General features: G+C 33.4%; 3 protein-coding genes across 3 annotated transcripts; 1 reads left to right on the forward strand and 2 right to left on the reverse strand.

The window, feature by feature from the left end:
• Nucleotides 1-12,626: 12,626 nt before the first annotated feature.
• LOC129881753 (aluminum-activated malate transporter 13-like) lies at nucleotides 12,627-15,437 on the forward strand. The gene is made up of 6 exons (XM_055955863.1): nucleotides 12,627-12,960; nucleotides 13,047-13,187; nucleotides 13,871-14,140; nucleotides 14,364-14,473; nucleotides 14,601-14,744; nucleotides 15,105-15,437. Exons 1-6 carry the CDS (start codon nucleotides 12,672-12,674, stop codon nucleotides 15,426-15,428), a joined length of 1,278 nt encoding a protein of 425 aa, XP_055811838.1. The 5' UTR covers nucleotides 12,627-12,671; the 3' UTR covers nucleotides 15,429-15,437.
• A 14,184-nt stretch (nucleotides 15,438-29,621) lies between these two features.
• LOC129882836 (protein trichome birefringence-like 10) lies at nucleotides 29,622-35,406 on the reverse strand. Its single transcript, XM_055957311.1, has 4 exons — nucleotides 34,490-35,406; nucleotides 33,638-34,027; nucleotides 31,063-31,221; nucleotides 29,622-30,542 (listed from the first exon to the last, which is right to left on the reverse strand). Exons 1-4 carry the CDS (start codon nucleotides 34,951-34,953, stop codon nucleotides 30,164-30,166), a joined length of 1,392 nt encoding a protein of 463 aa, XP_055813286.1. The 5' UTR covers nucleotides 34,954-35,406; the 3' UTR covers nucleotides 29,622-30,163.
• A 19,612-nt stretch (nucleotides 35,407-55,018) lies between these two features.
• On the reverse strand, nucleotides 55,019-62,374 carry LOC129882837 (probable F-box protein At2g36090). The gene is made up of 2 exons (XM_055957312.1): nucleotides 62,207-62,374; nucleotides 55,019-56,315 (listed from the first exon to the last, which is right to left on the reverse strand). Exon 2 carries the CDS (start codon nucleotides 56,302-56,304, stop codon nucleotides 55,177-55,179), a length of 1,128 nt encoding a protein of 375 aa, XP_055813287.1. The 5' UTR covers nucleotides 56,305-56,315; nucleotides 62,207-62,374; the 3' UTR covers nucleotides 55,019-55,176.
• Nucleotides 62,375-72,089: the final 9,715 nt, after the last annotated feature.

Genomic DNA, 72,089 nt, shown 5'->3' on the forward strand with positions numbered 1-72,089 from the left:
TGGTAGATAAAGACAAGGGTAAATCAAAAAAAATCGTTAATGCAAAAAAGAAAATGAAGCTCAATACTACTAGAAGGCCCATTGGGATCGTGATAGCTGACGAGCCCCCAGCGAGTTAATATCACACCACGGGCCTCACTTTCAGCTACTCTCTCGATACATCAGTCACAAAATGCCTTTACTCGCATGGCTCCGCCTTCTGATTATTCTATATTTGCACCCATTATAGTACAAAGTCCAAGTTGCCAAACACTGCAGGGCTATACACATTTTGGTGTTCAGTCTACCATACCATCAACTAGTGCTAGTCAGTGCAATAGTTCAGATAATAATAGTGGATCAGTTGGACTTTTCGATTTTTGTCTTGAATCCAATGGCTCAGAGCCTAATACTCCCACGATCCAGCACTCAAATGCACTTTGTCCACAGCCAGGTGATAGAGACAGTACCCGGAGACTCATCATCGAGCCTGTAGGATACAGGTATGATTCAACTAGTTACATTTTTTATTTATTTATCTTTTATTCCACATTTCTCTACATGTTTTCAAATGTAAAATATTTTTCTTTTGATCATTTAATTTCTGGATTTATAGTGTTTAATCTTGTATGGCGAAAGGACTTACTTGAATTATAATATATTTGTCTAAGAAAATGAATAATTAGTACTTAACAATGAATATAATGTTTAATCTTTCGCACATAATTTGTAAACTTATTATGATCATAAGTCAAGTAGCATGACACATATGTCACATTCACTTGAAATGCCTCTATCCCATTCTTCTTTTCTTTACTAATACTATAAAGAATTTATTAAATAAAACAAAACATAGTAATCTAAAATCAAAATCTTTTACCTCCTTATTGCTTACTCATTGGTTTCAAGATTTTCTTTGGAAACTTTTTCTTCAACGAGTTTTCACCAACTTTAGGTGAGAGTTTATTTAATCTTGTATGGCAGATTACATCCGGATGAGGGTATGACAAGTACCATTTCAAAGTGCATCGGAACACACTATAATGGCGTGTATCCGAGTTGGAGTTTGATTCCACTAAACGCCTAGGGGCACATATTCAATGAATTTAAGTTAAGAATGTCCATTAATTAAATTTATATTATATGCATTTAAATTCACTATATATTTTTAGATTAAATATTTAATTATTTTTTTGTAGAAATATTATATATGGGCTCGCGAGCATGAAGAACAAGTTCAAGTTAACTTCAAGATGAAAGCCATGAGGGTGCTTCAGACTCAACTAATTTTTCTTATGGAGTCAGGAATTATTACTCCACCATGTCCAAGGTGAAAGACGTCAAGGTCAAGTGCATGCGATCGAAAAGGAGAGTGAGGGTGATGAGGAGTAGTTATATTTATTATCTAGACATTTAGATTTTGTACTAATAGTTTGTGTACTTTTTAAATTGTTTGATCATATTTTAGTTTAATTTGAATTAGTTTAAGTTTACTTTGAAATAGTGTAACGTAAATATAAAAAAATATCATGTTAGCAGCTCTTGGAGCTGATTTGATTGAAATATTAAGGTGGGGAAAATAAAATAGTAGCAATTTGTTGCCAATTTTGTTGCAGAAAATCAACCACCAGAGGTCGGAAATTACTAAAATAAAAAACTATTTTTTTTTGAAAATACCGACTTTCGAAAGTCTGAATTTCAAAAAAATTAAAAAATAAATATTAATTAATACTGACCACTAGAAGTCAGAATTGCAAAAAATAAAAAAATAACAATTTATATTATCGACCTCTAGAAGTCGAAAATTCAAAAATAAAATAAATATAGTAACAATTATTACCGACCATAAGAGGTCGGAATATAAAAAATAAAAATCATATAAATCAATAATTCTGACCTCCGAAAGTCGGAATGTCAAGAAATAAAAAAGAACAAAAAAAATATCAACCTTTAGAAGTCGAAATCATAAAAAATAAAATAATAAAAAAGAAATAATACCGACCTCTTATAGTCGGTATTAATATAATATATATTTTAAAACATTAAAAATAAAAAATAAACACATATATAATAGCGACTTCTCGAAGTCGAAAATATAAAATAAAATAAAAAATTCAAATTCATAATTTTTCAACTTAAAATTAAAATTGACATTCGGAGGTTGGTAAATATCGACCTCCGTAGGTCGATATTGAAAAGCGATCAAGTTTATTCCGACCTAAGCTTGGAAGTCGGTATTGGATCGGTATTTCAGGGTATATCGACCTGTAGAAGTCGGTATTTTGTGGTCGATTTTCTCTGTTTTTTTAGTAGTGTTAGGGTAACCTTCGTCTATTTTGACACTTAAGGGAAGACAGAGAAAATTAGAATTCACATGTTTTAATTCTGCCTTGTTAATTCAGCCGTGATGGCACTGCTGTGACAGAAATATTTTCGTTGTTACGGAAATATGGTAAAGACTCGGATCAATTTAGTTTACAAAAATTTTGCCCCACTTAAATAACGACGATTTTGACTGTTACACTAATTTAAAAAAAAATAGCTCATGAAGCTTAGTGCTTACATCAAATGTGGTTCATTATAGAGAAGATCAAACCAGAAAACTTTACCAATTTATTTTATAAAATGTAAAAAAAAAAAAAAAAAAAAAAGTGGGTACAATCAATCACTAGCCAAAAAGTGTCATGAAAACAACATCTTTTCTTTTGATATACCTAATTCCTTTTCCTTCATTTTTCTTGGTTTTGCCGTGTTCTATGCGTGTGGTGCATCGTCAAACCAGTCTTTTCGTCCCCAAAGTACTTGCGCATCTTCCATAAAATAAATAAATAAACTCTATTCACTAAAAATATTTACACGGTATTTAACAAATCATAAATAGAAAATAATTTTACTAATTTCGTCCTTAAAAATCTTCTTGAAAATTTTACAAACAAATGTGAACACTTTCAAATAGAATTAATTATAAAGATAATATAAAAAAAAATAATGCTTTCTTAATTTAATAAGGTGAACAACTATGAAACTATTATTTTTAATATAATAATCAAGTAATATAAAACAAAAAAAATAAAAAGTTATTTGGTCGATCTTAAAACTATCTATTCATGCGTACTATAAACAGTTAGTAACACATCAAAGAATATGGTGGGACCTAGGGGTGTACATGGACCGGGTTGGTTCAGATTTTTTATAAACCAAGCTAAACTATTTGTGTCGGGTTATTAAATTTATAAACCAAACCAAACCAATAAAAGTCGGGTTTTTCGATATCAATTTTTCTCGGTTTTTTCGGGTTTTTCGGGTTTCTCGGGTTTTTTGTTTTTTTCCGGATTTTTTCGGGTTTCTCATAGTATCAAATAAAAAGCACAGAGCAGTGCTTCTTAAAAAGAGTTCTAGTACAAAATATCAACATATAAGATGGAGGCACAACACTATTTGAAGTTTTAACTTTATAATATAACTTTATAAGATAAGTTTTTTTTGTATATTATTTAGATGGGCTACTCAAGTCCAAATCTAAATGTAAGAAAGAAAACAAAAATTATGAAAAAAAATTTAAAAATATTTATAAATTAAATTTTAATAAATAATTTTATGTATAACATAATTTAAAAGTAGTATATCTATAATCGGGTCGGTTTGAGTTCGGTTTGACTTTTTTTAGTTAAAACCAAACCAACCCTATAATAGTCGGTTTTTTTTTTCAAACACCAAACCAAGTCAAACCAAACCACTAGTCGGATTTTTTTTCCGGTTTGGTTCGGTTTGTCGGTTTGGTGCGGTTTATCGGTTTGTCTTGTACAGCTCTAGTGGGACCTATGGGAATGAAATTCTACCTTTGATGTGATATTTTGAGTTTAAATTTTATGAATAGATTTTTTTATAGAGAGTGATTTTCCTATATATAATAAATTACGTGTTAGAATTCATTGTGAATTTCCTATCTTATTTGGATTCTATCATAATTGTATTTTAATTCAAAAAGTTTTTTCAGTGTAAAGGAATCCTTCTATATCTATCATTTTCTTGAAGAAGTTTTGAAATTTTATAATTAGATGATCTTTTATTTTCATAGAAGAACATAATATCATCTATAATGCGGTAAAAGAATTTTGTTTAGGAGAGAGATTTTTCTCTCAATAAGTTTTATGTTTTTTATATTCGTTTTTAAGATGTAGGTCACTTGATTAAATCATATTAAATATTATGTTTCTTTTAGATATAGAGCCCGTTTGGATGAGCTTAAAAAAATAATTTTTATGTATGAAGTGCTTTTAGAACTTTGAAGTGCTGAAAGTTATTTTTATAAATAAGCAGTTGAGTGTTTGGATAAAAGTGCTTAAATGAGGAAACTGATGTGAATTTTAGGGTTAAAAGAATAAAAATGGTAGTTTGAAAATTTAGTTAAAATATAAGGGATATAAAAGTAATTTTCATGGTCAAAGAAAATGACTTTAAACACTTGAAAAAAAAGTTAGGAATCCTAACTTTTTATTTTTGACTGACTTTAAGAACTTTATGGCTTAAAGTTAGCATTAAATAAACACATCCAAAAGTTAAAAAGAGGTTTTAAATTAGTTTTGACCAACTTAAAATCCATCCAAACGGACTCATAATTTTCTTTGTCGACTGATTTATCACCATCAATATTTATAATTATTAGCTTCTTCATGACACTATATTATTCCGATCAAAGTCAATGATTAGCTATATTGAAGACAAGTTCAAATCAAGTTACAATCAATTTCACGATAAAGAAGATATTGTCCAAAGTACTATATGTGGAGATGAATAATTAATCGTATTGTCAACATTTCTATTGCTGCATTTTTAAAAAATAAAATATCTTTTAAATTATTTTTAACTCATAATATTTTTAGCCTTTCATTAAACCATGACAAGCAACAGTAATAAAATTATGTGAAAAATTAAAATTAAAATTAAAATTATTTCACTAGAAAATTCAAGCTAAGGGGAAATTTGTTAGAATTTGCTCTGAATTTTCTGTCTTATTTAAATTCTTACACAAATACATTTTAATTCAAAAAGAATCTTTTAATAGAAAAGAATTCTTCTATATCTATCATATTGGTGCAGTGAAAAGACTAGTTAAAAGGAGAAGATGAAACATTGAATATGAAAAGATTAAGAGCCCGTTTGGATAAGTTTTAAAAAGTAACTTTTATGTATGAAATATTTTTAGAATTTTGAAGTGTTGAAAGTTATTTTTATAAATAAGCAGTTGAGTGTTTGGATAAAAGTACTTATGCCGAAGAAATGAGGAAAATGATATGAATTTTAGGATTAAAAAAATAAAAAGGGTAGTTTAAAAATTTAGTTAAAATAGAAGAGATATAAAAGTAATTTATATGGTCAAAGAAAATGACTTTAAGCACTTAGGAAAAAAAAGTTAGAAATTTTAACTTTTCATTTTTGATTGACTTTAAGAATTTTATGATTTAAAGTTAGCATTAGACAAACACCACAATAAGTTAAGAAAGGCTTATAAATTGGTTTAATATTAATATTATTATTATGTATTATAAAATGTGAAATCATGTAAAGTATATATTAAAATATATTTGGGCAATAAGAGTGATGATCAATCTTTTCTAAACTTGATAAATGGAGATATCGATTCTTGTCCCCCCTCTATTCATTTTCTGCGGACCAGGGGGGATATCAATTATCATCTGGACTTTTTGCAAGTAGCTAAGTGGGGTACAGAGAGTACGGATCAAGTACAACCAATATATATTATATTTTTATACAAGTATGATGGAAGTGGTGGAAATAATAAACTTTCTTTGTTAATTTGAAATTTGATTGCTCCTTTTTTATTCGACACAAAATTTATAGAGAAAAAAAATTAAACCTTTTTAATTTTTATCAAAAAAAAAAATTCCAGATTTTTTTTTTGTGTTATTCCATAAGTTGCGGATTTTTAAGTTTCATTTTGGGTTTTTCTTTTTGAGAATATTATTTTTATTTTGTTTATTAAATAGATTTTACAATAGTTTTTTCCATTTTTAAAATTGCTATTTTTTTGGATGTAAACTAAGTTTTTTTTAGGACATTATTTTATTTTGTTTATAAATAAATTTTAAAATAGTATTTTTCTTTTATTAAAAAACTCAAATCCACATGTAATTAGTTAATTCGCCAGTTTGCCACGTTAGCAACGACCATGACATTTTAAAATAGTGTCAAAATGTCACCGTCGAACTCTACTACAAGTGTTTAAATGTACAAATCTTAGTACACGTTTGGACAGATGATTTCATCTCGTGATTTGAAATAACGAGACGAAATAAGCATTTGGACAAGCAATTTCATCTCATGATATCATGAGGTGAAATTCCAAATTCTTCAATAATCGTGATTTGAAAATTTCATATAATAATTTCACATTTTTCATATACAAAAATTGACCCACAAATATTGTGAAAAAATAATCCACCATTTAATATCTACAATTTTTTTTTGCAAGAATACCAAAGGAGTGATGAAATATGCACGGAATATGAACATGATGATATAGTTACTAATGATATTGACCAACGGCTTATATTAAAGACTAGCACACTACGACTCATGTTCAATTTTATTTTTTTATTGAGCTAAAGTTCAATCAATAGACGTTATTTTTTTAGAATAGCTATGTGATAGTCTATCATACTTTTGTTATGACTTTTTGCTTATTTGGTAAATATTATATAAAGAATTTTGGTAATTTTGATAGTTCTCACAACTTATTTTTTTTTTTTTATGTTTATAAGAAAAAAATACAACTTAAAAATTTAAATTGCATATCCAAACAAAACTTCAATTTCATCTCATATGCTTTCATATCATAATTTTATCTCGCATGGCCAAACATGTCCATTAATTAGGGCGTCTAAATGAAAAAATTATGTCAACTTTAAGTGTCTATTAATTGGTTCAACCCCGCAATAATTGGCTACACATTAAGCCCTTCGACTGAATGTTAAGTGGCAGTACATATTATTCCAAGGAGATTCAAAACTTAATATTCATACATAAATAAATAAATTAATATTATATATAGTATAATTTTTTAACGAATGAAGTTTAATTGAACACCCCCTTTCATCCCGACTTTGTAGTTTCGCCCCTGCAATAAAAATACGGCAGTATTCTATGTTAAAAGATGTTACGATGATATAATTACACAAATAAAAATATAACATTTTTCTAACTGTAAAAAAATTATTTCAAATAAAATGATCATACATTTTTCGTCGATGCCAAACTCATGACCTCAACTGTAAAAATGTCATGGTGCGTGTTATTTGCAAGATGATAAGTTTGTTTTTGTCATCATATATACTTATACAGTATAAATAGAATAATAACACGTCTTTTTTATCTTTTGCTCAAGTAGTAATTAATCGACGTGAATGCAGTTATATATGCTTGGGCTAAAATTAGTTGGGTAGACATTTATAATATTTTTCGAGAGACAAGAATGTGTAGGAGACAACAAACTGAATAATAATGGACAAATTGTAGTGGTTCTAACATTATAAGCAAAGCACCATATTATACCATCTTTTTTTTTTCAATTAGTCAAGACATCTTTTCAATCACCACTAGTTCAAATTAACCATCCTTCTTTTTTGACTCTTAATTTTGCGGTCATTAATTTTTCTCTAGATATTTATTAGGAACATAATATTCTAAAAATTACATTTGAATAATAAATACATACTGTAATTAATTAATTATTATCTTTTGAGGGAACCTAAACTATTTAGGTTCCGTATATAATTGATCAACATTTCTGAATACGGATATTTATGGATCGGTTTGGATCGGTTTTTGGTCAAAATTAAAATCAAACCAATTTAATCAGTTTTAAAATTATTAAAATCAAACAAAATCAATTAAAATATACATCCATCAGTTTGATTGTTATCGGCTTCGGTTTGATTTGGTTCGGTTATTTGGTTATTAACCATACACAAAAATAAAAGAAACGATTCATTCAAAAGAGAAGAAAAGACAATAATTCATTCAAAAATAAATAAATTTTCTTCGTACCATTTTGAATCTTATAATCCTTATATCAGAACTTTAATTATGTTTAACCTTCTGCTTATATCGTTAGCAAATCCAATGTACTAAACAACATAAATTTATTGAATAATGCATAAACTAATAATATGGTTGTTTAAATAAAGGACGTAGCATACCTTACTATTTTAAATTAGTGTGCTGTATTTTTTGCATAAAAAATATTTATAAAAAATAATATATTATGTATATATAATTATAAAAAAATATGTATATAATTTGTAGGTTCGGTTCGGCTATTTCTTTGGTTTTTTTGAACAAAATCAAAATCAAATCAAATCAAATATTATCGATTTTAAAAAATGTAAAACCAAACCAAATAAAAAATTAATTTAATTTAGTTTTTTTCTGTTTGAATCAATTTTTACCCAAATCGTGAACACCCCTATTTCTCGATAATCTATTTATAATTTTTGTGGAATAACTGACCAACTCTAAGGCTACATGTTTAGAGAGCTTAAAACATAGGTGAAAGTCTACATAGGGAATTATTTCTTTTAACTATGTGGTAGTTGAAGCTAGCTCGTTGACTCGACTTATTTATGAGTCCACTACTCCATTTTAACGGATGATTTGCAACATGTATATAAGTTTTTGTACGGATCGCTTCTATTTTGGAGTGATATTTAATTCTTGCACCTCAAATTGACGATCTTTAATTTTTTTTCTTCTCATTTAATGAAAAATTGTGATCAAAGTACCATTATTTATGACCTGATTTCGCACGGCAAAGGTTTAGAGGACTTTTGTCTTATCCAACATAAGTTGTGTAATATCTAATTCGCAAGATAAAAGTTTTGTAGAAATAAATTATGTCCTTTAAGACATAACTTTGTGGATTCTGAAACTGATTTTACGTATTGTAAGGCATAAATTGTTGATTATGAACTTCTTAAGATCACATAATGTTCTAAAACTGAACTCATGCCTTGTGATTTTTAATGTTTTTTTTAGTCAGGAATATTTTCTGCTGCTTTTTATTACTTAGAGTGTTAAAATACAAAAATTAAAGATTACCTATTTAAAAGATAAAAATTAAAGATAAACCCAAAATAGAGACATTCGTGTGAATGAACCATATATATACCTGTTGAACAATATTGCTTTGTGATACCAACGTGGGTTGTAGTGTAGTGGTGGACTGCTTCATCCTTAATCAGAAGTCTCGGATTCGAGCCTAGGGCATGAAAAAAATCCTGTTGAGAGCGTCACCTCCAAATGGGCACTGCAGTGCGCGATCCTCCACAGGCTGCGGACACCGCGTGAGAAACAAAAAAAATTTATTGTTGTGTGATAACCACAAAACAGTACCACTCCAAAAAAAGGGAAAAAAATAAGTTCGTGCTCCATAAAAGTAAAATAATTACAAACAAATACCGCTCTACAATTCATACCCCCCAAGGCATGAGATTCGCAAGCAAAATACCGTTGCAGTATCGACATACTGACATAGTATCATTGAGGCCGCTTCAGTCCTTAATGATACCACCACAGTATATCTATATACTATCATGGTATCATTGATGTCTACTTCAATCCTTCAGCTACATCTCCATGAAAACCATCATATACTGGCATGGTGTCATTAAGGATCGTTTCTTATAATCATTAAGGATCATTTCTTATAAATGTTGAATAATACCATCATAGTGTGTGCGTATAATTAGTAAGTATATATTATATACAAATTATTATCAAATAAGTATATTTCAACGACGGCTACAGTAGGCGAAATTTCTTCAGCTAAAAAGACCCAAACTTGGAACCTCAGTACGGACCTAGAATAATAGAAGTAGGTTAAATTGAAGGACGCACTAATTATTTTCAAATCATGAAAAAAATATAATATATATTAACATTCGACAAATTAAAATTGAAATTTGTTTGTCAAGGACTTACGTGTTATGATCGATTTTCTTTTGGTTTGCAATAAAATAAAATGCACTTTTGCTGATTTAGACAGGTTATTTGTAGCTAGCTAGCATGGTACATTGGTGCGTTAATTATATTTCCTACGTCGACTGCAACTCTTAATGATGAATTAACAAGAAATACATATTTTTATATACTCTAATGTTGTTTAATTTGATAGGTGTACAAATTATAATTTAATTTAGAAGCACTCATGACTCAACTATTAGTTTTAAAGCACGATGATTATTTATGAGCATCTGCCACTCATTGCCGTATTGTCATTAAATTTTCTTAATATTTAAAACATAAGTTAATTAAGAAAATAAAGAGATAAAATATAAATTGACCTATGATAGATGAACACTATTGCATATGCACAAACACTACAAATTTCAAAGGTCAAAATCCATCATTAATTCTATTTGGCCAAATTCATTAAACAAAACAAATACTCTCTCCTTTTTTGTTTGGGTGTTACGTATCTCTTAATTTATTAAAATGAATAAGCAAAATTAAAATATATTTTTAATATAAGAAATCAATAAAACGAATAATAGTAAGCCGCGTGAACAAAAATTATCAAAGCTTTAGGATAGTGCGTAATCCACTTAAAAGTCACTGTAGTTCATAAAAACTAAAAGACGCGTATATCTTTGCAAAATGTTAGAGATATAATATTATTAACTACTCTTTTGATTTTTTGTCATGTATTTTAGTTTGACTTAACACGAAATTTAAAAATTTATAAAATAAAAAAATAAGTTTTGTAATTTTAAATTAAAAAATATATATAAATATTTTAAAAAATTGAATATTATAACCTTAAACATGTCATTTATTTCTACAAAGGATCGGAGTATCATTAAGAGTAAAAAAAAATTTGAATTAAATTCTTTTGGAACTAAACTAAAAAGGAAGGGGAGATTAAAATTGCGTTCTTTTTAATAATAAATTGATTGCACAATTCAACATAATATCACACAATATTAAGGATTCAAAACCAAAAAGCAAAAAAATAAAATAAAATATTTTGACGTGTTGACCCATGAAAAATAACCAACACATACATGAAATGGTATATTTGAAGAAAAATATTTTTATTTATAAACTCAAAATTTGTTGAATCTTACTACAAGATCCCTCTTGATGTATTTTTTTGTATGTTTCTATGTTTTTCTGTATTTCTGTATATTGAAAATAACCTAGCAATATCCCTATTTATAATAGTAAGAAATCTAATTATCTAGGACTAGAAAATCTATTCCTATATGAACTAGAACAAATAAATTCTAACTAGACATTAATTAAATAAATACCAAAAATAACAAATCCTAAACAATTTAGGATTCCTACTCCAACTTTGAATTATTATTCCAACATTCTCCCGTAATTCAAAGTTGTATACTCTTGTCTTTTTCATCTTGTCATTGTTTTTGTATTGGAAAACACTTTTCTTCAATCTTCAATTTCATTCTTGTTGTTGTTGTTGTTGTATTGGAGCACTTTCTCTTCCATCTTCAATTTTTTTTTCATTGGTTGTATTAGAGCACTTTCTCTCCAACTTCCAAGTGATGCATATATGTTGCTTTGTAGGTACATCATGTCCGTCCCATAGGTACGGTCTACCCGGCCCAAAGGCTCGATCTATCCGGACTATATGTACGGTCTACGCGGCCCGTAGACTCAGTCTACTTGGCCCGAAGACATGGTCTACCGGCCCGAAGGCTTGGTCTAGTGTTAGAGCACTTTGTCTCCAACTCTTGTTGATGCTTCCCATCAACTCCGATTTTTATTTTTTTTACTTTCTCCAATTTTTAATTAAAGAAAAGTTTTTTTCCTCTAGTACCATGTTTGCTTGTACTTCTTCAATTCTGCAATGTCTTTGTAAGTCCTTCCTCCTAGCATGATGTTTTCATGCATATATCATTCGTTCGACGTTTGTCATCATGATCATTGTCTAGACGGACGGCATATATGGGTAATAGCCGTCCGCCGACATCGGAAATTCTTTAATTCTTAACCAGAATCGTAAAGGCTCCGATACCAATTTAATTTGAAGGAAAATATTTTTATTTATAAACTCAAAATTTTCTTGAATCTTACTACAAGATCTCTCTTGATGTATTTTTCTGTATGTTTCTGTGTTTTTTTGTATATTTCTGTATATTGAAAATAACCTAGCAACATCCCTATTTATAATAGTAAGAAATCTAATGAAATTAAGACTAAAAAATCTATTTTTATATGAACTAGGACAAATAAATCATAACTAGACATTAATTAAATAAATACCAAAAATAACAAATCATAAACAATTTAGGATTCCTACTCCAATTTTGAATTATTATTCCAACAGTTATAATATAAGATAATTAGATAATAAAAAATATGTCCGCTTTAATAGATTAAACTTTTAAATAAGTTGTTCGCATAATTTTAAATACTAGAAATAGCAAAACATGGAAATGCGATGGAAATTTAAATTTCAAAGTATATGATACCTGTCTTGTTTTGGGCAAACCAAGCGTGCACAACATTTTACTGGTGTCCACATCAGAGCTGCATTATAACTAGTCCTATATATAGACAATATTATTAACTTCTAAGTTCTATGATTCCCTCTCCAACTCCACAATATTTGGAAGAAATATAATTAGGATCAAATTGAAGTACTCATCATGAGTTCTAACGTTGTTCCTGTTCCAAATGAAGAAAATATTACTATTATTTCTCAACACGACCAGAACAAATTACAAAAACCTAAACTTTCCTTTATTAATATTGTCTCATTTCTCAAGGAAAGATTAGCCAAATTGGATATGAAGAAAGTAATACATAGTGTCAAAGTTGGTATTGCTTTAGTATTGGTATCACTTTTGTACTTGCTTGATCCTCTATTCCAAACAGTAGGACAAAATGCTATGTGGGCTATTATGACTGTTGTTGTCGTCTTCGAGTTTTTCGTAGGTTTGTTTCTGATAATGTAAAAATTATTTAATTGTCTGTATGTATAAGGTAAATTTAGCTAATAGTGTAGCACGTCGGCCTAGCAGGTGCTACACTAAGCAAAGGTATAAATCGAGCGATTGGCACCGTATTGGGCGGAGGATTGGGATGTTTGGCTGCAATTTTAGCTGATGAAAGTGGTGAAATTGGTGGCGCTTTAGTTGTTGGCATCTCTGTCATTATCATTGGTAATTAACAATACTCTCATGACCTCCACACTATTTAGCTAGGTTAGTGTGTTTTATTTTTCACTTATTTTGAACAGTTATATGTGATTATCTATCAGGTCACCTGAACAGTAATTACATATAACTGACCCTAATAAGTAGAATTAGTAATCTGAAAAATAAAACCGACAAACTACAATAATAATAAAGGCATTACTATTAAAAAAAAAACCAGTATTTTTCTGTTTGAAATTTTTCACTAAAAATATTCAGTGGCTAGTTCAACAAACATTTTGATTGAATCAATAAGAAAGGAAAAAATAGTAGCGTTTTCACACAAATTAAGAAGATTTTCATTATTCACCGAGAATCTGTTTTGCACCATGTGTTTTTTCACTGAGCTGGTTTGGTGGAGAATAAATGGGAAAATCATGTTTTATAACACATATTTCTTAGTGATTCGTGGTAAGAAAAACCTATATTTCTAGTAGTGCATGTAATAATGATAATATATATATAGTCAAATCTCTCTGTAACGACATCATTTTTCAGAACATCATTTTTAAGCTATAATGAAATGCTATTATTGAGAACATGTATAGTATAATATAACATGAAAAATCAGTTTGAAAATAATTTGACTGTTCTAGTAAAATTTTATTATAGAAAATGACTGTAGAGAGGTCTGACTTTATGATGAACAGGTGTTGGTGCAACGTACTCAAGGTTGATACCAAGTGTGAAGAAGAGATATGACTATGGAGTTATGATATTCATACTAACATTCAGTTTAGTAGTAGTATCAGGTGTTCGAGCTGACAAAATAATGAAGTTGGCTGGAGAAAGACTCTCCAACATTGGCATAGGCTTTGCTGTTTGCATATTTACAACTTTCATATACCCTATTTGGGCTAGTGATGAACTTCATTCCTCTACTGCATCTAAGTTTGATAAACTTGCCTCTTCTATCCAAGGTACGTAATAATAACACATTTAATTATTTATTTATTTTTCTTTCGATAATTTTTATATTATCAGTGTACATAGTTTAATCTGTTGAAGGTATTCCGTTTAATTGTTCGGGTTGTTAGTTCAACTCATTATAGACAGTTACGTGTAGTTATTTTTAATTAGATGTTTTTTTTTTTTATAGAAGTTAAACTCGTTTGTGTTTTTTCTTGTTATTAATTATTTCAGGGTGCTTAGAGGAATATTTTGAGAGAGACAATGATAAGGGGAAAAAGCCATCTATGAACGTTAGTGGATGCAAATCAGTGATGCACTCTAAGTCCAGTGATGAGTCATTGGTATAATAATACTTAACAATTACTATCTATATATACTCACTCTACGAAAGTTAAAATCTTACTAGGAAATCCATTATAAGTTATATATATATATTTATTAAAATAATAATAAAGGGAAATATTTCAGGCAAATTTTGCCAAATGGGAACCTTGGCATGGAAAATTTGGGTTTTCTTATCCATGGGAGAAGTATCTGAATATTGGAGAAGTTTTAAGGGAACTTGCAGCAATGGTCCTCTCATTTAAAGGATGTATTCAGTCAGTAAGACAGGTAAAAAGTACTCCAAAATAGAATTTCTTTTTCCCTTTCAAAAATATTTAAAAATCGTTTAAGAAAACCATGGTTAAAATTTTTAATTAAATTGACCATTAAAGGAGTAAACTGAAAATTTTACTAACATTTTGGGATGAATAATTAAATACACCCTCTAGTCTCAAATAGTACTAGTTGTTTTAACAAATTAAATTTAGTTCGAAATATTTTATATTAAAAAAAAACAAAAAAATATTTTGTGGAGTATTAATTTATTCTATATGTGCTTTTTCTTAAAGTTATGAACTTTGTTGATAATTTGTTATTAAATATTAAATTACTCGTAGCTAACAGAATTTCTCTTTCGTGACTGATCAGCCATCCCAAACGGAAAGAGACAGCATAAGAGAGCCATGCGAGAAAATAGGGTTGTCACTTGTAACAATTTTGATGGAACTTGGAGACAGCATAAGAGACATGAAAATATGTCGTGCCAAAATTTTGATAACACAATGCATGAGACAAGAGCTAAGCCTCCTTGTAAAATCAGACAATAATAATTCGACTGATGAAACTACACTTGGGTTGGCCAGCTTTATTTTTCAAATTTTAGAGATGGTGGACAAGGTTGAATTGTTGGCTACAAAGGTGGAAGAACTTGGTGAAATTGCTCACTTTCACAACAAGAAATTAGATGTTTGAGTTGTTATATATACATATACCGTCTATATAAATAAATTTTTACACTATCAGATCACTCAAAAGATATATATATATCTTACGATGAGCTAGCTTCTTAAAATGTAAGATTTGTAATAGAGGTTACTACCTGTTGCTAGAAACGAATTCAGAATTTAAACTCTATGAGTTGAACCTTTAAGGTTCTTAACTATTAACACATTATTATATTTTTCAATTTATGGGTTCATGTATACTATTTGTTGTACAGTAAATATTTATTAATTAATTTTACACATAATTTTCTATTTTGTGTAGAAAGTATTGAGATCAGATAAATCTGATAATGTAATAATAGGCCCACCCTTATCTGGTGCAACAAGTAAAATATGATTTAATGATGTAAAAATTCTATTCACTAACATATTTAATTAATAGACTTTAAAACAGTAGCTATTTATCAATTTTTATCCTATAAAAAATTAAATTTAAATGAAAATGAGCCAACTACACCGATTGGGCTCATCGCAGGTCGACACGTTAATGCGGGTCCATATATCGGCAAAGCCCACTTAACTTTGAGCCCATCTTTAGAACAGCTCAGTTATTTATTATGGATAATTACGCCACATGGCCATTCTGCAAAAGTAATTATTAAAAAATGGTCACGCTGTATAGACATGTATAGTCAGTGTATATTTCTTATATAGTCAAGTTATATTCAGTTTTTGAGTGTATCATAATGTATATTCAGTGTATAGCTCATGTAAAAGTAATGTAAATAAAATATGACTATATTTGTTGCAAACTAATTAGTTTATTGTATATATTTGAAATTGTCCCTATTTATTATCTACAAAAATATTGTATATGTACGGATACATTTATATACATTATGTGCGCAAAGTTGCAAATACAGTATATTTCGCTATGTTTTGAAATCAAGATACTGCTACGTTTCTTCATTAAGAAAAATCTCATTATTTTTCATAAATTTGAGCGCAAATATCCTTATTTACAAAAAATTTCCGAATTGAAAAGAAGAGTTTTATGAAATATGACAGGAAAAAAAAAACATGCTCGATCTAGTGAATAGAAACACGCTTTAGGAATCAGTCCTTGCGAGAACAGTACTTCAGTTAGATCAATATTAAATGTAGATATCCTTATCTATAATTGAAGTTTAACTACATTAAAAATAGTCATCTCAAAGAATTTTACGTAAAGAATTATGTGAAAAAAGAAAAATAAACAAAAGTTACACCTAAAAAAGAAAATTTACACAAGTACTTCGAGAAAAGGATCATATTTACCTCTATAGTTTTTCGGGCTTCTTAAATAGGGAAATTTACATAAATGTACAACATTAAGAAAATATTTATTATTTATAGCAATAATATTTTTTTTTCACTGAACACTTATAATACAATTATAATACAATTTTAATACATATTAACGAGAATAATTTATAAAACTCATATAATACAAGTTTTATTCATGGATACTTAATTTATCATATACTTTAATACACTTATAATACATTGTGTCAATTTCTTACCAAACAAGTATAATATATTTTAAAACACTTATAATACATTTATATTGCATGCATAATTCACTTTTAATACATGGTAGATATATCATAATATTGTTACATATTGCTATAAATGGTAATAAAAAAAATATCGCTAAAATCAGTAATTATTTATTAAAAAGTGGTTTTTCTAATAATTTTTCCTCTTAAATAATTGTACAGGTGATGAAAACTTTTTTCAACAAAATGGCCACATGTATATGTAGGATATTGATATTGTATAAATAGTATATAACTATGTATATATGACGTATAACTATGCATCAAGGATGTATATACATCCATATACATTATTTATACAATATTGACATATATATATATATATATATATATATATGAAAACATTACACCACACATGTATTTAAGAATCAATATTTCAAGTTTTAAATGTTCTTTTAAGTATGTTCAAGTTATAATATTTTATTCTTAAATTTTAACATATATCTATTTATCTAAAATTAGTTTAAATTAAATCCTTTATAAAAAAATTTATCTCTCATCATAAAATCTGACGGCGCATTAATGGGAGTAAATCAAATCTCTGAAATCTCGATTACCACAATCACACGCATAAACTTTTTTTCCTTCCTTTTCGTGTGTTATCATTTTTTTGTTTCTCTTTCTTCCTCACCTTTTCTATTCAACAAGATTCAAAACAATTTCCACTCTTTTTCGAAACCTCTCTATTCGTGCTATTTCAAACAACTGTTAAACAAGATTTCAACCATTTTACAAGATAAACAAAAATCAAATACATCGTCAGATATCAAGAAAAAGTCCAAGGTTGGTTGAACATCAAGAAACAGTCAAAATCGAGCCACCAACATTCAATATTTTATCACAATCACCCGTCAAAAAGATCACAATGCCGGTGAAGAAGAATACAATCACCCCGCGAAGAAGAATACAACTACACAGAAGAAGGATGCAATCCCTCCCAAGATTACGCCCAAAAAGAAACAAACCCAAGTGAAGAAAGTACCAACAACAGAAAAGGACAAAAAAAGAAAAAGAAAGATGTTGGAGTCTCAATCTTCAGATTCTAATCCATCTGATTCTTCCAATTTAGAGTCTGACTTTGATTTCGTAATTGAGAACGCCTCAAAAAAGGCAAAGACCATGAAAAAGGGGAAGCCTTCAAAACTTTCTAGGAAGAGACCTAGCAGTTCGAGATTGAAGGACTCAAAAATCATTAATTCTAAAAAAAAAGGCAAAACAAATTATAAAGGTATTTATAAATATGAACAATTTCTATTTATTTTATATGAATTTTATTGTTATGAAACCTATTTGAAAATTGTATGTAACATGTATGAAATCTGTATGAAACTTTCATACCACAAATTCTATTTATTTATAATGAATTCCATTGTTATGAAATTTGTATAAAACATATATGAAAATTGTATAAAGATTATATAATGACTGTTTTTGTTTTATTTAGTGAAAAATGAAATGTGTGTACATTGTCTATCAAAATTGTAGTGATGTCAATTGACATGAAATTGGTATGTATTTTTGTATGAAATTGACATTATTAAACGAAATGTGTTCTTAACTTTTAATTGAGTTGCAATTAACTTCAAATTAAATTGATATGAAATTGTCATTAAATTAATATGAAATTGTCTTTAAATTGATATATAAAACATGTATGAAAAACGTATGAAGATTATATAATGAGGGTACTGTATATTTAATAAAAAATGGAATGTTTTTAATATACATTAAATTTTTTTTGCATAAACGTGTAAGTGATTTGACATGAAAGTGGCATGTATACCTTCTTCTTTTTCATTTAGCATAGTGGTATTAAATGTTTATACACTTTATATCTAAACAGCATGAAAATTGTATGAAAATAGTGTAATTTAGTAATTGTATTTATATATGTGTAATTAGGTCTGGTATTAATTTTCAGTTGTGGTATTAATTGATATGAATTCTGTATTTTTATTTATATTATTGTGATTTTTGTTGTATGATATTTTCAAATTGTTATGAAATGAATTGGCATGAAATTGACATGTATTTTGTATGAAATTGATATATTGAATGAAATGTGTGTTATTAACTTTCAATTGTGTTAGAATTAACTTCAAATTAAATTGATATGAAATTGTCTTTAATTATCGCCTCCAAACTTATACACTTTTTTTTGTAGTTTTTTTATGTGTATTTTTTTGGAATATAACTGGTATGAAATTTGTATGATATAGTAAGTTATAATTTGTCAGGAAAGAACAAACATGAAGGTTTTCGAAGAGCTGAAGACTTTCTTAAGTGAAGATGATTACCAACAGTTTTTGCAATTGCCGTTTGGTTATTTTAGTGAATTACCTTTTATTAAGGTACAACTCCAACTTCTACGTCATCTTTTGTTATTTAAGATCGATACACACATGGATGACATGTATGTTATAAATGTGAATGGTAGTGAACTTCGATTCGGTATCAAAAAATTTATTGTTGTCACTGATCGCAAATGTGCAGCGGACAATGATTTTTTCTCAGATCCAGCCGTTCCAAACAGGCTGATGGAGCTCTACTTTTCAAGAAAGAAAAAATTAAAAAAGTCAAAGTTTTATACAACTCTTTTTTTCAGGATAACTCATTCAGACCAGAGGATAGATTGAAGATTGGTATTGTACGCTTCATCAGTTCATTTCTACTAGGTTCTGATCCTACAAAAACTTGGATTCCAAAGTTCTATTTAGATTTAGTTAAGTCCAGAGAGTATGTCAATTACCCGTGAGGTAATGAATGTTTCTGTGTGACGCTTGAAATATGTAGCCACAAATTAAAAAATGATCCATCATCGTTCAAATTTGTTGGATTTCACTTGGCACTACAGATATGATTTTATGAGTGTTGTCTGAAAGTTGACACCTCAATTGCAATTAGAATAGCAACATGCACATTCCGTATCTTCAACTGGAAGACATCGGAGGAATCATGTTCTTCGAATACTTGAAAAGGATCATGTTTCGAGCATATGGCAATCAAATTATTTATTTAATTTTAACATTTCAATATATTGTTGCTATTTTATTTTTTTAATCAATTTCTTTAACTTATATTTTCAGAATAATTTAAAAAACGTAGTTTTGATGGAGGAAGAACTGAATGTCATAGACCCGAACATCTTATCCGATCCTTTCAATCAGCAAGAATTCGAATACCACACGACATCAGACTAAGCTGATGGGAACACAGACGAGAAGTACCTTGAATTGAAGAAATAAATTTCCACTGTTAGTATATTAAATATTGAAAAAAAAATTACTTATTCATCAATTTTGTTTTTCGCATACAAAGTGTTCAATTCTTATTTGTTTATTTATTTATTTCCACAGGCTCATCAGGAGTTGAAAGATCTTAATGATAATATTTGTATTCTTAAATCTTATCCATTACGTTTACATTATTGACTAGTACTCTTAATATATTTTATTTATATCATTATAAGGTCGACAAGCACATGGTAGAGTTGAAAGAATACATCGACAATTCAATCAACATGATCATTTCTGAGATTAGGTCTTCAAAAATTCAAACCACAGAAACATTGCAGAAAGAGGTGATTTTGCAAGATAGTCAAAACGCGCTTTGAACGCGTAGTCAATAAAACGCGTTTTGAACGCGTAGTCAAAAAGGGAACAAAACGCGTTTTGAACGCGTAGTCAAAAAGGGAGGTTCAATACGCGGATTTTACGCGTTTCTAGTTTCCTATAAATAGAAGACTTCTTGCCCTCATTTATCACATCCCAGAAAGAGAGAGTAAGAATACAAAGAGAGTTATACACCAAGATAAATATTGTAGTCTTGAGTGTCCTCTTTAGTAGTTGTTCCTTTTACAAGAGAGAAGTGTTAATTGTTGTTTTCTCCTTGTATTTGAGAGCTGTGTACTCCATATTTTTATAGTGAGATCCTTCTACCCCGTGGTTTTTCCCTTCTATCAGTTAGAGGGGTTTCCACGTAAAATTCTCGTGTCCAATTTTATTTTCATTATTTTCATCATATCAAACTTTAGTTGTGGTGCTTCCTCCCCCCAACAGTGGTATCAGAGCCCTCGGTTATTCTGTCTATTTTATGCGAAGATACTATCTATGAATAGTAACTTTTCGTGAATAGTAAAATTCGGTGAATAGTACTATTCACGTGAATAGTAAATTTCGGTGACGGTACAGTTTGTCACGACTGTTCGCAAAAATATTCAGAAACGATCTAGAAGGGTGTGAAGCAAATAACAATGTCGAGTACAACAAAGTTTGATGTTGAAAAATTCAATGGGACTAATTTCTCATTGTGGAAAATGAAAATAAAAGCGATATTGAGAAAAGACAATTGCTTAGCTGCAATTGATGGCAGGCCCACAGACTTTGTTGATGACAGCAAGTGGAACGACATAGACATCAACGCAGTTGGTGATCTACACTTGGCACTAGCTGATCAAGTGTTGTCTAGTGTAGCGGAAAAGCGAACGGCGAAGGAAATATGGGATACCCTTACAGGGTTGTATGAGGCCAAGTCTTTGCATAATAAAATCTTCTTAAAAAGAAGATTGTATACTCTTCGAATGGCAGAGTCCATGTCAGTTACTGAACACATCAATACTTTGAATACTCTATTTTCGCAACTTACAACAATGGGTTGCAAAATAGAGGGTACTGAACGTGCGGAGCTTCTACTTCAAAGTCTGCCTGACTCGTATGATCAACTCATCATCAACCTGACGAACAATACAGACAGTCTAGTTTTCGATGAAATTGCAGCCGCTGTCTTGGAAGAAGAAAATAGGCGCAAAAATAAGGAAGACAGACAAGCAAGTTCGCAGCAAGCTGAAGCTTTGATGATGGTGAGAGGAAGACCAACGGAACGTGGCCCCAGTGGAAGTCACAATCATGGCAGATCTCAATCAAGAAGTAAGAAGAATATCAAGTGCTACAATTGTGGCAAGAAAGGGCACTTCAAGAAAGATTGTCGGTTCAAGAAGAAGAGTGAACACCCTGAGCCATCAAATGCTCAAGGGAATGTTGCATGTACCTCGGATGATGGCGATATTTTATGTAGTGAGGCAATATCAAATAATGAAGGCAGAAAACGTTTCGCTGATGTCTGGATCATGGACACAGGAGCAACATGGCACATGACTTCCAGGAGAGAATGGTTTCATCAATATAATCCTATCTCAGGAGGGTCTATGTTCATGGGAAACGATCATGCTTTGGATGTTATTGGTATTGGGTCCATCAAAATAAAGATGTATGATGGCACGGTTCGCACCATCCAGGAGGTATGACATGTAAAAGACTTGAAGAAGAATCTATTGTCTTTAGGACAACTAGATGATAATGGATGTTCATATAAGACTCATGGTGGAGTCATGAGAATATCCAAAGGAGCGCTTGTAGTGATGAAAGCGGAAAAACTTACGGCAAACCTATATGTGCGTAAAGGTGAAACACACCAAGAAGGAGAAGCATCAACCGCGTCAGCAAGTTCATTTGAAGAATCAACGATGATGTGGCATCATAAACTTGGCCATATGTCGGAACGAGGTTTGAAGATTCTTGCTGAGCAAACACTTCTTCCAGGGCTCAAAAAGGTTTCACTACCCTTTTGTGAGCATTGTGTTACCAGTAAGCAAAATAGACTGAAGTTTAGCAGTTCCTCTCCTAAAAGCAAGGAAATACTAGATCTGGTTCACTCTGATGTCTGGCAAGCACCGGTGGAGTCTCTAGGAGGAGCAAAATATTTCGTGTCATTTATCGACAATTACTCCAGGAGAAGTTGGGTGTATCCAATCAAGAGGAAGGCAGATGTTTTTTCAGTTTTCAAAGAATTCAAAGTGCGGGTGGAACTTGAATCTGAGAAAAAGATCAAGTGTTTGAGGACAGATAATGGAGGAGAATACATTGGTGATGAATTTAATAACTTCTGTAAACAAGAAGGTATTAAACGGCAGTTCACGGTGGCATATACTCCACAACAAAATGGAGTAGTAGAGCGGATGAACAGAACCTTGTTGGAACGGACAAGAGCTATGTTGGCAACTGCAGGGTTGGAAAAACCATTTTGGGCAGAAGCAGTCAAAACCGCATGTTATGTGATCAATCGGTCATCATCAACCGCAATTGATCTGAAAACACCAATGGAGATGTGCACAGAAAAACCAGCTGATTATTCTCGCTTACATATATTCGGAAGTCCTGCTTATGTTATGTACAACACCCAAGAAAAATCGAAGTTGGATCCAAAATCCAGGGAATGCATTTTCTTAGGGTATGCTGATGGAGTCAAGGGGTATCGCTTGTGGGATCCCACAACCCGCAAGGTGGTAATCAGCAGGGATGTTGTATTTGTTGAAAACAAGATACAAGCAAAAGAAGGTAGCACTTCAAAAGAAAAATCAGAGACTACTACAGTTGAAGTTGAAGAAATAGAAGAAGTTCCAGTTTCTTCTGAAGCAGCACCAGAGCACGAAGAACAAGAGCAAGCTGAGATCGAAACTCTAGAAGTTCGACGGTCAACTAGGGAGAGAAGAGAACCATCTTGGCACTCAGATTATTTTATGGAGAGTAATATTGCATACTGTCTACTAACAGAAGATGGAGAGCCTTCAACTTTTCACGAGGCTATGAAAGGCCAAGAATCATCTCTGTGGGTGGCAGCAATGCAAGAAGAAATTGAAGCTCTCCATAAAAATAAAACATGGGATCTTGTTCAATTACCACAAGGAAGGAAGGCCATTGAAAATAAATGGGTCTACAAGATCAAACGCAATGGTAATGATCAAGTGGAGAAGTATCGTGCAAGATTGGTGGTGAAAGGATTCGCTCAGAAAGAAGGTATAGACTTCAATGAGATATTTTCTCCGGTGGTTCGACTCACAACAATTCGAGTGGTCCTGGCAATGTGAGCTATATTTGACTTGTACTTGGAGCAGTTAGATGTCAAAGCTGCATTTCTTCATGGAGAACTTGAAGAAGAAATTTATATGCTCCAACCAGAAGGTTTTGAAGAACAGGGAAAAGAGAACTTGGTTTGCAGGTTGAACAAATCTCTATACGGTCTCAAACAGGCGCCGAGATGTTGGTATAAGAGATTTGATTCCTTCATTACAAGCCTTGGATACAACAGACATAGTTCAGATCCTTGTGTTTATTACAAGAGATTTGGTGATGAAGATTTTGTTATTTTGCTGTTGTATGTTGACGACATGTTGGTAGCAGACCCCAACAAAGATCGTCTCACAAATTTAAAGGCACAATTGGCTAGGGAGTTTGAAATGAAGGACTTGGGACCAGCAAACAAGATTCTAGGGATGCAAATTCACCGAGACAGAGATAATAGGAAGATTTGGCTTTCTCAAAAGAACTACTTGAAGAAAATCTTGAGACGCTTCAAGATGCAAGACTGTAAGTCAATTTCTACCCCACTTCCTATTAATTTCAAGTTATCCTCAAGTATGTGTCCTAGCAATGAAGCAGAGAGGATGGAGATGTCTCGAGTACCGTATGCATCAGCAATGGGAAGTTTAATGTTCGCTATGGTATGTACAAGACCTGACATTGCACAAACAGTGGGAGTGGTTAGTCGATACATGGCTAATCCTGGTAGAGAGCATTGGAATACTGTTAAGAGGATCCTGAGATACATCAAGGGTACCTCAGATGTTACAATGTGTTATGGAGGATCAGATTTTACTGTTAAAGGTTATGTTGATTCAGATTATGCAGGTGATCTTGATAAAAGTAAGTCCATCACAGGTTATGTGTTTACTCTTGCTGGAGGAGCTGTAAGCTGGGTTTCAAAACTGCAATCTATCGTGGCTACATGTACGACGGAAGCAGAATATGTAGCAGCTACACAAGCTAGCAAAGAGGCAATATGGATGCAGATGTTATTGGAGGAGCTCGGGCACAAACAAGAGAAGATTGCTTTGTTTTGTGACAGTCAGAGCGCTTTGCATCTTGCAAAGAATCCGACATTTCATTCAAGGACAAAGCACATACGAGTTCATTATCACTTTGTTCGTGAGAAGGTGGAAGAAGGCAGTGTGGATATTCAGAAAATTCACACTAATGACAATCTGGCAGATATGTTTACGAAGCCGATCAACAGTAACAAGTTCATATGGTGTCGATCTTCTATTGGCCTAGCAGAAATGTAACATTGCAGTAATTGGGTAGAAAGGATGGTGTGAAGACTTAATTGATTCTCAATTAAATCTTCAAGTGGGAGAATGCAAGATAGTCAAAACGCGCTTTGAACGCGTAGTCAACAAAACGCGTTTTGAACGCGTAGTCAAAAAGGGAACAAAACGCGTTTTGAACGCGTAGTCAAAAAGGGAGGTTCAATACGCGGATTTTACGCGTTTCTAGTTTCCTATAAATAGAAGACTTCTTGCCCTCATTTATCACATCCCAGAAAGAGAGAGTAAGAATACAAAGAGAGTTATACACCAAGATAAATATTGTAGTCTTGAGTGTCCTCTTTAGTAGTTGTTCCTTTTACGAGAGAGAAGTGTTAATTGTTGTTTTCTCCTTGTATTTGAGAGCTGTGTACTCCATATTTTTATAGTGAGATCCTTCTACCCCGTGGTTTTTCCCTTCTATCAGTTAGAGGGGTTTCCACGTAAAATTCTCGTGTCCAATTTTATTTTCATTATTTTCATCATATCAAACTTTAGTTGTGGTGCTTCCTCCCCCAACAGATTTATCTCACAAATTATGATGGGTTATTTTTCTGTATAAAACTGATTTGAAATTAAGTATAAAATTAGTATAAAATTTATATGAAACTAGTATAAAATTTCATTTATAATTTATAACAATCATATTTATTGTTTTTAAGTTTGGTATGAATCCAATATAAGTCTAATAAATGTCATACAATATTTTCACATTCATGACAGCATGAAGAGTTTGCAAATGTTGAAAATGATCAGCCATCACCAGCTCAGAATGACCATATTAAATATTCCAACGAGAATGTCTAATATGATGGTATGACCACATTATATATCAATTAGATATGAATTTATATGTTATGTAATATTCATTCTTTTTTTTTTTAATATTCAGTTGGACTACAGAGTCCCCAAATTTCACATGATTCCGATGTTTTCAACACTAATGTGCCTGAATCGTCAGTCAAAAAACACCCAAACCCTGTTGAATCAATGCAGAGAGAGGTAAAATTCCATACTAAATGTGCTGTTAATTATTTGATGTGTCTGAATTTATTTCAAATTTTTTGTTGCTTGAATGTGACTGCCCGAATGTGTTACTAATATTTGTATGAAACTGGTTAAATTTCCACATAGTGTGCGATTTACTGATTTGCATGAATCTAGTATAATAGTTGTTTCAAATTGGTATAAATTATATAGGTGCATAAAATTAAATTTTGTTGTATATTATTTTGGTATAAATTCTATATAAAATTATTATAATAGTCTTAACTTTTCACACACATAACAGTCTGAAGACACTGCCACCTTTGGAAATGAGCAGCCATCATCCACTAAGAAGGATGATGTGTACCATCACAATGAAGGTGTCCAACATGATGGTATGATAAATGCTCGAATATTAAATCAAGATTGGATATACTTTTAAAATGTTATATTATCTCTCATGCATTATTTTCTTATGAAGTAGGAATGCATAATTTTCCCAGTCCACAAGCATTTAATGCTGATGCGTATGAATCATCATCAAAAAAACACCAACTCTAGATGATTTTTTCCGACCTCACAGAAACACAGATTGTAGCATTTGATCCGATTCTAAACGAGGTAATACAGGTATAATCACTAATATGTTATTTAATTTGTATAAAATATCTACCAACATTTAATAATTATTTATTCTTGTTTTTAAATAGGGAGTCAGCTTACACGAAAGTAAACAATAAACTGGAACCTCAAATGAATTTTGGGGTTGTAAGAGTTGGTACGATGGATTGGTTCTACTCAATGGTACACACTGGTAGGCCATGACAGGATGAAGTATGTCATCCATTTCTTTGTATGATTTTTTTTAAAATTAAATTTTTTTATTTTATTTGATATAAATATTGTATGAAACTTGAATAATCTGTGTGTAATGAGTACATGAGGTTTTGGTATAAACTGTGTAATGAGTATATGAAACTTGAATAATATGTGTGTAATGAGTATATTTGGTATAATTACTGTCAAATTAGTTTGAATTTTACTTATCTCTAACTTTTTTCATTTGTCTCATCTTTGACTTTATATTACGTATGCTTTGCAACATATAACTGCTACAATATGTGCTTATTTTTACAAATGGAGATTACATAATATAACTAAAATATGATTTCACAGACTTGGTAATGTTCTGCTAGCATATACCCTCTTTTGATAGTTAGAATTTGTCTTCTTTTATAAATTACTAGATAAGTGCTATTCATCTGTTTATATGATGTTTTATTGGTATAAATCTGATATAAAATATGAATATTCTGTATGAAATGAGTATAGAAATTGTATGGATCTATCTGTATGTATGCATCTTCTTTTATATATCATTATGTTTATTAGTATAAATCTAGTATGAAACAAGACTAATCTGTATGCACTTATACAATTTGAATATTAAGGAATTTTGTATATTTTTTATTTTGAACAAATTTCATCATGTATCTGATATTGCAAGATAGTCAAAACGTGTTTTGAATGCGTAGTCAACAAAACGCGTTTTGAACGCGTAGTCAAAAAAGGAACAAAACGCGTTTTGAACGCGTAGTCAAAAAAAGGAACAAAACGCATTTTAAACGCGTAGTTAAAAAGGGACGTTCAATACGCGGATTTTACGCGCTGCTAGTTTCCTATAAATAGAAGACCTCTTGCCCTCATTTATCCCATCCCAGAAAAAAAGAGTAAGAATACAAAGAGAGTTATACACCAAGATAAATATTTTAGTCTTGAGTGTCCTCTTTAGTAGTTGTTCCTTTTACAAGAGAGAAGTGTTAATTGTTGTTTTCTCCTTGTATTTGAGAGCTGTGTACTCCATATTAAATAGTGAGATCCTTCTACCCCGTGGTTTTTCCCTTCTATCATTTAGAGGGGTTTCCACGTAAAATTCTCTTGTCCAATTTATTTTCAATATTTTCATCATATCAAACTTTAGTTGTGGTGCTTCCTTCCCCCAACAGATATTACCATTATGAAAAAAACGTAGCACGTAGATGTCAATTGTCATTATGTACTATCTATGTAAGAAGGTGAAGTATTCGCCGAATGTACATTCATCATTCACAACAACCGATTGTTGTTTCATGCCATGAATAAGTAACATTGAGAAACAGTGGAGAGATTCAAACTGTGACATGAGATCAATATCCCCCGATCACAATGTTGATCAAGTAGTTAGAGGTTTTAAGCTTCTTGCCAACATTCCTTGGTATACAGTTGATGATGTCCTTATTCCGGTCAATGTCAGCAAGTCTTTTCATTGGATTCTCATTGTATTCCGCATCAAGCTTAGATGCCTTCATGTGTACGATTCACTGATGGGAGGAGGACTCCACAAAAAACAATGTGGTTGAAGCAGTTCAAAAGCTTGCAATAATGATCCCGATGTTCCTCACTAGCTTATATATTTTTTTTTCAATCTCGATCAACTCAAATCTCCTTTAATAAGTCTCAAATTTTAGATATGAGTTCCTCTCAATATTTTGAATCTTTTGATATATTATTCACTTAAAATAATTTATATTTATGTCATGTCGTTAAAATCAAAAAGTTGAAATGGTTGAATATGAAGTCTTTAAGGCACATATTGATTACGTACTAGATATGGAATCTTATCCACAAGGCCAAACAAAAACTCTAGACAAATTGCTAGGACCAACCTTCACCAAACCAAAATTGAAACCAACGAAAAGTCAAGAAAGAGACTTCTTTTCCTTGCCCAAACAGGCGGAGGGTTCAATTATTGATCAAAACTTACATAGATCATCATGACTCCACCTTCTCAAAAAATCAAAACTTTTATCACTTTTCCCCATAAGATGATGAAAGTGAGGACACCCTTAATACTAGTTGTCATTCTGGCACTATCTTTTGAAGTAGCAAAAGGATTCCCCAACACCAACTTGACAAAAGTCTTGTGCAATGGTGCACAATACTTCAAAGATGATCCATTTGCAATAAGTCTAGCCTATGTCCTTACAGAACTAGTGAGCACCACGCCGTCACGCCACGGATATGACTACCACAACATTTCCCCCTATCCAAATGCTTTTGCATATGGACATGCTGCTTGCAACAACAACACTACTACTACTCTAACCAAACAAGATTGTAAAACTTGTTTGGCTTCAGCTAAAGATAATTTGCTTACTAGTTGTGATGCTAGAATTGGTGGTCGTGTTCTTCTTGTTGATTGTACAATGAGGTATGAACAATACCCTTTTGATGATTAACCTTAAGACTTTATAAGCTGTCTGAAAAAAGGGATCCAACATGTACTAGACAACAGCATTATCATGTTTCTTTTTATTTCCCTTGTGAGTAATAATTTGATTGTTGCAATTTGACTGATTCCATGAGATTTGACTAAAGAAAGTACATCAACAACAACTAATATTTTCTTTGTTCATGAATATTTAACCAATTGAAAAACCAACTCTTAACACCTGTTCCACTTTTGGCTATACAATTATCATTGCAATTGGAATAAACATTTTACATGGTGAAGAAATGGCTAGCATCGTCGCAATATTTTTCCTCATCCTTCATAGAGCCGACTCCAACTTGATTGGGATAAAGGCATAGTTATTGTTCTGTACTATCTATAAGGATCAGTATTTACACACTGAATTTGTCATACTGGATAATGTCTCTATATCTATAAAGTTCACGATGCTCTTTACACTTACATAATCGTGAACTGAAGACCTAAATTTCACACCTGAGTGCTGATCGACTTTATGATAAATGCACCTGAAACTGAAATCTAGGAAGTATCTCATCAGCTAAATGTGAGGATGTCCTTTTTGTACTTTCAAATTGATCTCGAAGAAGGGCACATTCATTGAAACTCTCCAAGGTAGAACTTCGAATGGTTATGATAAGCTGCTATGCTGGAGGAAACATGTTGACATAGTTGAGATGACCTCTCTGCTGTCATTCCGAGGATTGAGAAGTGGATTCGGAGATTTTTCCCTGAGCTAACTCCTGTTTGAGGAGGATTGCATACAGAAGCTCGTTCCATGAATCAGGAACACCGGGGAGACACCAGTGGCTGCAGTCTTGCTTGTGGGGAGAAACTGGTCCCACCTTAGGGCCTAAATAATACAAAGACAAGTGGCCATCTTTTCTCCTAGATGTCAGTCCTGTTACATTCAGTAAACTCATATTCCAAGCCTTTGATTTGTTAGAGAGCTGAGATAGGACATGAATGACCGTCATATATTCAAATGAGTTCCTTAATGATTCTTCGGGTGATCCTAAGTCAGGTAATGTTTCCAGGTGACAGCTACCGCCGGTCTTCCAATCTCCACCTCTGTGCATCAGAGTGATTGATTTATTACTCATTGAATGACAACAAAAACTAAATATCTTCTGAAACAAAATGTAGACTGATTTGCATGGCTCATTAGCTGATAATCAAAATACCAGTAATTTGCAGCCATTGGTCAGTACAAAACAATCAAGAACACGCCAAGTATTAAATTTGTCCCTTTATCCGCAAGCTTCTACACATTCCATTTCTATAGAAGATCAATGAGGTATAATCATGGTAACCAACAAATGTGCTCACCCTCTCAAGGCTCACATAATACATGAAATGGATAAGTATGGAAAGAATCTGGGACCTTAGATGAGTCTCAGCTAATCTCCATTTTCATACTTCTAATATGATATACTACTAAAAGGACCTCGAGATTTATTCAAGATGTGTTGGTTAAGGCATAATTGATTGATTGTGTTTCATTATGTAAGACAACTTTATTTGATATCAGAAGTGAGAATTACGTGAAGTATAACAACAACAAAACAAAACAAAAGGAGAGAAGAATTACCTGAAGTGTACAGGAGAATAAGTACGAAAGAAGATTTTAGTCTTGAACATGTTCACTTCACGACCTATCCAATCAACCAATGTTACAATTGACTTCTGAAATGCTGTCTCCACATCCATCGTCATGTTGATCTTTCCGCCTTCTTGGAAGTAGCATCCCCTGTCAACGGAAAGAATCAGAAGTCATCTTCACAGATTGTCAAATACTTGTACTACAATAAAGCAACAAATCTGGATATACACTTTAAATGCTTCACGTTCATACACAATTTAGTGGTGGGAACCAAGATATCCAAATACTTTGAGCTTCAATCAAAATGAGAGAGAACTAAGCTCCAGTGCACAGCCTTATTACGTTAGTTATCACAAGGAAAAGGAGAAAAAAAAAGGCAATTATGGTTGCTTGATCCTAACAAAATTATCATTGTGACTACATAATAGAACTAGAATCAGCTCTTTTATCACCTTCATAATCAGTGTTTCTTCTTTATTTCCTTTTGCCACCCGTTGAGATTTTCCATGAAAAATTATTGCGTCGAATTAGTGTTAATTCCATCGAACAAATTTGAATTTGGAGTATGTAAGGTACACCTTATGAACCAAGTAGGAGCTGACTGAAGAACTTTTATGTATTAGATCAATTAGCTGAATTGTTAATGTCAAAACATGCAAGTGGATACATGTTTATGCCCTTTCAAATCATGCATATAAATGAAGTCACATAGATTTAAGGCATGATTAATACATGGGGACAATACAAAAGGAAATTGGAAATCAAACTTTTCAGTACTCAACCTAATCATCGGTTCATTTAATCCTTCAACGTTGTGCAAAGAAAGCACGGGCAGAGATGCTCTGTTAGTGCTTACTGTATCTTGAGGCATATTACCTATTTACAGAACTTTTTTGCTATTAAGTAGTTCAATGGCTATTGAGGACTCTAACCAGTGTTTTGAGAAGCGAGAAGCGGAAAAAAGCGACGGGGGCTCGCTTCACAGAAGCGAGAAGCGTGAAGCGAAGCGCATGCTTTTTTCAGAAAAAGCGCTATTTAGTATAAAAATATAAAATATAAAATATAAAATATGCATAGATAAATAATCAAAAATTGGCCATGAAAGTGGTCTATGGGCTCCACTTTTTGATAAATTCCCTTTATGCAGTTAATTAAACATCAATAACCATTCTCCACTTCATATCACCAGCCCACTAGCCTAATAAAACAGCTGCAGCAGTATTAAAAAAAAATAAAGCAGCTGCAGTGGGTAATAAAGCAGCCCTTGTTTTGTGTAATAAAGCAGCCCTTGTTTTGTGTAATAAAATCACTATAAAAAATTAACCAAATTTTTCAGCTCAACAAATTAATTAATATTATATGATAAAATGATTTATGAGAAAAAGAAAATCATGATACAGATAGAAAAAAACAGAGCATAGCTTAACAAAACAGAGGTCACTGAGAACCCAAATCAAAAAAAAGGGGCAAAACATACCAGCAGTTGCGCAGAACTGCACTGCTGGCTGGATAGAAACAGAAAAAGAAGATGAGAAGAAGTGATGAAGAGAAAAAGAGAAGAACATCACAGCGGCAGAAGCTGAATAGAAATAAAAATAGAAAGAGAAAGAGAAGAAGAGAAGAAGAAGAGAAGAAAAACTAACCTGGCTGAAGTTTGAACTGACGAAGTCTCGAAGAAGTCACAGCAGCGAATAATTAATTGTAAGTTTACAGATTTGTTCTTTTAAAATAAACCCTAGTGCCGCTTTTAACAAATAAGCGCGCTTTTTTCTCGCTTCAACATGAAGCGCGCTTCTCGCTTCTTCCATGAAGCGCACGCTTTTCTGTTTTCGCTTCGCTTCACGGTATTGAAGCGCTAGTGCCTCGCCTCGCTTCGCTTCACGCTTAAAGCGGGCGCTTTAGCGCTTTTTCACAACACTGACTCTAACACTGAAATTTTGATTGCTAGCATTCTCAAACTACTATATATATCATGGTTGTAAAATACTTTTTTATGGATACCAAACTATGACATAGTCCTTATATGGTTGATTACTCATTAAGCAGCCCTTGTTCCTATTTCTAGCTTCTCTAGAAGGGAGATGTAGATACTAATAACATAAAGATAAATGTGCCTGGTAGAGCTTTTAGCGATGTTAACCATCAATAAAAGATACTAACAATATTAGCTTATTTGCCTCAGAGTTTTGGTCTAGTGGTAAGAGTGTAGTGTGTGATGTGTGGATTAGGTCATAGGTTTGAATGTTGCCGCAGACAAAAACCTAGAATTTAAGTGGACAAGGTAGAGGAGTAGGCCTATTATCCACTAAATTTCAAACCATGTATCATTTGCCATGGGGATTTCTATGCCATCAAAAACAATATCAGCCTAGCACTAAGCACTCTAGTAGATTTTCTATTCTACTTAAGAAATAGGCAGAATCCATCAGCAGCTCCCTAAAGTTAGCACAACTTTTCATTTAGATACCTCAAGCAATCCTTGTCTGAATCATATTACCATTTATCAGACATCAACCAAACAAAATAATGGCTTTTGATGATAGGAAAGAAAAGAAGAGTTTACCCTCTAATGGTTTTCTCATTATTCCACCAGTGACCACTGTTGAAAACCAATAAATCTGCACCTTTCCACTTAGCAGAACTCCAATCCATCTGATCCAACTTCAAGGTCATTTTAACATTTCCAGGAGCCCGAGCAGGCGGACGACTCTGCAGCACTAAGAATGGTGCTCGGTAGTACTCAACGGTGCAGTTGTAATCCTTGAACTTAAAAATTAAAGAACCAGTGTGCTTTGTGATTGGACTACCATTAACTTCATATATAGAGCTTTTATCAGAAACTGCAGAAGACAACAAGCAGAGAAGAGACTCCCACTGGTTTCTCCCTATTGAATCACCAACAAACACTACACGCTGGTTCCTCAGCTTTTCTAGCATATGTTTTGCATCAAATCTGTTCCAAAAAGTAAGTAATAAGTGAATCAGATTATGAAAATCCTTCAATAGTAAATCCTTCAAAATCCTTCGAGGATCAAACTAACTAATGTTTGGTGCGAATTCAGATATAGAATTTTCAAATTTTTGGAAATAAAATTTACATATTCAAAAACTACCTAAATATGCTGTACATCATAATAATAATTGATAATTCAAAATATTTGAAAAAACTATAGTCAAAGAAAATAACCTTTGACTGCCCAAATAGTAACTAACTAAGACAATCTTTTTGGAACAGAGAGAGTAGTGTCTCAAGCTAAGTTCATTAGTTAGTTAAATTCACTAGAGAGTCAATAAAGCAATTGCAAAATTTTCAAGTTGCCAAAAACTGGTCAGGTTTTTGGAACTTCCACTCAAATTTTCAAATTTCAACTTCAAAATCTACTACCAAACGATAGCATCGTTGTTTAAAACAAACCTGGGCAAGTTGCAATCTTTAGGCTGCCAACGCCATTTGGTGTAGAAATTATCAGGCCTACCATTCTCAGAACAACGAAATCCTTCATCCAAGAACATACAATCTTTTGATTGATAAAGTGGATAACTCTCATCCCACAACCAATTACCATCAAATATATCACAATCATTTTCAAGAAACCCCACTTTTTCATTATTTGATCTGCTACTTGTATTTTTTACTAAAGAAGAGTCATTAAGACCAAACCAGGTAACAAAAAAAGAAGGCCCACGCAAGTGAGAACCAGTGTTGTTGTCCACTGTTCTATAATCCAACAAGAAGAAAAACAAGCATAAGCAAAAACTTAAAAACAAGAAGCTAACAACTGCCACTGATGGCTCATGAGGCTTCAAACGCTTGAATTTCTTGAAAAAATTGAAATGGGTCATTGAGTTAAAGAATCTTGGACATGGGTTTCCACTCATCTCTGTTTTTTAGTACAAAAAAATTATATCTTTGGAAGCAAAATAATACAAAACTCAAGAAAATGACCCCCAGATTAGTAAAATTCAAGGAAGTTGAAGAAGAAGAAGAGACAATCCAACCCAATTTTTTAAATCAATAAAGAAACTTGTACTTTAGTGCAGAACTTGACAAAAAAAAAAAAATTGGAAACTTGATTAAAATTAAATGGGAAGGTGTTCATACAGAAACTTTTTGTGTTGGGCACAGAAATGTGGGGCTGAGAGAGAAAGAGAGAAGAGAAGTTTGGGAAATGTTGATAAATGATGAGTTGTGGGGTCATTAGCACAAACAAAGACAAACATTCAATACAAATAAAAGAAGTTTGCAAGAAACAGGTTCTTACGCAGAAAAAAGGGGATTTTATTACCCCTTATTGGCTATTGCTTGATATTTGTAAGTGAGTTTTTCTGCTACTTTTTGCTCTCATCATACTGTATTTATATACTATAATATTGGGGAAAGGAAAAGCGGAAATAGAACGGAGATTATAAAATGAAGCATCAACTTTTATTTAGAAGGTGAAAGTTTAATAGATAACTAATCGAGTTACTAAAATTCTCTTCCTATTATATCTAATCAACATTCTTAGAATCTTTATATCTTTTTTATTTCTGCTATTCAAAATTAGAGAAAGATGACAAAAATTTGAACAATTTTGGTTCTTTAAATTTGTTGCTAAAAGTCTCATGAAATAACTAACAAAATCTGATTGTTATATTTGATGGGGACAGTAGAAAAAAGAAAATTAGTGAGAACTATAACTTTTTAATTACCTGCTACTTTTACTTTCTTTTTAAGTTTGGGCAGTTTTTTGAGGTGTAATTTATGTTTTTCTAATATCTTTATTAGTTTAGTTGCAGTTTTTTTGTCGCGTATTTTAAGATTTGATAGAAAATTTTTATTTTATGATTAAAAAACATTTCTCATTGTTTTCATTAAATTTAACGAATATAAATTATTAAATATTTTAAAAAGACTAAAAATACTCTATTTCAGTTTTGTTTTGTTTAGTCCATCTCAAAAAAAAAATTGGTAACTCATTAATTATAATTTTTCATATTTTAAAATCATAAGACTAAAGAGTATTTTGATATATTTTAATTTAAAATTATAAATTTAATTATTTTTTAATAAAAATTTATATCAAATTAAAATTAGATAAATAAATTAAAATAGTGAGCGTAGTTTAAGGGACTAATTTATACGTGCCCTCAAACATGAAGAATCATTTTTCTTATTTGTTCTTGAGAATTAACACTAGTATAATAAAAATAGATGGAATTATAGGACAGTTGTCATTTCAAATAATTAAATTGTTAATTATATTCTTGTCTTTTGGGGAAAAAAAAGGAAAAAGAAAAGCAGAAAAGACAATGTGGCAAACGAGGGGAAACGTGTAGGTCATCGTGGGGTCGTGGTAACAAAGTGGGGTCAATAGATATTTTTCTTTATTCAATATTTATATTAGAATTTAATTAATTTAAATTTATATTAAATAAAACTTATTTGAAGATAGCGTTTCTATCATAAATTTTTCATACGGAGAGCTCAAAATTACAATCTCTACTTTAAAGAAGGAGCAGTTCCATTCATGCATCACATCATCTGATAATGGTCAACTGACATTTTAATACAAAGAAAATGAAAAAAAGAATATTTATATTACTTATCTATCCGATTATAGTTGTTCACTATTCACTTATAATTTTATCAAATTATTTTTATTAAATATAAGTCATCTAAACATTAAAAAATGAATAGAATTTAATAGTAATGATAAAATAGACACATCATAATAAATTATTTATTAATTTTATAAATTAAATAAATATTGTTAGACATTTTAAAATAATATAATAAAAAATAAAAATGGACAGAGAGAGTACCCACTCACCTTCAAAAATAATTTCAAAACATTTTTCCTGGTAAGACAATTAATTAATATAATAAGTTAAAACTATATTTAAAATGTAAAAATCTTTAGCCTGTGACTATATATTTTATAAAAGGGTTTGTCTTTGAATTTTAGAATTCTGGACCCAGAGAATGTACCTATATTCTAAAGTTGGTTGATTTGATTAAAGAATTACTTGATAAAGGAAATAGTGGTTTTAGTTCCGGTGTTATTGCATAAATATAATTTTAGTTTTTGTGTTATTTGATGATATATATTTAACCTTTAATTATTTGAAGTGTTCTATTTTGGTCCTCGGAGTTAAAAAAGTTGATTATTTAATAAAATAATTATTTTGAAATATATAAAATAAAATAAATTGAAGGATTGGTGATTCTAAATGATTGAAAAATTATATGGGTAAAAAAAATTAAGTTTAATAAAAATCGAGTGTTAATTTTTTTAAAGAGTGAAAGTTGTTAGGACATCATTGATAATCTTAAGGAACCTCTCCATCTACTAAACACTCAAATATAATCGTATTTGACCTTGATTAGTAAACATTGAAAAAGAAAGGAAGAATAAGTCGCTAAGGAATAAAAAATAGAGCATAGAGCATTTGAATAAAATGGAACTAGTGAATAAAATATAATTTTAATTTTATATACATAATTCTCCAAACATTTAAAATCACCAATCCTTTATTTTATTTTATTTTATTTTATATATTGTCAAATAATCATTTTGCTAAATAATTAACTTTTGTTAAGTTCAAGGACTAAAACGCCACACTTTAAATAAATGAAGGTTAAATATGCATAGTCTAGTACATGAACTAAAATTAAAATTATGCAATAACGCAGAGACTAAAACCATTATTTCCTATTACTTGATCAACTCAAGATTCTTGTATTTTCTAAATATTTATATCTCTAAATATTGCAAATTAAAGAATTCAAGAATCAACTTACCTGAAAGGTCTAATTATTCTTTTTCAATTTATACGAGGCTTTCTTTCATTGGAAAGTTTTTGTTGGGAAAAAAACATCGACTAATTCTCGTCTCGTCTCTTTTGGACCATTTTCAAACAGAAAATAATAACAGAGAAATTTAAAGAGAATAACAACAACACAAGATTTAACATGGAAACCCAATGCGGAAAAAAACTACGGACCACCCAAAAAAATGTTTACTATATGAAAAATTGTTACAACCATATAATACACAATACTTCTCTCACACACCTCAATTCCTAAAATACTATTCTCAATGAGATCTTCACGAGAATTATCTCCAAACTTCTCCTCTAGTATACAACAACAACAACAACCACCCAGTGAAATTCCACAATGTAAAATTAAATTTTTTTGGTGATATTGTGTTCATAGTGGAGATGCCTATTTATAGGGGCGAAACCCATCGGTGACCCCCTAAAGTTGGCACCAACTTTTACTTAGACACCTTAACTAGGCGTTGTTCATTTTAGACACCTTAAGTAAGGCTTCGATGTGTCATTTTGACACTTTGTGCTGACTTGGCACATTCTGTGTGTTACACCCATTTTAAGCCCGTGAAAAATGTTTTTCTTAAAAAATAATATAATTTTTTGTTGTTCTTCTTCTTCTTCATTTTTTAGCATTGTTTTGAGAGATGAACAACATTCCTCTTCTTTGTTCTAGTAAACAGTTACTCCAATTTTTACTCTTCGATCATTTATTTTTTCATAGCCCATTTTCAAGGAACTTAAACAATCATCTCTTTTTATTTAATTTTTTATTTATTATTCTTAATTTTGGTTTTTTTATTCGAAGTCTCTCTCAGTCTGTCAATCGATCTTCTACTTTTACAAAAAAATGGAGCTAATTCGAGACACCCTACATAGCTGGGAAGATGGCACCACTATTGTGGTCATTTTGGCATTGGTTTTGTGTCATATAGTTCGTCAGAGCTCCGGCGCCGCCACTGCTGTCAGAGGTCTTGGAGAAATTCGACAACTTTGGTGATGATTCGAAATGACGCTCATGGTTTGGAAGATGGACTTCATCATTACGAACATTTTGGCATTCATTTTGTTTGATTTGGGTAACCGGAGCTCCGGAGCTCCGGCGCCGCCACCATGAAACTCGTTGGCGGCGATTTCACCATTAGAATTGCCTGAAAATTGGCTGAGAGGTACTTCATGAGGTCGCAAACAAACCCCAGTAGCTGTTGGGTCTCGAATGTCACTGGAGGTGCCTTAATTTTGAAGGTGGCGTTGCGGCAATTACTCTGTCTATGCATAATATTTTGGTCTGATTTTTGGATCATATGTAGCTCTTGAAATGGAGATTCATCTCCTATGGCTGGTTTCATTCGAATCATTCTAGTTTTTTGCAGGGAGATGATTTCGTTGTGTTTCATTATGATTTGAAAGAGAGAAAATTGAGAGAAAAAACAGAGCAGGAGAAGATTGAATAATTTGATAGTTGTTAATTTTTATTTTTTAAAAAAATTATTATTTGAATTTTAAAATTTCATGTGTCATCAAGAGATTGGTCATTTTTTGATTCAAAAGTCATTATTTGATAATTATTTTGATATATATATATATATATCTTTATTAAATTCGTTGTTTTTGACACGTCAGGCGAGTGTATTACACACTTAATATATTTTGGTAATTGTCAAAATGACACATCGAAGCCTTACTTGAGGTGTCTAAAATGAACAACGCATAGTTGAGGTGTTTAAGTAAAAGTTGGTGCCAACTTTAGGGGGCCACCGATGGGTTTTTGCCATTTATAGGTAATTTAGAGGCGTGGTTGGTTCTTATGAACACATTTATGCCACCATATTTGACAAAATGTGTTAAAACAATTAGCCTTCTTTCATGACTTCCACCAACCAAATGCCCACAATTTTGACATATTTCTTCTTTATTCAAACAAATACAACAAATCTCCACCTTTGAAAAAGAAGAAAAATATAACTCGTTGGCTTTTGCAGTTGTTTGACTACACATAACAGAATCGGTTCTTCACTTGATTCTAAACTCGGCCAACCATACGCAACTGCAACCTTCACATTATCTGCTACCGACAATCATAATTCTAATATCAAAAATTATCATACTCCCACCATAAAGAGTACATCCACTCAGATTGAAAAACCAATCGAAGAATTTTTCACTTGAAATAACTTCAAATTTTCAAAAATTTCAATTTCGGCTCATGTCAAAAAATTTGATAATAACTTATGGTGCAACCCTCTTGTTGATTTCTTGAGAGTTCATTAGACATCGACATCCTTCTCACCACACACTTTGCATCACCTATCAATCAATGCTCATGTGCAAACTTGTGGACCAGCTACCAATTGAACATCCTCTTTCATGGCAATTCTAAAAGGTAGCATTCATGTCATGAGGATTTTCATCTTTTTTACAAAAGAATATCATCCCCCTCTTCTAGGAAGACAACATTGATGGCATTTTCTTTGGAGTTTCCAGCTGAACTAGCCCCATTATTTGGACATTTACTCTTAACATGTCCCGATTGACCACAATTTCAGCAAAGACCTTCTTCTTGGAGCTTTTATTTTGCTTCAATTTTTCTTTAACAATAAGGGCTGAATTTTCTTGAGATTTTTCATCTTCATTCTTCAATCTTTTTTCCTCAAAAATCAATTTGCTCGTCACTTTTGAAAAAATCATAATTTCCTTCTCATACATTAAAATGGGTTATATGTGGTTATAGAAAGATAGAAAAGACTAGATAAGTTGAAGTGTCTTGTCTTCATCATCAATTTTTACTCCAATAGATTCCAATTCAGAAACAATCTCATTCAAGACATTTAGATGATCAGAAATAGTTGTACCTTTCATCCATTTGCAATTTATGAAGTTGCTCCTTCAAATATAACCTATTTGAAATACTTTTGATTTGGTATAATTCTTCAAGTTTCTCCCACAACTCTTTTGTTGTAGACAACCCAATAACATTAGCAAGAACATTTTTAGCTAAACACAAGCGAATCTGACTTGCCGCTTTCATGTCTAGCTCTTTCCATTCTTCATTACTAATTTTGAATTTTTTCGAGTCTCCACTGCTTTCAGATTTTTTTGAACCCTTCTCATCTTTTGTACTAGTTGATCTCCCTTTCAACGCCTTGTGCAATCCAGATTGGATTAACACATCCTTGACTTACACTTTCCATAAGCCAAAATTAATTCTCTCATCAAATTTCTCAATCTCAAATTTTGTCTTCATCTTGTTTATTAGTAATAAATGGACAATAGCAATGAAAAATATCCATTAAATTAGTTCTCAAAAAAAAGAGGTGGATCACAACGAATACACTTAAGTATCAAGTCTTTCCTTAGTCAGAACTTCTTTAGATTCTACTTATTTCCACTATAACCAAATATACAAGTACCCAAAGCAACTCCACCCAGAATAGCAATCTCCACCGGAATCAGACTCCACTTGCTATTCCACAGGGATGAAACTTCTACTTAAAAACAATAATTTTAATTCAGAAATTTTTTCTGATGTGAAAGATCAGACAAAGCTGCAACCACAAAGCATACTAAAATTTTAAAAGAATTATTCCACACCTAATGCTCTGATGCCACTTGTTGGAAAAAAGAAACCGACTAATTATCGTCCCTTCTGAACCACCTTCAAGCAGAAAATAATAATACAAAATTTAAAAAGAATAACAACAACACAAGATTTAACGAGAAAATTCAATGCGGAAAAAACCACGGATCACCCAGAAAAATATTTACTATATGAAAAATTATTACAATCATATAGTACACAATATTTTTCTTACACACCATAATTCCTAAAATACAATTTCCAAGGAGACCTTCAAGAAAATTATCTCTAATTCTCTGCTCTAGTATACAAAGAATTGAATTTTTTTAGTGATATTGTGTTCATGATGGAGATGCCTATTTATAGAGAATTTAGAGATATGGTTGATGCTTATGAACATATTTATGCCATCATATTTGACAAAATGTGTGGAAAAATTATCCTTCTTTCTTAACTTTCACCAACTAAATGCCCACAATTTTGACATTTTTCTTCTTTATTCAAACAAATACAACAGTTTTCTCATGTAAACCTTGTATAAAGGTTAATAATAGTATATAATAAATATTTATAAATAAATAGGAATTAAATCAAATATAATGTTATATAATATTTTATATTAAATTACGCGACATATGTATTTCTTCAGTAAACATAAAGCATAATTTTCTCTATTTTTGTCATTATATATTCATGTTCTTTTAAATTATTTTCTCAATTTAAATAGTATTTTGCTAATATATATGCCATAACAATTTTAAGTTATTCTATTATTCCTTTTTTTTTTGTCTTTTTTTTTGGAAACCATTTTCCCTTTTTCAATACAAAGTTTGTGCTTTAGGCTTTTATTATATGCTGTCAAAATACCAAAGTTAGAGGAAGATACCAGAAATTGTTAATGAACAGTTCATATTTTTATTAATTCTATTAGTATGACGGCTATGGTGGAGTGGTAAAAATATTTATTAATTCTTAATTATTTATTTTGGGTTTGAATCCCTTTGAATATAAAATTATCCGTTAGAAAGTGTTTTATCCCTTTAATATGAGTAGTTGCCTTTGTTAGGGAGCTATCAAACTGAACATCATTTGAAAAGCTAAAAAATATAGTTACTAATAGCAATTTACCAAAAATAATTTTTAGCGATAATTAATTAATGATAATTTGGCGCTAAATATGTTTTTTAGAGGCAGTTATGAGTAACAATAATATTTTAGCACTCTTTATAAATGTCGCTAAAGCATATAGCAATATTAGATTTAAATGACAATTTACTAAGCTGGTAAGATTTTGAGTATCCTTTATTAATGTGTATATTTATTATCGCTAAAAGTTATTTTTGTTGTAATATAGTGGCAAATCAAATATGGATAGATTGCGTTAAATAGAGGAAATACATTTAATAATGCGTGAATCAAACTGCAAATTAACTATGCCATCTTTTAGTACTCCCTCTGTCTATTTTTATTTGACTCATGTTGACTTGGCACAATAAATAATTGGAGTAACTTTATCAAATTATTCTTGTTTCATATAAGCCATTTAAATAATTAGGATCCATTAAATCTAACTAAAAAATTTGTGCCAACTATAAAAACTCCTTGAAGTTTCCACCCGAATTTTAAAAAAGAATTTTAAAGTGACGCATGGGTTCAGAAGGAGCATAATCCATTTATATTGGAATGGAAGGACATGAAGAGACGTGTATTTGATCATTTATTAGACTTTGAAAGTTAAACTTTGACTTGTAATTCCAAAGTATTAAAAATTCTGATGTACTATTAAATAAGGGTAAAATTGATAAAAATAGGTAAATTATCCATTGATTTTAAAAAGTGGACAAATATTTTTGGACATCTCAAAATCGTATAAGGGCCAAATAAAGATGGACGGAGGGAGTATTTGCAAAAGTCAAAAAGGGCTGCCAGCAGCCTTAAAAGGCTAAGTTGGCAGCAACTTTTTTTGACAAATTTATGCCAGCAACCTTCTGTCTTTACACGTTTTAAAAATGTGTATACGCATTTTCTTTCTCCTACAAATAGAGGGCCTCTTGCCTTCATTTAGATCATCCCCCAAAAAAAGAGTGTAAGAATACAAATAGAGTTATACACCAAGATAAATATTGTAGTCTTGAGTGTCCTCTTTAGTAGTTGTTCCTTTTACAAAAGAGAAGTGTTAATTGTTATTTTTTTCTTGTATTTGAGAGCAATGTACTCCATATTTTAATAGTGAGATCCTTCTACCCCGTGGTTTTTCCCCTCTATTAATTAGAGGGGTTTTCACATAAAATTCTCGTGTCCAATTTATTTTTATATTAATTATCATATCAAACTTTAGTTGTAGTGTTTTCTCCCCCAACAGTGGTATCAGAGCCCTTGGTTATTCTGTTTATTTTATGCGAAGGTACTATTCATGAATAGTAAATTTTTGTGAATAGTAAATTCAGTAAAAAGTACTATTCACATAAATAGTAAATTTTGGTCACGGTACAGTTTGTCACGATTGTTCGCAAAAATATTCAGAAACGATCTAGAAGGGTATGAAGCAAATAACAATATCTAGTACAACAAAGTTTGACATTGAGAAATTCAATGGGTAATTTCTCATTGTGAAAAATAAAAATAAAAGCGATACTGAGAAAAGACAATTGCTTAGCTGCAATTGAAGTCAGGCCCACAGATTTGTTGATGACAGCAAGTGAAACGACATAGACAGCAACGCAGTTGCTAATCTACACTTGGCACTAACTAATCAAGTGTTGTCTAATGTGGCTGAAAAATGGAAAATGAAGAAAATATGGAATACTCTTACAGGGTTGTATGAGGCCAAATTTTTGCATAATAAAATTTTCTTTAAAAAAATTGTATACTCTTTGAATGGCAGAGTCCATGTCAGTTACTGCAAACATCAATACTTTGAATACTCTATTTTCACAACTTACGATAATGGGTTGCAAAATAGAGGGGACTGAACGTGCGGATTTTCTACTTCAAAGTCTACCTGACTCATATGATCAAATCATCATCAACTTGACGAATAATACAGACAGTTTAGTTTTCGATGAAATTGTAGTCGCTGTCTTAGAAGAAGAAAATCAGTGCAAAAATAAGGAAGATAGACAAGCAAGTTTACAGTAAGCTGAAGCTTTGATGATAGCGAGAGGAAGACCAACGGAACGTGGCCCTAGTAGGAGTCAAAATCATGGTAGATCTCAATCAAGAAGTAAGAAGAATACCAAGTGCTACAACTGTGGCAAGAAAGGGCACTTCAAGAAAGATTGTCGGTTCAAGAAGAAGAGTGAACACCCTGAGTCATCAAATGCTCAAGGGAATGTTGCATGTACCTCGGATAATGGCAATATTTTATGTAGTGAAGCAACATCAAATAATGAAGGCAGAAAACGTTTCTCTGATTTCTGGATCATGGACACAGGAGCAACATGGCACATGACTTTTCGAAGAGAATGGTTCCATTAATATAATCCTATCTCAGGAAGATCTGTGTTCATGGGAGACTATCATGCTTTGGATGTTATTGATATTGGGTCCATCAAAATAAAAATATATGATGGCATGATATGCACCATCCATGAGATACAACATGTAAAAGATTTGAGGAAGAATCTATTATCTTTGTGACAATTAGATGATAATGGATGTTCATATAAGACTCATGGTGGAGTCATGAAAATATCCAAAGAAGCGTTTGTAGTGATAAAATTGGAAAAACTTGCTGCAAATCTATATGTGCTTAAAGGTGAAACACACCAAGAAGGAGAAGCATCAACCGCATTAGCAAATTCATTTGAATAATCAATGATCATATGGCATCGAAAACTTGGTCATATGTCGAAACGAGGTTTGAAGATTCTTGCTGAGCAAAAGCTTCTTCCAAGGCTCAAAAAGGTTTCACTATCTTTTTGTGAGCATTGTGCTACTAGTAAGCAAAATAGACTGAAATTTAGCAGTTCCTCTGCTAAAAGCAAGGAAATATTAGATCTGGTCCACTCTGATGTATCGCAAGCACCGGTGGAGTCCCTAGGAGGAGCAAAATATTTTGTTTCATTTATTGATAATTTCTTCAGGAGAAGTTGGATGTATCCAATCAAGAGAAAGGCAGGTGTTTTTCTAGTTTTCAAATAGTTCAAAGCGCGGGTGAAACTTACAACAAGAACAACCCAGTGAAATCCCACATCGTGAGGTCTGGGGAGGGTAAAGTGTACGCAGACCTGACTCCTACCAATGTAGGACGACTGTTTCCGAAAGACCCTCGGCTCAATAGAAGCATAGGAAAAAAGGTCAGACAAGAATATTAAAAGTAGAAAAGTAGATAACGGAAGAGTTCCAAACAATAGTATAATCAAAGCACCAAAAAACAGTAGATATCGTCAAATAATAGCATAAATACCATAAATAACATAAGATAACATAGCATACATAACATAAATAACCTAAATCAGAGTACAAGAAATCATAGTGCGTTAATACGCCTACGGATAAGGGGGAATAATGTCACTATGTACTAGCCTTCTACCCTGATATGTGTCCTCCACACCCTCTTATCTAAGGTCATGTCCTCAGTAAGTCGTAAATGCGTCATGTCCCGTCTGATCACCTCTCCCCAATATTTCTTAGGCCTACCCCTACCTCTTCTGAAACCATCCATGGCCAACCTCTCACATCTCCGCACTGGTGCCTCTGGGACTCTCCTCTTCACATGCCCAAACTATCTCAGTCGCGTTTCACGCATCTTGTCTTCCACCGGAGCCACTCCTACCTTGTCTCGAATAGCCTCATTTCTAATTCTGTCGCTCCTGGTATGTCCACACATCCATCTCAACATTCTCATCTCGGCAACTTTCATCTTTTGCAGGTGGGAGACCTTAACTGGCCAACACTCCGCCCCATATAACATAGCTGGTCTAACCACCACTTTGTAGAACTTGCCCTTAAGTCGTGGTGGCACCTTTTTGTCACATAACACACCGGAGGCGAGCCTCCATTTTATCCATCCTGCCCTAATACGATGTGTGACATCCTCGTCGATCTCCCCACTGCCTTGCATGATAGAACCAAGGTACTTAAAACTGCTTCTCTTTTGGATGGCTTGGTCCCCGAGCCTAACTTCCGAGCCAACCTCTTGAGGAGTCTCACTGAACTGGCACTTTAGGTACTCTGTCTTGGTCCTACTCAACTTAAACCCTTTAGACTCCAAGGTGTGTCTCCAATCTTCCAGCCTAGCGTTAACTCCGCTATGAGTCTCATCGATGAGGACTATATCGTCCGCAAAAAGCATACACCATGGCACCTCACCTTGAATTTGTCGCGTCAATACATCCATCACCAAGGCAAATAGAAACGGACTAAGAGCTGATCCTTGATGCAACCCCATCCCAACTGGAAAGTGTTCTGAATCCCCTCCTACTGTCCTTACCTTGGTCTTGGCACCCTCGTACATGTCCTTGATCACTCTTATGTACGCTACAGGTACACCTTTAGCCTCCAAACATCTCCATAGTATCTCTCGTGGGACTTTATCGTAGGCCTTTTCTAAGTCAATGAATACCATATGCAAGTCTTTCTTCCTCTCCCTATATTGCTCCATTAGTCTCCTCATAAGATGGATGGCTTCCGTAGTTGAGCGTCCCGGCATAAATCCAAACTGGTTCTCTGAAATAGAGACGCCTCTTCTCACCCTCATCTCCACCACTCTTTCCCATACTTTCATAGTATGGCTTAGAAGCTTGATACCTCTATAGTTGTCGCAACTCTGGCTATCCCCCTTGTTTTTGTATAGAGGGATCATGATGCTCGACCTCCATTCTATGGGCATCGTTGCCGTCGTAAAGATGACATTAAATAACCTAGTCAGCCATTCCAAACCTACCGAGCCCCGCACTCTTCCAAAATTCTCCAGGGATCTCGTCAGGTCTGGTCGCTCTTCCCCAGCGCATCCTACGAACGGCCTCTTTAACCTCATCATCCGTAATACTCCTACAACCTCCAATATCGTGACTACTCCCTGTACGTTCCAAATCTCCCAACACAATTTCTCTGTCTCCTTTGTCATTCATAAGTTTATGAAAGTATGACTGTCATCTTTGTTTGATAACGGTCTCCTCTACCAACACTTTTCCGTGTTCATCTTTAATGCACTTCACTTGATCCATATCTCGTGCCCTTCTCTCCCGGGCCCTAGCTAGCTTGAATAATTTCCTGTCCCTGCCTTTCTCTTCCAGTTCAGCATAAAGGCGTTCAAAAGCTGTTGTTTTTGCCGTTGCAACCGCCGACTTCGCCTCCTTTCTCGCTATCTTATACAGTTCCCCATTCGTCCACTTCTCCACCTCATCCTTGCTCTCCATCAACTTAGCATACGCTACTTTCTTTGCTTCCACTTTCCCTTGTACTTCTCCATTCCACCACCAATCCCCTTGATGTCGACTACGACTACCTGTCGAGACTCCTAACACTTCTCTTGCTACAGCCCTAATACAACTAGTTGTCTTATCCCACATACCGTTTGCATCCCCACTGCTATCCCAGGCCCCCATATCCTTCAATTTCTCTCCCATCTCTAGGGCACTAACCGTTGTCAAACTCCCCCATCTGATCCTAGGTCGTTCTTCCCTGACCCTCCCCGTCCTCGTCATCTTGATCCCTAAATCCATCACTAAGAGCTTATGCCGAGTTGTAAGGTTATCGATCGGGATGACCTTACAGTCATTGCACAAACCTTTATCATCCTTCCTAAGGAGTAAAAAGTCTATCTGAGTTTTAGCCACTGAACTACGGAAGGTTATCAAGTGGTCCTCCTTCTATGGGAAACTCGAGTTGGCTATTACCAACCCGAAAGCTCTTGCGAAATCCAAAAGTGCGATTCCTCCTCCATTTCTGTCCCCGAAGCCAAAGCCCCCATGCACATCATCATACCCTCCTGGAATAGACCCGATGTGCCCATTGAAATCCCCTCCTACGAAAAGCTTCTCAGTAGGTGGTATGCCTTCCACTAACTCGTCCAAATCCTCCCAAAAACGCCTTTTATCCTCCTCGCGTAAGCCCACTTGCGGCGCATAAGCACTAATAATGTTCAACGTGATCCCTTGAACTACCATTTTAATCGACATCATCCTATCATTGACTCTTCTAACCTCCACCACCTGATCCCTTAAATCACTGTCTATTAAAATACCTACCTCATTCCTATACTTCGATTTACCAGAGAACCAAAGCTTATACCCGTCTACCTCCTTAACTTTAGAGCCTACCCATTTTGTCTCCTGGACACAGGCTATATTAATCTTCCTCTTCTTAAGAATCTTAACTAGTTCTATAGATTTACCCGTTAACGTTCCAATGTTCCAAGAACCTATTTTCAGTCAAGATGCTCCTTTAACCCACTTACCCCTCCTTACCCTCATCCCCGTCCAAGAGCGAGAACATGACCCTAGTCTACCATCACTATCCAAAGCCACAAAAACGCGTATAAACTAATAAATTATTCAGGGGTCTAAAGTCGACAAAATATAACTACAAGTATATGAACAAAGGATAGATATATAAAGATATAAAAACCCAAGGTACTAACTCCGGTAGAAATGAACCTGATTGCCGCCAGAAAATACTGCTGCTGAAATACTGTTCACGTTGGAATTAGGAGTTGAGTTGCAGCGGATGTTCGTCACAGGGAATACAGATTTGTACACCTGAAAAAAAAAAATCTTCGCCGGAAAAATTGGAGTTTCGCCGGAATTTGATATTTAGATCTAGATCTATACAGATCTTAAGGATCTTAAGTGCAATCTCCGGCGAACTGTCGGTGGCTGTGCGTGGCGGCGTTACTGAGGAGCTGCCGTCGCTGCAGCTGTGCGTCGTTGACGTCGCTGGTTGCTGCCGATGTGTTGTTCGTGTGGTTGCTGCTCGCTGGACAGCAACCCGGAGGAGAAAGAGCGACGGAGAAGCACTTGAGCTTGAAGGCTTGAACGACGGCGAGAAACGCCAGAGAGAGAAACGTTCGCGAGAAACGTTTGGTGTTGCCGGGCAGTGAATGCTAGTGCACTTTTCAACCAGCTGACAACTCCGGCGAAGAACAGTCGCAGGATCGGAGGAAAGAGATCTAAGAAAAAGATCAAATGCTTGAGGACAGATAATGGAGGAGAATACACTGGTTATGAATTTGTTAACTTCTATAAACAAGAAGGTATTAAAAGACAGTACACGATGACATATACTTCACAACAAAATAGAGTAGCAGAGCGGATGAACAGAATCTTGTTGGAACGGACAAGAGTTATGTTGGCAACTACAGGGTTGGAAAAACCATTCTGGGCAGAAGCAGTCAAAACCGCCTGTTATGTGATCAATCGGTCACCATCAACCGCAATTGATCTGAAAACGCCAATGGAGATGTGACATTGAAAATCAGCTGATTATTCTCGCTTACATATATTTAGAAGTCCTGCTTATGTTATGTACAACACCCAAGAAAAATCGAAATTGGATCCAAAATCAAGAAAATACATTTTTTAGGGTATGCTGATAGAGTCAAGGGGTATCGCTTGTGGGATCCCAATGCCCGCAAGGTGGTAATCAGCAAGAATATTGTATTTGTTGAAAATAAGATACAAGCAAAATGGGGTAGCACTTCAAAAGAAAAATCAGAGACTACTTCAGTTGAAGTTGAAGAAATAGAAGAAGTTTTAGTTTCTTCTGAAACAGCATCAGAGCACGAAGAACAAGAGCAAGCTGAGATCGAAACACCAGAAGATCGACGGTCAACTAGAGAGAGAAGAGAACCAGTTTGGCACTCGGATTATTCTATGGAGAGTAATATTGCAAATTGTCTATTAATAGAAGATGGGGAGCCTTCAACCTTTTACGAGGCTATGAAAGGCCAAGAATCATCTCTGTGGGTGGCAGCAAAGGAAGAAGAAATTGAAGCTCTTCATAAAAATAAAACATGGGATCTTGTTCAATTACCACAAGAAAGGAAGGCCATTGGAAATAAATGGGTCTACAAGATCAAATGCAATGGTAATGATCAAGTGGAGAAGTATCGTGCAAGATTGGTGGTGAAAGGATCCGCTCAGATAAAAGGTATAGATTTCAATAATATATTTTCTCCGGTGGTTCGACTCACAATAATTCGAGTGGTCCTGGTGATGTGTGCTACATTTGACTTGTAGTTAGAGCAGTTAGATGTCAAAACTGCATTACTTCATGGAGAAATTGAAAAAGAAATTTACATGCTCCAACCAGAAGGTTTTGAAGAACAGGGAAAAAGAACTTGATTTGCAGGTTAAACAAATCTCTATATGGTCTCAAACAGGCGCCGAGGTGTTGGTATAAGAGATTTGATTCCTTCATTATAGGTCTTGGATACAACAGACATAGTTCAGATCCTTGTGTTTATTACAAGAGATTTGGTGATGACAATTTTGTTATTTTGTTGTTGTATGTTGATGACATATTGGTAGCAGGCCTCAACAAAGATCGTCTTACAAATTTAAAGGCACAGTTGGCTAGGAAGTTTGAAATGAAGGACTTGGGACCAGCAAATAAGATTTTAGGAATACAAATTCACCGAGACAAAAATAATAGGAAGATTTGGTTTTCTCAAAAGAACTACTTGAAGAAAATCTTGAGATGCTTCAAGATGCAAGATTGTAAGTCAATTTCTACCCCACTTCTTATTAATTTCAAGTTATCCTCAAGTATGAGTCCTAGTAATGAAGCAGAGAGGATGGAGATATCTCGAGTACCGTATGCATCAGCAGTGAGAAGTTTAATGTTCGCCATGGTATGTACAAGATCTGGCATTGCACAAGCAGTGGGAGTGGTTAGTCGATACATGGCTAATCTTGGTAGAGAGCATTGGAATACTGTTAAGAGAATCCTGAGATATATCAAGGGTAACTCAGATGTTACAATGTGTTATAGAGGATCAGACTTTACTGTTAAAGGTTATGTTGATTCAGATTATGCAGGTGATCTTGATAAAAGCAAGTACACCATAGGTTATATGTTTACTCTTGTTGGAGAAGCTGTAAGCTGGGTTTCAAAACTGCAATCTATCGTGGCTACATCTACGACGGAAGCAGAATATGTAGTAGCTACACAAGCTAGCAAAGAAGCAATATGGATGCAGATGTTACTGGAGGAGCTCGGGCAAAAACAAGAGAAGGTTGCTCTGTTTTGTGACAGTCAGAGTGCTTTGCATCTTGCAAAGAATTCGGCATTTCATTCAAGGACAAAGCACATACGAGTTCAGTATCACTTTGTCCATGAGAAGGTGGAAGAAAACAGTGTGGATATTCAGAAAATTCACACTAATGACAATCTAGCAGATATGTTTACAAAGCCAATCAATAGTAACAAGTTTATATGGTGTCGATCTTCTATTGGCCTAGCAGAAACGTAACATTGCAGTAGTTGGGTAGAAATGATGGTGTGAAGACTTAATTGACTCTCAATTAAATCTTCAAGTGGGAGAATGCAAAAGTCAAAAAGGGCTACCAGCAGGCTTAAAAGGCAAAGTTGGCAGCAACTTTTTTTGACAAATTTATGCCAGCAACCTTCTGTCTTTACACGTTTTGAAAACGCATATACGCGTTTTCTTTCTCCTATAAATAGAGGGTCTCTTTCCCTTATTTAGATTATTCCAAAAAAAGAGAGTATAAGAATACAAAGAGAGTTATACACCAAGATAAATATTGTAGTCTTAAGTGTACTCTTTAGTAGTTGTTCCTTTTACAAGAGAGAAGTATTAATTGTTGTTTTTTCCTTGTATTTGAGAGCAGTGTACTCTATACTTTAATAGTGAGATCCTTCTACCCCGTGATTTTTTCCCTCTATCAGTTAGAGGGGTTTTCACATAAAATTCTCATGTCCAATTTATTTTCATATTAATTGTCATATCAAACTTTAGTTGTGGTGCTTCCTCCCCAACAGTATTTTCTTTGTTTAGCGTTCTTATTCATCCTCTACGTTTTTGGGGTGTTAATTATCTGGGGAAAAATAGATATTTCACAAATAGCTTATATAGTGCTCGTTTTACTATGGATAACGCATAAGAATCTTTTGAACTATGATAAAATTGTCGATTACACATAAATTATGCAAAAGTCCTAATTTTTCTTGAACTTATTTTTTCGTATTATTTTCACTCCTAAATCGTGTGAGTCTTATTACCCATGAACTATGTGAGTGTCTTATTATCCCTCTCAATTTAACTTTCAATAGTTCACTAATTTTTATGTTTAACCTGTTGTGTCTATGAAAATGATGTAGGTGCACTTTTGTGCTGATTTTTGTATCGATGAAGTTGCATTACTCGTTTTGATATCTATAAAATTATTTTTGATATTTTGCACCAATTTTTTTCACTTAAAAAGTTGTCATACTTGTAAAATTGATATTTTGCATAATTTTTCTTCATTTATTATTTGGTGCATAAAACTTGCAAGTTGTTATTTTTGTTCATGCCATTATATCAAAACTAGATCAAAATTACAGAAAAAGCTGCACCAAAACAATATCCAAAAACTAGGCCAAAAAGTCCACCAAAAACTCCACTTAGACGACAATAAAAGCTAGACCAAAATAATATAGGAATTTAAATAATACAAAAAAAATTATTCAGAAAAGTAATAAGATCCTCACATAATTTAGTTAGCGTAAATAATACCAAAAAAAATGATATTCAGCTTCTGATACATGCATCAAATGTTAAATCCGTATTTTGACCATACAATTAATGTACAGTGACTAAGAAGACAAAGCGCAAAGGCAATTTTGTCCAAAATTTACTTACATTGGCTAACCAATTAAATATTCAAAAAGTTAATCATAGATTACTTGCAAGCTTCTAAATAGGCTACATCACAAAATTAACACCAAATTAATTAGTCGAAATTAATTTAGAGACATGACTACGTGTTTGCCATCTTCTTTAATGATTGTTGTATTATATAATAACAATCCATAATAACACATAACAAGCTTAGTGTGATATACAAATGATGGAACGATCACAACGTGCTAGCAACAAATACAGATTTTTAAGTCAATACAATTTTCTATTCCTTTGTAACACAATGAGTGTTGAACGGGGATGAAAATCATGAAATCTCAAGTTCAAATTTTAATGGAAGTAAAAAAATATTTGATACATATGCTGATAGAAAGTAGCAGATGTTTGATGAAAATCAACTCACTCAGAGCCTTGCTAAAGTTTATAAAAGAATTGAGTCATCAGAATTTAATAAAACGGAGAAAAAAAATTCGACAACAAAAAACTTTTCTCTTAACCGTGGTGATAGACCACCTTATGGCCGATGTGATTACCAGCCAAATGGCAAAAAGACGAAGTTGAATGCGACTCTACTAATACCAATCTCCTCTAAAGTAATAAAAAGCAACTCTGTCTATCCGCGGTGACATAATTAAGAGGTATCGATCACCATCATAAAATAAAAAATAATTGCAAGCGCATTTTGTACACTATTTGGATCCACCAATGTGACATATTAGTCTAATTACTTTATAAAGTTGTGTTGAAAGTTTATTTATCGCCACAATTATAGCTCAAAAAAGTAATTCAAATTCCTTGTGCACTCTGATAAAGTGCATCAAATATCAGAATCTTATGCATAAAGGAGAGAGATTAAGGCCTTATCTTACTAGTAAATATTTTTCAAATTTGAAAGAAGAAAAAAGAAAATAATTAATAGTATTATCTTTTTGGAATATTATCATAGTGAAGTGGAAAATACTAGATTGTATCCCCAACTCCTCAACGTGGCCGTTTGTCCAATGCACACTTGAGCTGAAAGTCTTTCGAAAACAGCCTCTCTACCTCCACGAGGTAGTGACAAGATCTCAGTACACTTTACTCTCTTCAAACCCTACTTTATGAAATTTCACTGGACATGTATGTTGTTGGTTGTTGTTGTATCTTCTCTTCACTCCTTACAATGGACTAGCTAGCTAGTAGATTCACAAACTCAGCTGCATGGCTTTAGCAACAAGTTTACTGAGGGAATTGACGATTGATTGAGGAGATTTCATCACAACTCTATGCTGGAGCATGGAGTTAGATCACAAATAGTAGAAAAAGAGACAAATTGATCAGGTTACTCAAGTTACAAAGGAAATCGATCACCATCATCCTCTTTACTTACGAGCATAAAGCATTAGATACGCCAGGTTCAACCTTGATAGGAATGGATTTCTCAAACACAAATACAAGATTTGCGCAAAAGTTACTTGGTTCCCCAAAACCCCCCACTTGATATCCTAAATCCGCCCCTGCCAAACTATCCTTCGAAACTGTGTGAAGAGTCAAGATAATCATCGTAGGGCCAGCTTCCATTGCTGAACTTTTGAATCTTCGACAAAGTTTATCATTCTAATCCAACAAAGATAGTAACCTAAAAGATTCCTCAACTCACCTGTTAGTTTCATGCCAACATAAACGGTAACAATTACATCCGACAAATTTGGAATAATACAGAAAAGATTAGCAAGACACACACAAGAATGACAAAACACAAATCGAGAAATGGTCCAAATAAATGGTAACAAATATTTACAAAGCAAAGGACGCTGGAAAATCAGCAGACCATTTGCTGGTCAAAATTGCATTTACATCAAGATCAGAGTGGAGAGAACTGTCAAGATGATCAAAAAAGAACTACACATAACAACTCATGTCACCACAAATAGAAACAGGCCGTGATGCAAGTCATAATGCCTCCTAATATATAAAGTCTATCTAACCTGCTCTCATTTCTCATTTTTTCTTCCCGTAGCTCACTTTGCACCTTTGAGTACAGTTGACATGATTCGAGCGCCTCGTTGTAATTCTTGCTCCGTTTGCAGCTTAACGCTTCCTTGAGGACAAGTAAACTGTTTCTACCATTTAGATGTGCACCTTCCATGTCTCCCAATTGCATGCTTAGTTCTGTCAGTTTGAGAGTTGTCGGCACACCTCCCTCTTCTGTATAGATCACTCTGAACTTCATAAGAACGATACACTCCACAGCTTGACAAGGTAGAATGTCTTTGGCAGGAAGAACTGAACCGAAGCGAAGCAGGAAATCCTTATCTGTTGGCCAATGTCTTTGCCCTCCGAGGGGACTCCAGCTCGAGAGATTAGCAGCTTGTTTTATTTTGGTATTCACAACAATCCAACTGAGGCGTATTCCGTCCCTGAGCTCTTGCCAGAGTTTACCATCTTTCCTCTCTTTCTCCATAGATGTGATTGGAGGCAATCCATCAGAAACTGATAAAGTAACTTCACCTGCATGTTCATCATCTCTAGTAGAGTACGTGAAAAGATCAATTCGAAATGGACAGCTGTAAAACCAATGTGGGAATCCATTTGCATTAGGAATGCCCCAAAGGACTTTCGAGCATATTGGTTTATCTTTGTATCTTACATCGACAATAGAGACAAAATCTGATGGAGCAACAATTTCAATTTCATCCATGTCACCATAATATTCAGCTTCAGTTAATTCTTCAGGATACTCGAGATATTCATTCCATCGACATTCAGGCACTTCCTTGTTCACGATAAGGGGGAAGCAATCAGCATAGAATTTTTTAAATCCACCAATAGAAGATATTAAACTTTTGACTTCATCCCTGTTGGTTGAAGGCCACATGGAAGAGCATACATTTTCCCAAAGCTTCTCTTCCTTGGAGATTGAGCAGAATGCTTCACAGGCACAGGCGGCACTAGCCAAAGTTGCACCATCAAGGCGCCCAAGTATGTCGTAGAAAAGATCACTACTTAAGGATCCTGTGCTTTCAGCAGATGTAACTGATGTGGCCATTCTCAGGTCATCTGAAATAAAACCAGATAGCGAAGATTAATCGGATTGACAAAGCCAGGCGAGCTTATTAATAACCAGGAAACAGCAGCTGCCATCTCAACGCCAAAAGTAGTCCATCCGGCTCATCAGTGTTTTAAAAAACGTTTTCGGGGTGAGTCCCGGGGTGTATCAAAAACGTTCTGGGGCGCAAATTGAAGACGTAACCATAGGGCGGCGTAAGTCCTAGAATTTGGGGCGTAAGCCTCGGGCATAAAAACATAAGTCCTAGGCGTAAAAAGATACGCCCCAGAGGTTTTTTTTATTTTTATTTTTATTTTGGGGGGGGGGGGTTAATCCATTTTTGCTTTAAATCGTATTTTCTTATTATTGGTGTAATGATATTTATATTTTATGTTATCATGTTTTTTTAGGTTGTAGTGATTTATTTTAAAATCTATAAATAAACTCGTATAGAAAATGGCATTGCTATAAATAATGTTTTAGATAATCGTGTCCAAAATTGATAGGATAGATGTTTCATAGCACTATGTTCCTGAGACAACTTTCTTTATTTTTTGTCATTACTCTTACACTTTTTACCTTTCTTCTTCTTTAAAATATATAAACAATAATCAGTCCAAATATTAATTGAGGGTGAGAAGAACTAGTAAATGTGAAGATGAATAATAATTTTATCTTAAAGATTATTTTGGCTATTATCATTTTTTTTGTGTTGTTAGTTGTTACCTTTCTCAAATAGCAATTATAATATTGTTTTCTGTATTATTAATTATGAACACCTTTCTCAAATAATAATTATGATATTTTTTTCTCTATTATTGGTTATTTATTAAAATTTATTTGTAAAATCATTGAAAATTTTACTTTTGCTTATTTTTTAAGTAATAAAATTATAAAATTGAATATACATGAGATGTACACCCCATAGATCCATGGGACTTACGCCCCATGTCTCGGGGTTTACGCTTCGCCCCGTACTGCATAAAACGCCTCGCCTTACACCCCCGCATTTTAAAATACTGCGGCTCATACTTCTAAAGGCTGAGACACCTCCAAATTGATGTTTGTTTTTTTGGATTGGTAAAGGTATAAACTTTATTGATGAAGCAGCAGTAAGAATTCCTACGAACACCACCATGAAAGCAAAAGAATACAATTAAATTTAATTTTGCTAATTTGCTCTTTCCTACTCTCAAAACATCATAAATTCATTTATTTCCAAATTGTCCACTATATACCAGGCATTATGGTTTGCCATGTTTTCCTTGGCTATTCAGCAGTTATTTTCAAACTACAGGGAGAAAAAAACTACGTTTATGGGTTACCAAGAAAAAGAAATGGTACATACATCCTAGAACATAAATTAGAGGAAACTATTACTTCAGCTGTCTTTGACTTCCCCCTTCTAGTCTAGTTGTGCATCTAAAGAAGTTGGCAAACTTGAAGATTAACATGTATTAAAAATGATCTATGAAGCTTTTCACTAATTCAATTAGAAATAGGTGATGTACCTTGCTATCTTACCAGAAGTTCAAGATAGAGCAACTTTTACAAAGGTTTAATCTACGATGCAATACAATACAACATCTCTATACATGCATGTGATTTTGTAAACAATATGTAAATCTGAGAAGACAACAGTACTTTAGACAACAACAACAACAACATACTCAGTGAAATCCACAAGTGAGGTCTGGGGCGGGTAGAATGTATGCAGACCTTATCATTATCTCGTGGAGGTAGAGAAGTTGTTTCCGAAAGACCCTCGGTTCAAGTGCAACAAATCCAGGTACAAAGAAGAAGGAGACAATGGAGAGAATATAGCAAGTAACAAGGTAACAGTGCGAAATCTAACATAAAGGAGACGAAAACAACAATAAAATAATGTGATAATCAAAACACAGTAAACAACATACTAGGATTATTGAAAACATTAATAAACAATGATATAAATCAAAAACCAAGAATTACAATAAAACAACTAGTATCATGGCAAACACCAGCCACCCTAAGCAAGACAACACTACACTACCAAATAACCTTCTACCATAATACATGTCCTCCACACCCTCCTATCTAAGGTCATGTACTCGATAACCTAAAGTTGCATCAGATTATGTCTTATCACCTCTCCCCAATACTTCTTCAACCCACCTCTGTCTCTCCTCGTATCTTCTATAACCAACCTCTCGCACCTCCTCATTGGTACATCTATGTACCTCTTCTTCACATGTCCAAACCATCTCAGTCTAGCTTCCCTCATCTTGTCCACCACAGAGGCCACTCCCACCTTATCCCGAATATCCTCATTTTTAATCTTGTCGCTCCTAGTATAACCACACAACAGTATTTTAGAATCTAATATATATGTAATTTTTTTGACGACAAGGAAAACCTACAACTTCTACCCTTTGGGTGCGCACAGAGAAAAACCTTCACTCCTATGCAATAGCTTGCAAACCACACAGGAGAGGTAACCCGCACTAGGCAAGCTCGATACGACGAGCTCGACCCAGTAGGAAAACCCCCTTACTTTCGCTGGCAAGGGGACATGGAAGTCTCAAGCCCAAACCACTAGGCCACCACGAAGGGTTCTAATATATATGAAATTTCACAAGTTTTACTTCAGATCCAGTTAGACTCTCAAGTAATCTTACATAGGACGAAACTTCGCGACAACACATTACTTCAGATCAGATTCACAGTTTGCTTACATGCCCCCTTAGGCACATCTCTCTTTCTTAGTACTCTGAAGAAAAGATGGTTGGTTTCATAAAATTTTAGATTTCTTTCCTCTTTCTTCTTGCGCGAAACAATGTTCATTTTCTTGAGAAGTATACTTCTAGAGACTTAACAATAGAATTACAGGGGATCCTATTATGTGTTCTTTAAACTGGGGATTAGTTTAGATTCTTAATAATGCACAACCATAGCTGTTGGGATCCTATGAAGCACCATACTGTAGTCCGATACAAGAATCCAACTGTATGAATCTTATAACTATTCAATGTGTGTATCTCATCCGTACCTTAAAATTCTAGCAGGCAGTATCCTTTCATTTATATGAGATGTTTGTGATTCTGAATTTTCTTGAGTAACATAACATTCATGGTGACTCATGATGCGACAATGCTGATACTGATATTGAAAGAAAGCAAAAAATTTAGTTCAAAGGTTTTTGGGTCCTATTTGTCACAATTCCTACTATTGTACTATTATATCTTCACCTCGACCACATTAATCTTTGTCAAGAAGGTGTTTAAGATAGCGACCAATAAGGCATGGTTGGTTATCCACAAGAAGTTCAATTCAATTTCCTTTCCTAATTATGACATGTATCTTAGGATAACTTGTGTAAATTACAAGATTCACAATATTGGCAACTATGATTTTGCTGACTTTGTAACACAGCTAAGGTAAATAGGAAACATCCATAAAATTCCACAATCTGCACTTTGTTTCTTAAAAATTCTCCTTCATCCATTTTAGGAAACAAAGGAAAAATATTTTATGGTCCTACATTGGTAAATTCTAGCCAAAATCAAAAGCACTACATTAATAAAAGCGATCATTTTAACCTTCAGAGTAGAATAGAAAAATTCCTATTCTCACTAGTACGATCTTATGGTAAACCCTCTAGGGTATCCAACTCCTCTTGTACTATAGGGATGTTACACACGCATGATCAAATCTTGCATGAACCAATCAGGCACCTCTTGTTTCAAAATCAACATTGGCAATAACAATTGAAGGTTACATCAAATATAAGTACCTACATGTTAGTTATGACAATTGCAGCTTAATTGACCCTGTAACTGGTATCCGACACCCCTTAGTTTGAAATCACGATTGGCAATTCTTTTTGATAAATCACATTGGTAATTATATTAGAAGGTTATCTCTAATATAAATAGCAATACATTAGTATTCCTTGAGCAAAAGTTAATTGATATAAGTGATGCTGCACTTTTAGCTATGACAATCCAATTCCACTCACATTTCATAAGGTGGTATAAGAAAAGGAATTTCAATGCTTTACCTCAAGGTTGATTAGAGTAAAACATTTTCGTGTTTCACACTAAGCTCTCTTTGACAGTCAGCAACTCCTGAAATCAAGTACCTCTTAACGACTTATAAAAGGCTGAGAACTGGATACTATTTTGGTGAAAAGCTGACACAATTTCAAGGCTTTTGGGTGTTTAATAAATATACAAGATCCCCAAGTTTTAGGTAGTGAAGTTCAAGATCTTCTTATTCTTCCCTATACCAGCCAGTCATAAGCTAACGAGTGCCAATATATGTCCGTATTCTGACTCAAGTAAATGAAGGAAGAAATGTAGCAGTCCAACAAGGTAAGGAATTTTATAGCCAAATCTCAATATGTTTTATGCTGACTACCGCTATACCAAAAGCCTCAACACTGATAGTTAAACATGGTTGGTGAAAGGGGATATTTAGATTCATTTTCGCTACCGTTCCAATTTCCACCACGACCCACCCATGTCCCAACATTATTCTTTCCACAGGCACTTCTAATTTTCTTTCTCTTTTTCTCTCTTAATAAGAGCATTACCATAAGAGGTAAACCCTTCTTGAATAATTTGTGCAAAACTTGAGAGCATGCAGCTGGTGACAAATTATGTTCCATCCTAATTGGTTGCAAACTGACAATAATTAATGTTAAGACAAAACCACTAGAGACTATGAAGTCATGATATAGTCCAACAATGAATAAGAGGCAAATTGAGCTATATATGGCCCAATTTGCAAGGAAAAAAAGTTAATTTGGTGTCTAAATTCTTCAACAATTAACAGCTGCCTTGCTGCAGAAAACAAAGTAGAAAATATAATCAAATCCTCAATGTCAAAGGCTTTCTCACAAGTCACAACAAACCCCCAAAACTCATTGCTAAATTGCGCCTGAATATGAAATCAAGTTCAAATCTAAATTTCAAACTCCCTTCTGTTCAACATGTCTGAAGGAAAACAGAACTATCAGCACAAACACATCCTCCTCACCCCCATCCGTGTTTTTCTTTTTTTTCCCCCAATTATATGGTATTATTAATACCAAAAACCTCCTGAGAACATGTAAAATGTATAATGTACCATGACAAGGAATAAAAAAACTATTACATACAATATTGTTTAGTTGCAGAATTTGGAAGAACTTTGAGTGTGTTAGGTATGGAAGAAAACATTTCTAATTTTCTATGTTCGGTTGGTCAAAATTTTTCGAGAGGTCAATTGGCAACTGGCAAGGCAAGGCCATACGCCTGTTTGGCTCCTTGTGGAGTATAGCTCATATCCAAACATCTGATTGGGGAACGGGGCAACGCCAAGAAAAAAAGTTCCGCTAAAATGAGGAAAATGATTTCCCTGACTGAATTAGGGAAAACAAAATTCCAAAGTCTTTCCCCACCCTCCAACACACCTCATCTTCACCCCACCCATAGCCTATCCCCACCACCCCAGCCCCACCTCCCCGATAGTAATATGTCTAGAATATATATACAAATGCTTTTAAGATAACTTTTTACTTACTTACTGAACACACAAAAAAAGAGATAACTAAGAAACCCACTTATTTTCCTAGAAATCATTTTCCTTTGTAACGATCACATCCCTTAGTGGCAGATACGACCCTTCTAAGTGCTCAACAACAGAGAAGCATTCTAGAGAAGGTAAAAAAAACTGAAACTTTGTACCAATTTCACAATCAAATGACTGTAAGTTCTACAGCAAACAAAACTAAACAAAATAACAAGAGAATTCACCAAGTTCAGCAACATACAGATATTTCCACCAACAAATTAACCAAAAATCAGAAAACTACAATTAACCCAAGTTAAAAAAAAACACAAACTTGAAAAACAAAAACAAAATTGAAGATCAAACAAACCTGGGAACTGGGGAGCTCAACTCACCAAACTGCTGATTCAGCTAGAAATACAATTGACAAAAGAGGAAAAAAGAAAATATCTTGGGCAAATTTCCAGTTGTGTCAAGTGGGGTAGTAATGGAAAATTGAAATTGAAAAGAGATAATTTTGTACTATAATTGAAGAGAAAGGGGGTTCAGGAGTCACTTTCTTTAAAGTTTAAAAAGATATTTTATTGTAATTATTGTGGATAATAATAATCCAATAAAATGAATCTCAAAAGTTTTGTAAAACAACAATGCAGAAAAACCATTTCAAATCAACATTCAAGAACTCCACTGTTCTGCCACGTATTGATCATCGTTCAACATTAACAACAACATTTTATTTGGCCCTACCAGCCGACGAATTTTACTAGGTAAACCATATTTTTATTCGTTCACTTCAAATTTTATATAGATTTTAAAAATAAAATATTTATATTAATTATTATATGATTTTATATTTTAGGAAATAATTTAAAAAATAAATAAATAATATTGAGGATAAAATAGTGAAAATATATATATTATTTCTTGATATGATAAAAAGTGATCAATAAAATATTAGAATTAAAATAGTGAAGCGGTTTTCTCATTCTTAAGGAATTTCTGGCCGATAGGTGATTCGGTTCTTTTAAATTGTTTTTCATTATTAAGAAAAGGTAACAAAGATAAATTATGAGCTTGTTTTATAGTAAGAGTAATTAATGGTTGTTGCATCAAGGTCAATCTATTCACACTGTCTTATAATATTTTTCCTTGTTCACTAATAAATCGACTAATTAAACTCATGTTTCTATAATCAAATCGATCCTCCGATTTAATTGGGGGAAAACGTCTATGAAAAGATAGCTTGAATTTATGCATGGTTCGTTTGTTTATTTTATTCCTTATCACTAAAATGCTATTTCTTAATTCTAATTCATTTTAAATCCACTCAAAATAGAATTTTTAAAAAATAGGATTTGTTTATTTTCTATTTAAATATGATATGATATATATATATATATATATATATATATATATATATATTATTTTTAATATAATGAACTAATAAAAATGTACTTCTTCAATCTCAATTTATGTATCTTAACTTTCTTTTTTTTGATCTTTCGAAAGAATGTCTCTTTCCATAGTTTTCATTTCTAACATCTTACATAGCAAATTTAAGACCACATAATTTAAAAAATTATAGAAATCTTTAATTTATAACAAAAAGAGTGAAAAGTTTTATTTATTTTTCTTAAACTTCATGCTCAATTAAATTAATACTCGCTAGAATTTCTAATTTATTAACTTTTTGACTTATTTTTATCATTTTAACTTAAAACATAGTGTTTATAAGCACTTTTTTAAATTTACACAAACACTTCAAAAATGCTTAAAACTATTTTGACTAAAAATCACTTAAAATAAGTCAATTCAAACAGGCTATTAAATTGGGATGGAAAAAATATTTACTCATGGCTTATAATAAATATGATTTATGAGGATATAGTAAAATTATTATTTTATTTATTGATTTTAAAAGAGTGTGAAAAATCAAATATGAATAAATAAATATGGACAGAAAAAATATTCATATACCTCGAATAATATTAATCATATTGCGCAGAAAAGACTATTAATCGTGTTGACTTCTCAATTCATAATAGTGTTGTTCTTTTCTAAAATTAGAAAGTATTGCCACCAAACACTCCTATAAATAGATAATTTCTTTAAAATAGAGTTTTTTTTTTTTGGATAATTACAATAGATGGACACTTGGTCATTTTAATTATTAAAAAATAGTTATTTGGTGTATATTTATGTATATTCAGTATATATTCATATATACTCAGTGTATATTTCATGTATACAATAACAACAACAACAACCCAATGGAGTCCCATACCGTGGGGTCTGGGAAGGATAAAGTGTACGCAGACATTAATCATATCAAGGTAGGACGACTGTTTCCGAGAGACCCTCGGCTCAAAAAAGCATAAAAAGAAGTCAGATAAGGCTAACAAATTCGAAGTGATTTGGAAAGCAAATAACGAAAGCTTTACGGATAAAATAGAATAATCTGAGTATAGAAGTACCGAAAGTAATTGATAATAACAAAAATCAGAGCAGAAGAAATCATAATTTGCTAGAGCACCTACTAATAAGGAAGAATAACAAGGTTATGTACTAGCCTTCTACCCTAATGTGAGTCCTCCACACTCACCTATCTAAGGTCAAGTCCTCAGTAAGCTGTAACTGCGTCATTTCCTATCTAATCACCTCCTCCCAATATTTCTTCGGCCTACCCCTACCTCTTCTGAAACATTTCATGGACAACCTCTCACACCTCCGTACTGGGGCATCTGTGTCTCTCCTCTTCACATGCCCAAACCATCTCCATCACTTTCTCGCATCTTGTCTTCCACCGAGGCCACTCCCACCTTATTCTGAATAGCCTTATTTCTAATCTTATCGCTTCTTGTGTGCCCACATATTCATCTCAACATTCTCATCTCGGCAACGTTCATCTTTTGAACGTGCGGAATCTTAACTGGCCAACACTCCGCCCCATACAACATAGCCGGTCTAACCACCACTTTGTAGAATTTTCCCTTAAGTTGTGGTGGCACCTTCTTGTCACATAGCACTACGGAAGCAAGCCTCCATTTCATCCACCCTGCCCCAATACGATGTGTGACATCATCGTCAATCTTCCCGCTGGCCGCTGCCTTGTATGATAGACCCAAGATACTTGAAACTACTTTTCTTTTGGATGGCCTGGGAACCAAGCCTAACTTCCACGCCAACCTCCTGAGGTGTCTCACTGAACTTGCACTCTAAGTACTCTTTCTTGGACCTACTCAGCTTAAACCCTTTAGACTCCAAGGTATGTCTCCAATCCTCCAACTTAGCGTTAACTCCGCTACGAGTCTCATCGATGAAGACTATGTCGTCAGGAAAAGCATACACCATGGCACCTCACCTTGAATTTATCGCGTCAATCCATTCATCACCAAAGCAAATAGAAACGGACTAAGAGTTGATCCTTGATGCAATCCCATCACAACTGGGAAGTGCTCTAAGTCCCCTCCGAATGTCCTTACCCTAATTTTGGCCCCCTCATACATGTCCTTAATCACCTTAGTGTACGCTACAGGTACGCCTTTAGCCTCCAAACATCTCTATAGTATCTCTCTTAGAACTTTATCGTAAGCCTTTTCTAGGTCGATGAATACCATATGCAAGTCCTTCTTCCTCTCCTTATACTGCTCCACCAGTCTCTTTATAAGATGGATGGCTTCTGTAATTGAGCGTTTCGGCATAAATCTGAACTGGTTCTCTGAGATAGACACTCATCTTCTCACCCTCATCTCCACCACTTTTCCCACAATTTTATAATATGGCTCAGTAGCTTGATACCTCTATAGTTGTTGCAACTCTACATATCCCCCTTATTTTTGTATAGAGGGATCATTACGCTCGACCTCCATTCTTCGGGTATCTTTATCATCATAAAGATGACATTAAATTCCCCAGGATTCTCATTAGGTCTGAACGCTCTTCCCTGGCTCATCCTACGAACAACATCCTTAACCTCCTCGACGTCAATGATCCTACAAGACCCAAAATCGGGACGCCTCCTTGTATGTTCCAAATCTCCCAACACAATATATCTATTCCCTTATTCATTCAAGAGTTTATGGAAGTATGACTGTCATCTCTTTTTAATGAGAGTCTCATCTACCAATACTTTTCCATTTCATCCTTAATGTAGTTCACTTGATCCACATCGCGTGCCCTTCTCTCCCGTGCCCTTACTAGCCTAAACAATTTCCTATCCTTGTTTTTCTCTTCTATTTCAACATAAAGGCCTTCAAAAGCTGTCGTTTTCGCCATCGAAACCGCCGACTTTGCCTCCTTCCTCGCAATCTTATAAATTTTCCTATTCGTCCACTTCTCCACCTCATCCTTGCTTTCGATCAACTTCGCATATGCTATATTCTTTTCTTCCACCTTCTCATAGACTTCTCCATTCCACCAACAGTCCCCTCGATGCCGATTATTACTACCTGTCGAGACTCCCAACACTTTTCTTGCTACAATCCTAATATAATAAGCTGTCCTATCCCACATACTGGTCGCATCCCCACTACTCTCCCAAGCCCCTATATCCTTCAATTTCTCTCCCATCTCCAGAGCACTAGCAGTGGTCAAACTCCCTCATCTAATCCTAGGTCGATCATCCCCAAACCTCTTCTTCCTCGTCATCCTGATCTCTAAATCCATCATCAAGAGCTTATGTCGAGTTGTAAGGTTGTCGATTAGGATGACCTTATATTCTTTGCACATACCTTTATCATCCTTCCTAAGGAGTAAAAAAAATCTATTTGAGTCTTAGCCACTGGACTATGGAAGGTTACCAAGTGGTCCTTCTTCTTTGAGAAACTCAAATTGGCTATCACCAACCCAAAAGCTCTTGCGAAATCAAAAAGTGAAACTCCTCCTCCATTTTTGTCCCCAAAGCCAAAGCCTCCATGCACATCACCATACCCTCTCGAAATAGATCTGATATGCCCATTAAAATCTCCTTCCATGAAAAGCTTCTCAGTAGGTGGTATGCCTCTCACTAATTCGTCCAAATCCTTCCAAAAACGCCTCTTCTCTTCCTCGCTTAAGCCCGCTTGTAATGCATACGCATTAATAATGTTCAAAGTGGTCCCTTCAATGATCACCTTAATCGACATCATCATATCAGTGACTTTCCTAACCTCCACTACCTGATCCCTTAAATCACCGTCTACTAAAATGCCTACTTCATTCCTATACTTTGATCTACCAGAGAACTAAAGCTTATAACCGTCTATCTCCTTAGCTTTTTGGCCTACCCATTTGGTCTCTTGGACACAAGCTATATTAATCTTCCTCTTTTAAGAATCTTAACTAGCTCTATGGACTTCCCTGTTAACGTTCCAATGTTCCAAGAACCTACTCTTAGTCTATACGCTCCTTTAACCCACTTACCCTTCCCTACCCTCGTCCCTGTCCCTGTTCCTATCCCCGAACGAGAACATGACCCTAGCTACCATAACTATCCAAAGCCACAAAAATGCGTATGAGCTAATAAATTATTCAAATGTCTAAATACAAAATGTCCTAAATGTACTAAATATAAAATGTACTAAATACAAAATGTACTACAAGTGTATGAAGAGTAGATTTGAAAACTGAAGGTACTAACTCCAGTTGAAATAAATCTGGTTGCCACTGAAAAACATTATTCACGTACGAAAACACTTAGCAGCGAAGAAATCTGAGCTTCTAAATCTGATTGAATCTCTCGACGTTGCCGGAATCTGCTTGGAGCTGCCGGAATCTGGACAACCAGTTTCGCTGGAAAATGCCAGGAGACAAGGAAAAGATTGTCGAGATGGAAGACCATTGAAGATGAGAAAGAGCTTGGTGCTGCTTGGGTGCTTTTGTTCTGATAGGGTGGTCATCGGCGAGATAGACAGTGTTGCTGCCGTCTCTCTTCTTCGTTTTGCCTAGGATTGCGTTGAGCAAGAAAGAGGAAAGGGAGAGAAGAAGATGGAGGGAGGAAGGAGAAAGAAAGAGAGACAAGAGAGATACCTGGTGGATTCCGACATAAGTGTCGTTGTCGGCGTAAGAGAAAGCATCGGTCGTTGTCGGCGTAAGAGAGCGTAATAGTGTAAGAGAGTCTTTGTCAGCCAAAAAAGAACATAATTAATCTATATTGTATAGTCAGTGTATACTTTCTATGACTTTTGGCAAGCTATATTATATAGTCACTGTATATTTCTTATGATTTTGAGCTATTTTATTATAAATAAAATATGTATATTTATTGAAAACTAATTAGTTTATTGTATATATTTGAAATTGTCTCATTTTATTAATATAATCCTCTGTTAAGAATAATTCTCGATCAACGATAATTTTGATTGACGTTGATTTTTTTCCTTTTTTCTCTTTAGTTAATGAAAGAATAAAATGTCGCTTTTTGGTTCCTAAATCAGGACATTCGGATATTCACGACAATACGATAATTAAATTAGATAACACTAAGTGCTTTAAACATATCTATCCGTATAAAACTAAACTTAGTGTAGGGTCTGACCGACCTCGAGAAGAACCAAAGGAGAATGTACCTAATAAAGAAATTTCAAGGCGTAATAAACGTCAAAGGACATCTACTTTCTTTGGATCTGATTTTGTAACATTTCTTCTTGAACATGAGCCTCAAACATTCAAATAAACTATTTCCGCTGCAAACTCATCCTTTTGAAAAGAGGTTGTCAATAGTGAGATTGATTCAATCGTGAGCAATCATACTTGAGAATTGGTTGATCTTCCTCCATGAAACAAACTCTTGGGTTCAAAATGGATTTTCAAAAAAAAAATAAAAGCTGATAGAACTATTGACAAATATGATGCAAGACTTGTCGTCAAAGGATTTAGACATAAAGAAGGCCTTGATTCTTTTGATACATACTCACTTGTAACTAGGATTACATCCATTTGGATGTTAATTGCACTAGCTGCGGTATATGACCTTGAAATCCATCAAATAAATGTAAAAATAATTTTCTTAAATGGAAAATTGGAGGGAAAAAATTACATGGAACAACCAAAGGGTTTTGTGGTTCCTGATAAAGAAAAGAAAGTGTGCAAACTTATTAAGTTACTATATGGACTAAAACAAGAACCCAAACAATGACATAAAAAGTTTGACCAAATCATGTTGGCAAATAGATTTAAGATTAATGAGTGTGATAAATGTGTTTACATTAAAGACACTCTAAATAAAGTTGTCATTATTTGTTTATAGTGGATGATATGCTAATAATGAGTAACGACATTGCAAACATAAATGCTACTAAACATATTTTTTCTATTAAGTTTGATATGAAAGATCTAGAGGTTGCTGATTTGATATTGAGAATTAAGATTCATAAAACTTTTCAAGGTCTAGCATTGTCTCAAACTCATTATATCCAAAAAGTACTTGAAAAATACAAGTACTTATACTTCAAAAATGCAAAAACACCAATTGATGTGAATCTTGATCTTGCTAAGAATAAAGGTAAAGTCAGGCTCAATTGGATTATGCTAGAGTGTTGGGAAGTTTGATGTACATCATGAACTGCACACGACAAGACATAGCTTGTGCAATAAGTAAATTGATTCGATACACAAGTAATCCTAATCAAAACATTCGATGGCAATGAAATGAGTTTTGGGATATTTTGAATATACTAAAAATTTTGCTTTGCATTACAATGAGTAGGGCTGAACACGAAAAATCGAAAAACCGAACCAAACCGATAACCAAACCAAACCGGAAAAAAAACCCGACATTTATTTGGTTTGATTTGGTTTGGTTTTTAAATTTAAAAACCGACTATATTTGGTTTGGTTTTAGTTTCAAGTCTAAAAAAACCGAAAAAACCGAACCAAACCGACTTTATATATACATATTTTAAAAATTAAATTTGTATATATATGTGTGTGTATTTTAATTTTTTTATGAAAAAATACAATTTGTATTGAATTTTTATATTCTTGATCTTGGCCATGCTTTTGAATTATACTAGATTGGGTCAAAATATTTTGATGGACTTCTAATGAAATGAGTCCATCTTGCATGGTTGGACCCAAAGTAAAAGTAAATAAAATGTGGACTTCATATCATCATTGCTAAGAATAATTATGCTCCTGAGTTTAGTTTTAGGAGTGACTATTCTTGGCAATACTATTTCAAATAAGTTTAAATTCAAATAGTGACTAGTGTCTACAAGGTGATTTAAAAACCGACAAAAACCGAAAAAACTGATAAAAACCGACAAAAACCAAATAGTAAAAACCGATATAGTTTGGTTTGGTTTGGTTTGACAATTTGAATAACCGACTCAATTGGTTTGATTATTTTTTAAATAAAAACCGATCCAAACCGAACCGTGAGCACCCCTAACAATGAGTATCCAGTAGTTGTTGATGGTATAGTGATGTAAATTGGATTACTGGGTTAACTGAAACTAAGTCCATAAATAGATACGTTTTCACTATTGATGAAGGAGCAATATCTTGGAAATCATCTAAACAAACATGTATAACTCGCTCTACAATAGAGTCAAAGTTCATAACCTTAGATAAGGCCCGTGAAGAAGCTGAATGGATCCAGAATTTCTTAGAAGATATTTCATTTTGGCCAAAATCAGTGGCTCCTACATGCATACATTATGATAGTCAAGCTGCAATTGGAAGAGTTGGGAGAGTTATTTATAACGGTAAGTCTCGCCACATACGATGAAGACATAATACCGTTAGGAAACTACTCTCTAGTAGAATTATCATAATTGACTATGTAAAGTCAAAGGATAATGTGTCGGATCCATTTACAAAATGTCTAACTAGAGAAGGAGTTGAGAGATCATCAAAGGAAATGGGACTATGGCCGAGGACAAATCTTCGTGGTGGTAACTCTACCTAGAAGATTGGAGATCACAAGATCTAGGTTCAAAGAGATCAAACAAAGTCATTGATGACGGTTTAACATTGTCAAAATATTTTTTACGATCCACTCTGATGATGCGACAATGTTTAATAACAAGGACAAGACATTAGGACCTTTTAATGATATCTAAGTTTGATACAAAGCATATCAAATGGTGTTTCTACGGGATAACACATTTGGAGATCACCTATGTAAGTATGAAGTGTAAGCTGCTTCAAGGAGAATTTAATAAGGCCAGTTTTCTACACACTTATGAACCAGGAAGTGTTCATGGTTGAAACGAACAAAACAATAAGAACCAAAAATAATTAAAGGGTTAATTGTGTGACTTATGTTGTCTAGGTATACACTAAAGCTCGACGGTTCAAAGATATCAAATCTATCGATTGACTGAGTACATCCGATATATGTTCACTATGAAAGTTCAAAGGAAAACCTACTTATCCAGATGCAATTAATCATTACTTACAAATCATACAGTTTTTCATACATATGTTTTAAACAAATAGACATTCCCATTCGTGTGGGGGACTGTTGCCTTATTGGGTTTAAGTAAGGTGTGAATGGGAAATAAAAATTGGAAAATGTGGGGGTACCAAGTGAAGGAAAAATAAAAAAGTCATTTCTCCCTCATTGGGAGAAGAAAGGAAAAGTCTTGTCTTTATATTAGGAAACACTTCCTTTAGCTCTTAAAGGGTTAAGTAAAGGGTGCTCCCTTGCACCGATGTCGTTGTCGCTTGCTCGGCTTTGACTTCGACAATGGCAATGGCAATGACAAATGATGTGATTGATTAATAATTTTTTTAGAGAAAATTTATTTATCAATCTCATTAATTAACTTCCTTTTTCTTTAATATTAATTATTAATCCACCAAAGTATTAATTAATTCATAAAATTATTTTAAGAAGGAACAAATATTATTTTCCTTTGCGGATTCGGAAAGAATATGTTCCTTCAGAACATATATTTTTCTTCCCAAAAGAAATCATGCCTGTTCTGAACAGATGAGATTGTTCAGAACAGGTGAGACTGTTCTGAACAGGTGAGTTCGCATCCCTTGTTGGTTATAAATAAAGAAGCTTCCTCTCAGTTTTCAATGTCGAAATTTCTCCCTCTTCTCTATATATTTTCTTACAAACAAAGTTGTGTATTTGTGTGATTTCGTAGCTGCTTTCTGAGTTCGCTGGAATTATCAAAGTTTGAGGTACCGCTACTTCTTTAAAGTTCTATCAGTTTTATCCTGGGAGGAAGTAATCCATAACCTCAGGTACAGTGAGGAAATTAAATTTCTTAAGGACACATAGTGAATTCTGTATACTCGGATACTATTTTTCTTTTCAT

Source organism: Solanum dulcamara, chromosome 3 (genome assembly GCF_947179165.1).
Source record: "Solanum dulcamara chromosome 3, daSolDulc1.2, whole genome shotgun sequence".
NCBI lineage: Eukaryota > Viridiplantae > Streptophyta > Magnoliopsida > Solanales > Solanaceae > Solanum > Solanum dulcamara.

What these genes read in the sequence shown, in the direction of transcription:
- LOC129881753 (XM_055955863.1), top strand. Translation starts at nt 12,672, where the DNA reads ATGAGTTCTAACGTTGTTCCTGTTCCAAATGAAGAAAATATTACTATT. An exon ending in ACTTGCCTCTTCTATCCAAG is followed by an intron (nt 14,141 to 14,363) that starts GTACGTAATAAT and finishes TAATTATTTCAG; the next exon opens with GGTGCTTAGAGGAATATTTT. An exon ending in AGTCCAGTGATGAGTCATTG is followed by an intron (nt 14,474 to 14,600) that starts GTATAATAATAC and finishes GAAATATTTCAG; the next exon opens with GCAAATTTTGCCAAATGGGA.
- LOC129882836 (XM_055957311.1), bottom strand. Translation starts at nt 34,953, where the DNA reads ATGAGTGGAAACCCATGTCCAAGATTCTTTAACTCAATGACCCATTTC. An exon ending in AAAGATTGCAACTTGCCCAG is followed by an intron (nt 34,028 to 34,489) that starts GTTTGTTTTAAA and finishes TTTTTGGAACAG; the next exon opens with ATTTGATGCAAAACATATGC. An exon ending in AATGAGAAAACCATTAGAGG is followed by an intron (nt 31,222 to 33,637) that starts GTAAACTCTTCT and finishes TTCCGTTGACAG; the next exon opens with GGGATGCTACTTCCAAGAAG.
- LOC129882837 (XM_055957312.1), bottom strand. Translation starts at nt 56,304, where the DNA reads ATGGCCACATCAGTTACATCTGCTGAAAGCACAGGATCCTTAAGTAGT.